Source organism: Zingiber officinale, chromosome 9B (genome assembly GCF_018446385.1).
Source record: "Zingiber officinale cultivar Zhangliang chromosome 9B, Zo_v1.1, whole genome shotgun sequence".
Classification (NCBI taxonomy): Eukaryota; Viridiplantae; Streptophyta; class Magnoliopsida; order Zingiberales; family Zingiberaceae; genus Zingiber; species Zingiber officinale.
Window position 1 is genome coordinate 88163905 of NC_056003.1, and position 62694 is coordinate 88226598.

The 62694-nt window shown below is 39.0% G+C and overlaps 5 protein-coding genes and 2 long non-coding RNA genes across 10 annotated transcripts; 4 read left to right on the forward strand and 3 right to left on the reverse strand.

Annotated features, from left to right (window-relative positions):
* Nucleotides 1-3254: 3254 nt before the first annotated feature.
* On the forward strand, nt 3255-6093 carry LOC122022270 (zinc finger BED domain-containing protein RICESLEEPER 2-like). The gene is made up of 3 exons (XM_042580226.1): nt 3255-5283; nt 5357-5405; nt 5815-6093. The coding sequence occupies exons 1-2, from the start codon at nt 3652-3654 to the stop codon at nt 5402-5404; spliced, it is 1680 nt and encodes a 559-aa protein (XP_042436160.1). The 5' UTR covers nt 3255-3651; the 3' UTR covers nt 5405; nt 5815-6093.
* Nucleotides 6094-12770: 6677 nt separating this feature from the next.
* Nucleotides 12771-13516, forward strand: LOC122022570. Its single transcript, XR_006123020.1, has 3 exons — nt 12771-13051; nt 13140-13220; nt 13477-13516. It is a non-coding gene; the product is annotated as an uncharacterized LOC122022570 (long non-coding RNA).
* Nucleotides 13517-20476: 6960 nt separating this feature from the next.
* LOC122022763 lies at nt 20477-21028 on the forward strand. The gene is made up of 3 exons (XR_006123081.1): nt 20477-20563; nt 20652-20732; nt 20989-21028. It is a non-coding gene; the product is annotated as an uncharacterized LOC122022763 (long non-coding RNA).
* Nucleotides 21029-25036: 4008 nt separating this feature from the next.
* On the forward strand, nt 25037-28859 carry LOC122022514 (3-dehydroquinate synthase homolog). 3 transcript variants are annotated; one of them, XM_042580534.1, is made up of 10 exons: nt 25037-25176; nt 25321-25509; nt 25693-25859; nt 26048-26146; nt 26283-26351; nt 27568-27708; nt 27825-27914; nt 28145-28315; nt 28490-28565; nt 28647-28859. In XM_042580534.1, the coding sequence occupies exons 1-10, from the start codon at nt 25104-25106 to the stop codon at nt 28763-28765; spliced, it is 1194 nt and encodes a 397-aa protein (XP_042436468.1). In that variant the 5' UTR covers nt 25037-25103; the 3' UTR covers nt 28766-28859. The 3 variants fall into 3 exon arrangements, with proteins under 3 accessions (XP_042436468.1, XP_042436469.1, XP_042436470.1); XM_042580535.1 differs by having other exon boundaries at nt 25054-25227; XM_042580536.1 differs by having other exon boundaries at nt 25054-25169.
* A 103-nt stretch (nt 28860-28962) lies between these two features.
* Nucleotides 28963-32009, reverse strand: LOC122022515 (NAP1-related protein 2-like). Of its 2 annotated transcripts, XM_042580537.1 has the most exons (10): nt 31767-32002; nt 31352-31474; nt 31207-31257; nt 30940-31011; nt 30747-30857; nt 30587-30648; nt 29882-29942; nt 29701-29757; nt 29530-29574; nt 28963-29253 (listed from the first exon to the last, which is right to left on the reverse strand). In XM_042580537.1, exons 1-10 carry the CDS (start codon nt 31881-31883, stop codon nt 29188-29190), a joined length of 765 nt encoding a protein of 254 aa, XP_042436471.1. In that variant the 5' UTR covers nt 31884-32002; the 3' UTR covers nt 28963-29187. The 2 variants fall into 2 exon arrangements, 1 of the variants encoding a protein (XP_042436471.1); XR_006122994.1 differs by lacking the exon at nt 28963-29253 and having other exon boundaries at nt 29882-30648; nt 31767-32009.
* Nucleotides 32010-32406: 397 nt separating this feature from the next.
* Nucleotides 32407-36072, reverse strand: LOC122022513 (probable methyltransferase PMT2). Its single transcript, XM_042580533.1, has 7 exons — nt 35936-36072; nt 34643-35317; nt 34308-34518; nt 33870-34161; nt 33286-33675; nt 32999-33076; nt 32407-32872 (listed from the first exon to the last, which is right to left on the reverse strand). The coding sequence occupies exons 2-7, from the start codon at nt 35279-35281 to the stop codon at nt 32641-32643; spliced, it is 1842 nt and encodes a 613-aa protein (XP_042436467.1). The 5' UTR covers nt 35282-35317; nt 35936-36072; the 3' UTR covers nt 32407-32640.
* A 367-nt stretch (nt 36073-36439) lies between these two features.
* On the reverse strand, nt 36440-37105 carry LOC122023127 (protein DMP8-like). The gene has a single exon (XM_042581216.1). It carries the CDS (start codon nt 37103-37105, stop codon nt 36479-36481), a length of 627 nt encoding a protein of 208 aa, XP_042437150.1. The 3' UTR covers nt 36440-36478.
* Between the last annotated feature and the right edge of the window lie 25589 nt (nt 37106-62694).

The window sequence follows — 62694 nt, forward strand, 5'->3', positions numbered from 1 at the left end:
GATTAACCCAAAGCTAAGTTTGAATCTAACATGGGTTCAATAACCTTTTTCAAAACCTAATTAAATTAAAACTTAATTAAATATCAAACCTAATTAATTAAATATCAAACCTAATTAAATAAATATCAAACCTAATTAAATTTCAAATCTAATTAAATTTGAAAACAAATTAAATTCAAAATTAATCAAACTTAATTATCAAACATAATCATATTCAAACCTAATTAATTATTAAAATTATTAAAAAAATTGTTTTTTTTTTAAAAAAAATATTTTAAAACTTAATTAACTTTTTAAAAAATTATTTTAAAACTTAATTAAAAACTTTTTAAAAAATTATTTTAAAACTTAATTAAAAACTATTTTAAAACTTAATTTAAAACTTTTTAAAAATTATTTAAAAACTTAATTACCTTTTTAAAAAATTATTTTAAAACTTAATTAAAAACTTTTTTAAAAAATATTTTAAAACTTAATTAAAAAAATTTTAAAAATTATTTTAAAACTTAATTTAAAACTTTTTAAAAATTATTTTAAAACCTAATTTAAAACTTTTGAATTAATTAAAAACTTTTTAAAATTATTTTAAAATTTTTTAAAATTATTTTAATACTTAATTAAAAACTTTTTAAAAATTATTTTTTTAAAACTTAATTAAAAACTTTTTAAAAATTATTTTAAAACTTAATTTAAAACTTTTTAAAAATTATTTTAAAACTTAATTAAAAATTTTTTAAAATTATTTTAAAACTTAATTAAAAACTTTTTAAAAAAAATTAAAAAATTATTTTAAAACTTAATTAATTTTTTTAAAAAAATTATTATTATTTTTTAAAAATATTATTTAAAAATTATTTCTAAAAACTTATTTAAAAAAAACTTTAAAAAAATGTTTTCAAACCATAAACTTATTTTAAAACTATTAAACTTAATTTAAAAAATAACTTTAAAACTTTATTTTTAAACCTTAAACTTAATTTTAAAACTTAATTAAAAACCTTTTTAAACTTAATTAAAAACCTTTTAAACTTAATTATTTTAAATCTTCATTAAGAACGTTTTCAACTTGATTAAAATTCATTTAATTAAAGGTATTAGTTCAAAAATTTAAACCCTGATTAAAGCGTTTAACCGGTCAAACGATTAAATTAATCGTGTTGGTTAGTCCTAGGAAAACGAACCGGTTCCTCTGTACAAAATTTTTTGTACAAGTGTCGAACCTTTCCTTAAATAACCTATTGTGTTCTTTAGAAGTTAAATTAGGAATCGCAGACGGAACTTAACATCATTGATTTCAAATTTAACTTATCTGTTCTTAATGGTTTAGATTTGAATCGCAAGCGGAACTTAACACTATTGATTCAAATCTACCTAAGTTATTAATTCCATAAATATTAATTTCCAAAATTGGCTTCCAGGACTGCATGGCGAGGCACATGACCTTCTTGGATATGGGAGCAACCACCACCGCCTAGGCAAAGCCTTTTAAGGAAAGCTAATATTTATTTCCTTAAATAACTCTAGGTTAACCAAAAAGAACAATCGAATCACAAATTCGAAAAACAAAACAAAAAGAAACACATCTTCGAAACAAATCCGAAAATCTAGAATCTAATGCCTCTTGTGTTTGGAATAGGGGTGCAAACGAGTCAAGCCACTCGTGAGCTGCTCGTGAGCCGCTCGGTCAAAGCTCAGCTCGAGCTTGATTTTGACTGAGCTCGAGCCGAGCTCGAGCTGGCTCGTTTAATATTCGAGCCGAGCTCGAGCTCCTCTAATACTGACTCGATGGCTCGTCAAGCTTTTTCGAGCCCAACTATATATGTATAATATATTTTTATCTATTCATGTGAATATTGATAAATTTAGGTCATTAAGTAATTAATGATAAGTATTAGGGTAAAGATGTAATTTTTGAGAGTTTATTTTTAAAATAAAAATACCTTTCTAAATCTAAGTTAAAGTAGTCAACCAACTCAACCCTAATCTCATCCTCTCACCCTTCGCCGCCCTCACTTTTCGTCGCCGCCCTCACCTTTCGTCGCCGCCAACCCTTGCCCTCCATCGGCGCCGCCTACTCAACCGTTGCTGTCTCTCCTACTTAGCATCACCCTCAGTCGGGATCAGCCCTCACCCCCTTCCCCTTCGCCCTCAGCCCTCACCCCCTTCCTTATCTCCCTCAATCGTCAGACGTTGCTCTCAACCCTCACCCTCTTCCTTATCGTCCTCAATCATCACACGTTGCCCTCAACACTTACCCCCTTCCCTGTCACCCTCAACTTGATTATAGGAACATCAGTTTGGTTCTGTGGTGGAAGGTTGGTTTTCTACATAACATTATAAGCTAGGCTTTGAAGAAATCCTTAAGAGGAGCTGCTGGAATTGGGTTTACACTACGGTAAAAGCTGACAAGGTAAATTGTAAATGTGGTTATTTGTATCTTTTAAATGCTTTTTTAGAGAGGTTTCTTCTATACTATGGTTTTTTCTATTAGCTGAGTGGAGAAATAATCTTTTGAAGTTTTCTGGACTTTGGAAATTAATATGGTGATCCTTTTGTATATTGTTGGTTCTGTATTTTTTTCCCCCAAGTCAATGGAATCATTCCTAGAGCAGTAAATGCCTTAAAACCCTTGATTTGCAAGTTAATCATGTTATGTGTATTTGGGGCTAACTTCTTCAGTGCTTTAGGTGTCCCTCCTATTGGATTTTAGTGGGCGATAAGATTATATTTTCTTGCACAATCCGTGTATGCACTTCTGTTGTCTTAATTTATATGGTAATATTTTATGGTGTGATTTCTCCACTTTAAATTGGAAATTTCTCTGAACTAATCATAGCAATAACCATATCTGATCTTCATTTCTATTCATATTCTATGTAGCCTTTTATAGTATAACACTATAACCTCAGTCAAAAGTTAGTCATATTTTTAATGCTTTTGCAATTCTGTTTTTATTAGTCTATTTAATATGAATGACCTATAAATTATGTGTGCTTGCAATATATGGAAGTGGTAATGAATTGATTTGTTGTGGTTTGTTTCCTTCATTTTTAAGGGGATTTCAAAGATTTGACCTTGGAAGTTTGGAGCTTGTTTTTTTTCTCGCTAGTACTTACATGGAGTTCTTTTGATTCCTACAAACTAAAGATTTGAATGTTGCTTTATAGACAATATTTTCTCTTTTTATTATTGTTTGAGCATTTTATAATTTATTTGATAATTATTTATCTCTGGATCGGTTATGTCTGAGAAGAGTCATCTGTTCCACTTACCGTAAATAGTGCCATAGCTGAAAGTAATGAAGTTAATCTTGAGACCAACAAGGAAATTATCACAGCTAGTCAAAAAACACAAGAAAATGCTAAAGAAAAAGAGGAAGAGGGGTTCAAAACAAATAAAAGGAAAAAAATTTCAGAAGTGTGGAATGATTTTGACACAATTGATGGATCAAAGAAAGCCAAATGTAAACATTGTCAATCCCTTTTTACATTGGGTAAATCAGGGCCCACATCAAGTCTTTTGAGGCATAGATTACATTGTGTGAAGAGAAAAATTTATTTGCGAGAAGCTGAACAACAAACAAAGTTGAATTTTTTGCCCACTGATTCAGCTTCACCATCCATTCTTACTTTGCATTCTGGAAAATTTGACATGGAACAAATGAGGGAGGCAGCTGCTCATTGGATTATGATGCATGAACATCCATTCACCATTCTTGATGAAGAGGGGTTCAATTTAATGATGAGGCGTGGAATGCCTGAATGGCAAAAAATTAGTAGGACGACATGTAGAGCAGATTGTATGAAAATTTATGAGATTGAGAAAAAGAGGTTGAAGAAAAGTCTTGAATGCATTGATAAAATAAGTTTGACAACAGATTGTTGGAAGTCAAAGACTCAAAAAATTGAATACATGGTTGTCACTGGGCATTGGATTGATTCTTGTTGGAATTTGCAAAAGAGAGTTTTAAGTTTCATTAACATTCCACCACCAAGGGGAGGTCTTCAAATTTCTGATGCCATTTTTAAGTGCATGAAAGAGTGGGGCATTGAAAACAAGGTTTTCACTATTACTGTTGATAATGCTTCAAGTAATGATTTGGCCATTCGATACATGAAAGATACCATTCAAAGATCTAGAACATTGGCATGTGAAGGAAATTTATTTCATATTCGTTGTTGTGCACATATCTTGAACTTGTGCGTTCAAGATGGGTTGAGGGAGATTGAAGATATTATTAGTAATATAAGGGAAAGTGTAGAATATGTAAATCGTTCAGAGGCAAGACGTATGCAATTTACAGAGTGTGTGCAACAATTGCAGTTGAAGGATAAAAGATTGATTCGTGATTGCAAAACTAGGTGGAACTCAACTTTTGAAATGTTAAGTTGTGCACTCAAGTTCAAAGAAGTTTTTCAAATGTTCAAAGAACGTGATCACTTTTATGGTTGCTGCCCTCAAGAAGAAGAATGGAATAAAGCTCAAAAGATTTGCTCACTGTTGGAGGCTTTTTGGACAGCCACACACATTATTTCAGGTAGTGAGTATCCTACTTCAAATTTATTTCTTCAGGAAGTTCAAAAAATAAAGTCATCATTGGATACTTATGCACAACATGAAGATTTGTTTCTTAAGCAACTGGCTAGTAAAATGAAAGAAAAATTTGACAAGTATTGGGGTGATTGTAATCTATTGATGGCTATAGCTGCTGTGTTAGATCCAACCAAAAAAATGCTTGCTGTTGAGTTTTGCTTCCCTAAGCTTTATTCTGAAATAGATGCCTCTAAGCATATCTCAAAAGTTAAGGAGATAATTAATTCTCTTTATGAAAAGTATGTTGCTGAAGAAACTAATAAAGGAGCGCCTCATCCATCTGAGTCTGAGAGTTTTGGTTCTTCAAGTGTTAAAAGAAATCAACAAAGTTCTGTGTATAGTTGGGATGATTTTGATGACTATTGTGCAAAAGTTGAAACTTCGGAGACTAAGAGATCTGAATTGGTAGATTATCTTGAAAAGGGTCGTCTTAAGAAGAATGAGATTCCTAAAATATTTTCGTGTTTAGAATGGTGGAAGATGAATAGAATGCAATATCCAATATTGTCAAAGATGGCAGCTGATATTTTAGCTATCCCAGTGAGTTCAGTGGCTTCAGAAGCAACATTTAGTGCAGGGACGAGAGTTATTGATTCTTATCGTTCATCACTATCTCCGGACACAGTGCAAGCTCTTCTATGTGGGGGTGATTGGCTTCGAAAGATACATGGACTGAAAAAAAAGACTAAAGTAAGTTAAATTTCATTATTAGTTTTCTAAGTTACAAACTAATCATCTAATTATTTGAATTTTTCTTTTTCAGAAAGAGAAAACTTACCAGGAAATTTTTCTTCCAGTATCTACCTCTTAAAGTAAGTTAAATTTTAGTTTTTTGTTTAACATGTGTTTTTGGTTTGATTATTATGGTATTATAGTTGAGCTTAATATCAATCCATATTATAGCCTCTCGGTACATAAGAAGAATTCATTCTTCTAACCAAATGATTGGCCTTTTCTATAATAGATAACTACAAAACTGCAAAAGCTAAGCACATCACTTTGATATAGATAGTGTTAAACAATTGTTCCCAGTTTAATAGTACTTCCCTACATGAAATTGTTTCACAAAGAATAAAAGAGCTTTATCACTAACATACATGATCTTTCAACAGAACAAGTCATTGTCATCCAATCCATGTAATGAAGACGAAGGTATTATAGTTGATTATTATGGTTTGAATGCAGTGCAGGTGATATAACTGAGAATTTGATTGAATGCAGTGCAGGTGATATAACTGAGAATTTGAGATGAAGGAAGATATTGAACGTGGCAAAAATTTGATATTTTGAGCAGCTAATCAATTTGGATTTTGGAATATCATCTATGTTGGTCATTATGTTTTGATGTTCAGTAATTTGACTTTTTATTGGAGAAACAGATAATTATATTTTGATCAATTTTATGGATGAAGATGATACTGAACATTGTAGAAAATTGATATTTTGAGCAGGTTTAGATTTTGGAATATCATGCTTTTGGGTTTAGTGTAAAACTGTAAACTATATCGGGTCATTTTTTGATGTTCAGTAATTTGACTCTTTTATTGGAGAAATAGATAATTGTATTTTGATCAATTTTGTGGATGAAGATGAATATGTTGTAGAAATTTAATATTTTGAGCAGGTTTGGATTTTGGAATATTATGTTTTTGAATTTGGTGTAAATTATGTTGGGATGAAGTTTGAGAATAATTATGTTTTGATGTTCAGTAATTTAACTTTTTTATTAGAAAGATAGATAATTGTATTTGATCAGCTTTATGGGTGAATTCGATGAAGTTATTAAAATTGCAGTAAAATAAGCTCAAGTTATGATTGGCTTGAGCTCGAGCTCGAAAGCTTGCTTTTAATTCGAGCTTTTCGAGTCGAGCTCGAGCCTTGGATTAAATGATCGAGTCGAGTTCGAGCTCAAATTTATAAGCTCAATCGAGCTCGAGCTCGAGCCGAGCTAGCATAAAATGAGTCGAGCCGAGCTCGAGCCAAGGCTGGCTCGAGCTCGGCTCGACTCGTTTACAGCCCTAGTTTGGAATTCATACAAAAGAAATACAACTAGTATGATGCGGAAATTAATTACTAATTATACCTTCCTTTGTAAAATTTAATGACTTCTTGATCTTCTACTGTATTCCTCTTCTAGCCTCGGACGTTGTGTGGGCAACGATCTTCCGAGATGAGAACCACCAAGCACCTTCTTCTTCCTTCTAGGTTTTGGCCACCACAATTCTCCAAGAGAAGTAGAGGTCCGGCCACCACCACCAAGCTCCAAGGGATGCATGAAACAAAATCTTATTTCTCTCATTCTTCTCCTAGTTAGAACCGGCCACCATCAAGAGCTCCAAGAGGGGTTGCCGCCGGCCACAAGAAGAAGAGAAGAGGGAGAAGCTAGGGTCGGCCACCAAAGAGGAAAAGAGAGGAAGAATAGAATAGAGTTGTTAGCCATTAAGGCACCTTTACCTCTTCTTTTATAATCCTTGGTCTTAGCAAATAAGGAAATTTTAAATAAAAACTTCCTTAATTTCTTTGCCATGAAAAAGAAAAATTATTTTAATTAAAAACAATTTTCTTCTCTTAATAATAATGGTCGGCCACCACAAGCTATAAACAAGGAGAGTTTTAATTAATTAAAACTTCCTAATTTGTCTCCAGAAATTTATAAAAATTTCTCCAATAATTTTAATCCCTTCATGGTTAGTAAAAAGAAAATTTTATAAATTAAAATCTTTCTTTTAAACATGTGGATAATTTCCAAAAAGGAAAGTTATCTCTAAAAATTAAAATCTCTTTTCAATCTACAAATAAGAAAAGATATCAAATCTTTTCTTAATCTTTTGTAGAAACTAATAAAAGAGAATATTTAATTTTTAAACTCTCTTTTAAAACATGAACATGGTTAAAAAAGGAAAGTTTTCTCAAAATTAAAATCTCCTTTCAATCTACAAATAAGGAAAGATTTCAAATCTTTTCTTAATCTTTTGTAGAAAGCTATAAAATGAAATATTTAAATTTTAAACTCTCTTTTAAAACCATGATATCCACATAAGAAATAATTTTAATAAAAATTCCTTTTAATTTTCTAGTGGCCGACCACCTAAGCTTGGGACCCAAGCTTTGGTCGGCCACCAACTTGGCTCAACCTTTGGGTCTTGGCCGGCCCTAGCTTGGGTTCCAAGCTAGCTTGGTCGGCCACCAAAAGTGGGTAAGTAGGTGGGTATATGGTGGGTATAAATCTCTATATACAAGAGGCTACGATAGGGACCGAGAGGAGGAATTGGTTTTGGTCTCCCGATGAAATTAAGCTTCCCGTGTTCACCCCGAACACACAACTTAACTTCATCAATAATAATTCATACCACTAAAGAATTATTATTGAACTACCGCACCAATCCCAAATTATATTTTTGGGCTCCTTCTTATTATGAGTGTGTTAGTCTCCCTGTGTTTAAGATGTCGAATGTTCACTAATTAAGTGAGTTACTGACAACTCATTTAATTAATATCTTAGTCCAAGAGTAGTACCACTCAACCTTATCGTCATGTCGGACTAAGTCCACTTGCAGGATTTAACATGACAATCTTTATGAGCTCCTCTTGGGGACATTATCAACCTAAATTACTAGGACACAGTTCCCTTCTATAATCAACAAGTCACACTATAAGTAACATCATTTCCCAACTTATCGGGCTTATTGATTTATCGAACTAAATCTCACCCATTGATAAATTAAAGAAATGAATATCAAATATATGTGCTTGTTATTATATTAGGATTAAGAGCACACACTTCCATAATAACTGAGGTCTTTGTTCCTTTATAAAGTCAGTATAAAAGGAAACGACCTCTAATGATCCTACTCAATATACTTTAAGTGTACTAGTGTAATTATATAGTTAAGATAAACTAATACCTAATTACACTACGACCTTCTAATGGTTTGTTCCTTTCCATCTTGGTCGTGAGCTACTGTTTATAATTTATAAGGTGCTGATAACATTATCCTCTATGTGTGACACCACACACCATGTTATCTATAATATAAATTAATTGAACAACTACATTTATCATAAATGTAGACATTTGACCAATGTGATTCTTTTTTCTAGATAAATGTTTATACCAAAAGCTAGGCTTTTAGTATACACTCTAACAAATCGGTCGACCGATAAATGTTTTGGTCGACCGAACAATTTATGATCTGTCTACTTCTCTGTGATGGAAATCGAAAAGTCATTGATCTTTACTTTATCGGTCAATCGATATGGGTTTTCGATCGACCGAACATCTACCACGTTGCGCGAGATACCTTCGAATTTATTGGATTGATTGACCGATCCGCTTATCGGTCGACCGATAAAGCTCTATAAAACACCCACAGAACCTCGAGTTCTTCTTCAAACATCTCTTCCTATTCTTCACATCTCCGGGAATCTGTCGAAATTCTGCGTTCACAAACCATGCCTCGGTATGATTTAAGGTTTAGTCTTTTCTTATCGCAAATTTACTTATTGTTTTCTCTTTTCTTTTAGTGAAAAATTGCGTAAACTTGCCCAAAAGGAGGCTAGTTCCTCCAATCCCAGCTAGGACCCTAGGTTCTCCACAGAAGACTTACATCAATCTTTTTCAAACAAGACCTTTTTAGTTGTGGGTACTAGATGTCTTGATCTACCATTTTATCAAACCTATTGTCCTGAAATTGTCGACATTATTCAACATTACTCATTGGTCAGTCTGGTTCTTTGTAGATATGCTTATAATCCCACACTCTGCACTGAATTTTACCATAATTTATGTGAGATTGATACGTATCATTTTAAGACTAGAGTTACATCAAGAGATATGTTATTTGATTTTGATGTGTTCTCTCACTTCCTCCGCATGCGTCGATCACATACTCGGATCTTTCCTTATCCATCATACCCTAAAGTCTTGCCCGAGCCATTTTCTCATCTCACTCTCGATCTTATGTATGCTGATTTCTTCCAAGGTCGTCGACCAAGGAAGATGTCATCCGTCCCACTAAGCTCAAACGACAATGCACTATACAAAATGGTTGTCTCATGCATACATCCTTTGTCATCCAGAGACCAGGCAATTCTACGTCCTGTTCACCTTTTTCTGATGTATGTCCTTAAGCATAAATTGGATATAGATCTTGCTTATTGGGTTTTTAAATCCATAATCTACTACTCTGGCTATAGTACCTCATTTAAGGTACACATGGTTCATTGTTATATTCTTACTGCTTTTATAGCCTCCTTAGGTGTAGGAGTTGGGCGTGGTGAGTTGATTGAGTTGTCTGATTTTGATCTCATAGGTATTCGACAAATGTCTTTGGCTGGGATTAAGGCTAGTTCTCAGGGTCTGGTTTACAAGCGTACTCATCTGTACTATGTTCCACCTGTCGAGGAAGCGGTTGATGCTGAGGACATCCCCATTGCTGTAGAGGAACCCTATATACCATCGTTAGCTATTGAGTACTCTCAGACTCCAGTCTTTGATGCTGCTCAGGCGACTTCATCTACAACCCCTCCTCCTCACTTTAGTGATCCATTCAGTCAGCTCCGAGACGATATTTTTGGTCGTTTCGACTCTCTTCAGACGATGTTTCAGGATCAACTGACAGATTTTCGTCAGGATATTACTCGACGTGTAGAGACGTTGGAGGCACAGCAGACTAGGATGTTTAGCTATTTTCGTTCTTCCCATGATCCTCCACCTCCTGACATCTGACTCTTTATATGTCTTTCTGGACTAGTGTGACTGATCAAACTTTTGTATTTGAACCTTGTCCTAAAATTTGTAGTTCTGATTACTTATTTTTGCATACTTGTTGGATGTGTTTAATAGAATAGGTTTTATTTTGAAAATTATTAATTAGTTTATTTTTCAAAATTATTTTTGTAAAAATCCTCTTTCAAAATTTTTGTTTACAAAATTCTTTCAAAATATTTTATTTTCTAGAGTAGCCTAGGTCTTACCGTAGATTTGCATGTTCCTATAGTTTTAGAAGCCAGCATCTCACAAGAATAGTAGGATCCCTTGTTTGATAACTTAGAATGGGTGAGATGCTTAGGACCTTGCCCAAGATTTCAGATGCTTATGTCAGTGCATCGCTATAAATCTGGGCTTTAAACAACATACATGAATCAATTTGAGTTAACTAGCTAGTAAAAACCTAGTTAGTACTAAATACTCAAGTTGACCAACCTAAGTCAATAGCTACTATCTTGTGATAGTTAGCCTTAAACAAAAGTTGGACATTTCATCATAAGGACATCTTTTCCTTAGTTTACCTAACCATGCTTGGACTTTTAGGATAAATATCAATTTTAGGGGGAGCTATTTTTAAAAAAAAATTGTTTCATCTTTCTTGGATTCTTTTTGAAATTTTTTCTTTTTCTTTCAAAAATGTTCAAAATTATTTAGACTTTTAAATTAGTTTTGAAAATTTGTTTTAAAATTTTCCTTTATAAAAATTCAAAAGGGCTTTTAAAACAATTCTTTCAAAATATAATTTTTTTTAAAATTCTTTTCATATAGTTTAAGTGTTCAAAATTAATTTTACACTTAGCAAACTTGTTAAAACTTTTAAAGTGTTAAAATGTTTAAAGAGTTATAGAAATGTTCAAAATTTTTGAAAATCCTAATTTGTATTTTTCAAATTATTTATTCTTTCCTATTTTTCAACTTTTAAAAATGATGTTTGAAATCTTTTTCTAATTCCTTTTATAAACATTTTACATTGAAAGTTGGTTTTAGAAATTTTAACTTAGTAAAATTATTTTACTTGTAAACCTTTACTCTCTTCAAAAGATTTTACTTAGGAATACTTTTCAAAATTTGGTTTCTTTAATATTATTTCTACCTTAGTAAAAATTTCTCTTTTTCAAAGTATTTGTTTAACTTAGGATAATTATTTTTTCAAAATTATTTTATATTTTTAACTTAGTAAAATTTTCAAAATTATTTTATATTATTTTTGAATATTAAAATTACCTTTTCATTTTCATGTATTTTTTGAGCACTTAGTTAAAGTTGTTATACATTTTTTGGTTTGTTGGTCTTCTTTTGTTTTTGATGTATGTAAAAGGGGAGAGATAATGAATTTAGGGGGAGTTGTCTAACTCAGCAGGAGAATTTAAAAATCAAATTGCTTGTTTATTTATTTGTTGCATATTTTTAACTTAACTTTGAACCTTGGTTGCCAAACATCAAAAAGGGGGAGATTGTTAGTGCAAGTTGCACCAGAATCAAACCTGAGTTTTGATGTTGTCAAAAGTTCAAGTTAAGTCTTATTATGATCTAACAAGTTGACTGAGTGTGCAGGATGTTTACTCAACCAGAAAAGTCCTAGTTGGAGGCTAGGTGGAGAAATCTTAGCAGATCGTGGAACCCAGGTGCAAGTCCAAGCAGGTCAAGGGGACCCGACGCTTGGCGGTGTGATCGAGAGATCTGGAGGACCGAAGATCAAAAGGAAAAGTCCCGGGGAGCCGATCAAGGCTGAGTGAAAAGTCCAAACTAGATCTGGAGGATCTAAGTTTGACAGGTAGGTTGAGGTAAACAACTGGAGGAGCGACAGTGAGGCCGGGTTCCCGAAGGGAACAACCTTAGGTCGCTGATCCAACTGAAGAAACCGGGAAAGTTTCAAAGTTGAGATCAAGACAGTTCTTGTAAAATACCGAAAATGGCGAATATTGATAAGAGAATTTTTCAAAATTTTTCGAAATTTTTCGGGAATTTTTCGGAGCTCGTATGGACGAGTTAACGGGGATATAAATGGGGCCCGGGAAAGCCTGTTTAGGCTACCCAATTTAAGTGAGGAAAAGTTGAAATTATTTATTTATTTCTTTTTCTTTTTCTTTCCCTGTTTTCACCGAAACCTCTCCCCCCCCGTGCGTGCCATTTCTCTTCTCCTCCGCCGAATTCACCCGTGCCCTAACCTCCTAGCGCCGGCGGTTATCTCTTCTCCTCCGATTGAACTCCGGCCAAGCTTCTTCTTCCCCTCTCTTCCGAGCTGTGCCGCCCGATTTTGTCTCTTCCTGTGCCGCAGACGTTTCTTCTCGCCGACACTTAAGCGCCGCCCTTTCCCCTTCTCGGATCTGTGCGCCGACGCCGCCCAGCCCCTGCAGCCAGGTGATCATCCCGCGGCTCCCTATGCCCTAGCACCGGCAGACGACCGCCGCCCTGCGCCGCTGCCAACTCTTGACCCGAGCAGTGCTATGAGCCGTGCCCTAGATCTGTCCTTGTGTACCACTGCCGACCGCCGGATCGGGCTGTTCCAGCCTCTCCACGCCGAGCCCTAGTTTCCCGGCGTCACTCCGATCGTCCTCTGCCCTAGCACTGGTCTGCCAGCCGTCCAGTGCCAGCCGCCAACTTGTTATCGACCTGAGTCTCTGGTATTAAGGTTTCCAGCAGCAGCTTCGTCGGGTTCTTGGTCATCGCAGGCGATTAGAGGAAGAGGTAAGGTGCTCAGGTTGTTCTGAGAATTTGGTTGTTGTTTGGATGTCGATTTCTTAAGCTTCATTTTGATCCAGACAGTGCATTGCAGGGCGTTTCTTGATTTCCAATAGCTACCTCTGTTCCGACAGCAAGTTGTCTTTGCTATGGATTTGTTGGGCTGTGGATTAAGGTAAGAAGTAGGGAAATTGATTCATGTTGTTGATGAATTAGGTATGTATTGAATTAGGGCTAAATCAAGTAAGATATTATGATTGGTTATTTTATTGCAAGCCCAAATTCGAATGAATTAATTAGAATTGATTGAGGAGTTAAATGATCCAATTAGGGTTTATAATTGGATTTGGATTTATGTTAGTTTCTCGAGGATTTGATTTAGCTAATTAATTGGTATTTAATTAGCTAAATCTGTATACTATGTACTACAGGACTGTGACGCGAGATGAGCAACTCGACGTTGGATTTGGATCGGATGAGACCCTTTCTATTGGAGGCGGGTACCTCTTGACTTATCTTTTATGATATTGTCATTGGATATGCATAGTATTTTATAACTACATGCAATGAACATGTTTGCCGTTGGTATGTCACTGTTTGATATCCTTAGCATGTTAGGTTTGTCACCTGCGATGTATCCGTGCTTATATCTCGTGATTTGTTGCCATGATTATCTTGTTACCATGAGTATCTTTGTTTCTAGAGTGACATACCATGCTTACTGAGATTAGGACTAGGATTTGGATTGTTGTTTCTGGCCTATATATCTAGATTATTTGATACTTAAGTTTTTGTGCCATATCAGATTTGTGTACCTCTATTTGTATATCATATATGATTCGGGTGTTTAGACCCTGATTCTTTGATCTGTGTATATTGTTGGTACATATGCTATGGAAGAGGGATATGATTTGGGTCTAGGTTGTTATACCTTAGAGGATTTGTATACCCTAGATCCGTGGATTTGGCTTACTGATACTGTGGTACCCATATTATGTATATATGGATTTTTCTATGCTGATCAGGATATTCCATACTTATTATGTTCAGGACATAGGTTTTTTTTTGATATTCTATCTGACCTGTGTACTCTAGATTTTTGGTATGTGACCATCACTTTTACAATACCCATTTTGTATATATGGATATGGTTATGTTGATCAGTTTTTACTATGCATAGTGACATGCATCATGATTGCATGCTGTGCAATTGTCGGCTCCACTATGGTTGAGCCCATCGCCAGTTACATGTACTGCACACACCCCCACTCATGGTTTAGTGGTATATCAGGCATGTGTTTGGCGGTTCTGCTGTTTGGCTCCGTTGGTCATATGACTCAGCGTGGTAGCCGGCAGTCAGTTCCGCTCTGTTTGGCTCCGCTGGCATTTAGTGTAGCAGCGTAGTAGCCGGCAGACGGTGGACTCTGTTTGGCTCCGTTGGTCAGGTGACGCAGCGTGGTAGCCGGCAGAGATTCCTCCCCGTCATCGTGTACCGGGAGATGAGAGCATTGAGCTCCCCCATTTATGATTTGGTGTAGGAGGATAGGTGTACTCCGACAGCATCCCGTCCACTCGGTCACTCATCAGGAGCAGTGACGGCAGAGTGCACGGTTGTCACAGCCCTACCCACTCGGTCTCACCATTGTGTGTGAGATGGTTGGCGTCAGGGGTGACCATGACATTTGCATCATACGCATTGCTGCATTTATTTGCTGCATTTGGTTGGATGCATATGTTTGACATGCATACAGGATTTATGACACTCTCGGTTTGACGACCCTTTTGTTCTGGATAGGAGTTCCTGGTGAGTACAACTTCCTCAGTTACCTTTCAGTTTTGCATTTGTCCTATATATGATTAGGAAGCTATATTCCATGTTTATTGCTGTTAGATATATCTTACTAGGCATGTCTATTGGTATTCGCTGAGTTGTTGAACTTACCCCCGTGGACTCTATATTTTTCAGGTACCAGGTTATTTATGGTGTAGCTTGGAGCATCCTGTCTGCTGGTCCCCACGTCACATCAGAGGACTTATCGGTTTCACGTATGTTTTGCTTGTTTTTATGTATCAGTTTGTTTAGCTCGATACTCTGGTTTTATTTTTGGAGAGTTGATGTTGTTATGTGGTGTTTTGTATTTGTTATTGGTTGTGTAAGCCTAGTCGGCTAGCAGTTTTGTGTTTTGGTTTTGGTACAGCCGAGTGGGCTGCTTTATTTTTTTACTGTGTGGTTGTGTCAGCCAAAGGCTGAATTTGATATTAACTGCGTGGTGTTTGTTTTCTTTTATTGTTATTATTCCAGCCGCATGTGGCTGAGGTATATAGTGCTTGTAGAAAAGTTTCAGATTGTCCGCCGTACAGGGGAGATGCTGCCGAAATTTTTTCGGACAGAGACCCCTCTGGGGCGTGACAATTTAGTGGTATCAGAGCAGGTATACGATACTTGCTATGTGTTTTGGATTTTCGAGATTTGTCTGATATCAATTTATTTGGTATCAGAGATCGACTTACGTGTCTTATTTTTCCGGTGTTTCGGATTTTGTGTTTTGGTCTTCTCGATGTGACTTTTCGGATTTTGGGACCTGGCAGCAGCAGGACATCTCCAAGCTATAGGAGGTATGTTGGTATACTGTTGTCCTACCTTTTTGTTAGTATATGCCATGTTCACTATTACAGTTTATGACCTGTATTAGCATTATTTATTGGTACCTGTCTAGTTGATATATCATATAATTTATGTGTTAGGTAAATCACTGATCATGGTAGACCGGAATAGAGATCAAGGATTACAGGTCTCTGCTGATTTTTCATATCACACCATTAGTAGTATTAGCTTCTATTACTACTAGTTGATTAGCATATTGAGGCACATACCAGCCTCTGCTAGTATTAGCTGGGTAGTAGATAGTATCTATATCTTCATGTTGATCTAGCCAGTAGTATATCATTTTATCTTAATTAATTACATCAGTAGATAACTGGTTTACTCTTGTTAGATGGGTCAGTGAAAGACTGACTTACGCTTGTCGACTTGGGTAGTCGTAGATTGATATACCTTAGTAGCTTATGGAGGATTAAGGTATTCTTGATTAGTTAATAGATGACCGATTTAGCTTTATTGGTCCGATCTGAATCTTTGGGTAGTTTGTGCTTAGTTTGGTATCTAAAGCACATTTGAGTACATGTTTTGTACTGATGTGGAAAAGACTGAGTTGATCGTATATCATTGTCGATTTTGGTCAGTCTATGGAGGATCGATGTATCATATTCTATGGATACTTTAATTTTAGACTGTATGTACCTAATTGGATAACTTAGAAGGTGGCATATGATTTGTGTGATAGATTGGATTAAATATGCTGATTATGCATATCTATGAAGTGTACATATGATTGTTATGAGTTGAAGGAGTTCTATGATGGATAATTCATTTGTGGATAGTGAGGGTATTTCCGTCTAGATATGGTTATTGTAGGTTTCTTGTGGATTATAGCTATTTAGTTAGCTGTACGTGTTTGATTGACATATTGGAGGTGTCTTATCGATTTAAATATGTGTCGTGGTATGTGCACATGGGTGTGAATGCCATGTTGGAAGTATCTTGTCGACTACATCGGTGTTGTGATATGTACATCTGTGTTTGGTGTGGTATCTGAGGTATCTTGTTGATTACTGGAAGTATATGTTGATTATATTCTTGGCATATGTGTATATTTGTCATGTGAGTGTTGTTTGAGGGTATTGTTAATTTTACCTATGATGATATATGCACACGAGTTCGGTATACATTGTTGGAGGTATCACGGTGATTTATACCTATGATGTGAGTATTTTTGGTGTGAACCAATTGGAGGATTATGTCGATCATACATATGTGGTGTGTGCATGTATGTCAGATGTATGGTTAGTAGCATCATGATGATTCTACCTATGTTAAATGTAGAATATTAAAGGTCTACATTATGATATTGGTTGTTTTACCCTGTCAACTAATTCTCCTATTAGTGGGTGACCGACTCACTAGGATGACGATAAAGTTGACTATGGATTTGATTTGCTTACTGGATGGTTATACCCTAGGCTACCCACATTGGTCTGTGGTAGAGAGATCTTGTGCAGTCTCTAGCCAGATAGTTAGGTGCTTTGGGCACTTATGTATTGTTTGTGGTAGAGCGTAGCTCCCACATGTTATGGATCGTTTGTGGTAGAGCGTAGCTCCCACATATTCTGGATTGTTTGTGGTGGAGCATTGCTCCTACATATTACGGATTGTTTGTAGCGGAGCATTGCTCCCATATTTATTGTGGATATATATTCTGGATTATTTGTGGTGGAGCGTTGCTCCTACATATGGAGGATTTCTTGTGGTAGAGCGTTGCTCCCACATGTATGATATTTTGTGTGATAGAGCATTGCTCTCACACTGGAGGTTCTATTCTTTGGTGATTATATATCGTTGGTGATTAGATCTATTTATTGTTGAGGATCTCATGGTTAGGAATGTCTGTGATACGGACATTTTGTGTCTTGGTTTTACCATTAGTGCTTGTGGTGCCCTAGATGTTATCATAGACTCGATGATATGGGTATTCCTAGGATGTTTAGATTGGTTTCCATTGTCTTTGTTGACGATGTGGTGATCTATTTCGGATCCGAGGTGAGTCACGTGCACCACCTTTGCATAGATCTAGAGATGATTCGACGAGAATATCTATATGTGATTATCAGTAGTGCTGATTTGGATTGTCTTATGTGATGATGTTTGGGACACACGATCACCAGTCGGAGTGTACCGTGGTTCCACAGGAGATAGAGGTTGTTACCGTTGGGAGCAGCCGAAATCAGTGCAGGAGATCCGCAGTCCTTGGGACTGGCAGGATATTACAAACCTTTCGTCGAGGGTTTCTTTCGCATAGTTATGCTACTTTCACGCGTGACCATGAAAGGCGTGAAGTTTACTTGGACTGAGGATTGCAAGACCAGCTTCTAAGAGCTGAAGCGGAGACCAGTGTCGGCTCCGATTTTGGTTTTAACTTTTGGAGAGGACGGATTAGTGCTTTATACCGACGCATCTCTACAGGGTTGAGCGCTGTTTTGATGCAGCACGGCAGGGTAGTCTCCTACTTCTCTGTAGTTGAGGGAGTATGAGGAGAACTACCCAGTACATGACTTGTGATTGAATGCCAGTATGTTTGACTTGAAGATTTGGCAGCATTATCGGTGCGGTGTTACAATTGAGATTCTCACTGACCATAAGAAATCTCAAATGTCTGTTCACTCAGCAGGAACTTAATCTCCGACAGAGGAGATGGATGAAGTTCCTGAAGGATTTTGGTTGTACCATTAGCTATCACCCGAGGAGAGCTGATGTTGTTGCCGATGCACTTAGCAGGAAGTCCAGAGGGACTTTAGCTTGCCACCGAATTGTGGTCACAGACTGGTTACCATGGTTGTTCAGTCGTCGATCAGGACGAGGATCCGAGAGCCCTAGGCTGTATTTGCAATTTATAGGCAGCCAGATAGCTTCCGGGCAACCAAAACCGAGTTCACACGAGACGAGGAGGGTATTATATACTACCGAGGCAGATTATGCGTACCTCAATCTTACCCGGTTTTGTCGGAGCTATTTCAGGAGGCTCATCGTTCTCGATTTGCGATCCATCTAGGCAAGACCCGCATGTATCGAGATTTGAGGTGTTCCTATTGGTGGGACAGTATGAAGACAGACATCGCGGATAATGTAGATAGATGTCTTGTCTGTCAACAGGTGAGGGCTGAGCACCAGATACCTGCCGGATTATTTTAGCGGATTTCTATTCCTGAGTGCAAATGGAAACATATTACCATGGACTGTGTGGTGAGTCTGCCTAGAACACGATGAGGTCATGACACGATTTGGGTAATCATTGATTGATTAACCCAACCTGCGCACTCGTTAGCGATCCGGAAGACTGATTTCCTGGATCGATTGGTAGAGTTCGTCTACAACAACGGTTTGCATTCGGTTATCCAAATGCCACCGTTGAAGCGTTGTAAGGTAGGCCTTGTCGGACACCCATCCTCTGGGATGAGGTTGGGGAGGCCCAGTTATTGAGACCTCATAGAGCTCAGCTTGAGACCAAGTTGGTCCGTACTATCAGACGGAGGATGTCAGAGGCGTAGGACTGCTAGAAGGGTTATGCAGACCTGAGTCGGAGACTCTTAGAGTTCTCTGCAGGCGACTATATTTTTCTGCGAGTCTCACCTACGGAAGGGGTGAAGGGATTGATCTCAGAAGTAAGCTAACTCCGTGATACATTGGACCTTTCCAGATCTCGGAAAGGATTGGAGCGGTAGCTTACCGGTTGGCACCACCACCGTCTCTGGCAGGAGTTCACGATGTATTCCACGTATCTATGTTGCGGAGATATGTGCCCGACCCGACGCAGGTGCTGGCTGATATTCCAGTTCCAGTTCAGCCTGATATTTCATATGAGGAGATTCCGGTACGGATTTTGGAGAGGAAAGAGCGTCAGTTGCGGAACAAGACTATCCGGCTGGTTAAGTCGGATGACAGTATCGTTTGGACGAGGAAGTTACTCAGGAGCTCGAGGATACGATCCGAGCTCGATATCCCCATCTTTTCACTTGAGGTATGTGAATTAGATTACCGTTCAGCATTCATACTTTCTATATATGTTGTTAGTACTTGCTGATGGTAGATAACGAAATTTGGGGACCAAATTTTTATTAGTGGGGGAGAATGTAAAATACCGAAAATGGCGAATATTGATAAGAGAATTTTTCGAAATTTTTCGGGAATTTTTCGGAGCTCGTATGGACGAGTTAACGGGGATATAAATGGGGTCCGGGAAAGCCTGTTTAGGCTACCCAATTTAAGTGAGGAAAAGTTGAAATTATTTATTTATTTCTTTTTCTTTCCCTGTTTTCACCGAAACCTCTCCCCCCCCGTGCGTGCCATTTCTCTTCTCCTCCGCCGAATTCACCCGTGCCCTAACCTCCTAGCGCCGGCGGTTATCTCTTCTCCTCCGATTGAACGCCGGCCAAGCTTCTTCTTCCCCTCTCTTCCGAGCTGTGCCGCCCGATTTTGTCTCTTCCTGTGCCGCAGACGTTTCTTCTCGCCGACACTTAAGCGCCGCCCTTTCCCCTTCTCGGATCTGTGCGCCGACGCCGCCCAGCCCCTGCAGCCAGGTGATCATCCCGCGGCTCCCTATGCCCTAGCACCGGCAGACGACCGCCGCCCTGCGCCGCTGCCAACTCTTGACCCGAGCAGTGCTATGAGCCGTGCCCTAGATCTGTCCTTGTGTACCACTGCCGACCGCCGGATCGGGCTGTTCCAGCCTCTCCACGCCGAGCCCTAGTTTCCCGGCGTCACTCCGATCGTCCTCTGCCCTAGCACTGGTCTGCTAGCCGTCCAGTGCTAGCCGCCAGCTTGTTATCGACCTGAGTCTCTGGTATTAAGGTTTCCAGCAGCAGCTTCGTCGGGTTCTTGGTCATCGCAGGCGATTAGAGGAAGAGGTAAGGTGCTCAGGTTGTTCTGAGAATTTGGTTGTTGTTTGGATGTCGATTTCTTAAGCTTCATTTTGATCCAGACAGTGCATTGCAGGGCGTTTCTTGATTTCCAATAGCTACCTCTGTTCCGACAGCAAGTTGTCTTTGCTATGGATTTGTTGGGCTGTGGATTAAGGTAAGAAGTAGGGAAATTGATTCATGTTGTTGATGAATTAGGTATGTATTGAATTAGGGCTAAATCAAGTAAGATATTATGATTGGTTATTTTATTGCAAGCCCTAATTCGAATGAATTAATTAGAATTGATTGAGGAGTTAAATGATCCAATTAGGGTTTATAATTGGATTTGGATTTATGTTAGTTTCTCGAGGATTTGATTTAGCTAATTAATTGGTATTTAATTAGCTAAATCTGTATACTATGTATTACAGGACTGTGACGCGAGATGAGCAACTCGACGTTGGATTTGGATTGGATACGACCCTTTCTATTGGAGGCGGGTACCTCTTGACTTATCTTTTATGATAATGTCTTTGGATATGCATAGTATTTTATAACTACATGCAATGAACATGTTTGCCGTTGGTATGTCACTGTTTGATATCCTTAGCATGTTAGGTTTGTCACCTGTGATGTATCCGTGCTTATATCTCGTGATTTATTGCCATGATTATCTTGTTACCATGAGTATCTTTGTTTCTAGAGTGACATACCATGCTTACTGAGGTTAGGACTAGGATTTGGATTGTTGTTTCTAGCCTATATATTTAGATTATTTGATACTTAGGTTTTTGTGCCATATCAGGTTTGTGTACCTCTATTTGTATATCATATATGATTCGGGTGTTTAGACCCTGATTCTTTGATCTGTGTATATTGTTGGTACATATGCTATGGAAGAGGGATATGATTTGGGTCTAGGTTGTTATACCTTAGAGGATTTGTATACCCTAGATCCGTGGATTTGGCTTACTGATACTGTGGTACCCATATTATGTATATATGGATTTTTCTATGCTGATCAGGATATTCCATACTTATTATGTTCAGGACATAGGTTTTTGATATTCTATCTGACCTGTGTACTTTAGATTTTGGTATGTGACCATCACTTTTACAGTACCCATTTTGTATATATGGATATGGTTATGTTGATCAGTTTTTGCTATGCATAGTGACATGCATCATGATTGCATGCTGTGCGATTGTCGGCTCCACTATGGTTGAGCCCATCGCCAGTTACATGTACTGCACACACCCCCACTCATGGTTTAGTGGTATATCAGGCAGGTGTGTGGCGGTTCTGCTGTTTGGCTCCGTTGGTCTGAGGACTCAGCGTGGTAGCCGACAGACAGTTCCTCCCCGGCATTTAGTGTAGCAGTAGTAGCCGTGACGGTGGACTCTGTTGGCTCCGTTGGTCGGTGACTCAGCGTGGTAGCGAGATGTCCTCCCGTCATCTTGTCGGAGATGAGAGCATTGAGCTCCCCATTTATGATTTGGGGTCACAGGACGGAGTACTCCGACAGGATCCCGTCCACTCGGTCACTCATCGGGAGTAGGGCAGAGTGTACAGTTGTCACAGCCCTACCCACTCGGCCTCACCATTTGTGTGTGAGATGATCGACCGGCGTCGGTGACCAGACGCATCATTAGCATCATATGCATTGATGCATTTATATTTTATGATTGTGTTTGTGTTTGCTGCATTTTGGTTGGATACATGCTTTTGACCTGCATACATGATTATTGACACTTTCGGTTTGACGACCTTTTGTCTGGATAGGAGTTCTGGTGAGTACAGCTTCCTCAGTTTTTGCATTTTTCCTATATATGATTAGGAAGTTGTATTCCATGTTTATTCTTGTTAGATATATCTTACTAGGCATGTCTATTGGTATTCACTGAGTTGTTGAACTCACCCCGTGGACTCTATATTTTTTGGTTATTTATGGTGTAGCTTGGAGCATCCTGTCTGCTGGTCCCCACGTCACATCAGAGGACTTATCGGTTTCACGTATGTTTTGCTTGTTTTTATGTATCAGTTTGTTTAGCTCGATACTCTGGTTTTATTTTTGGAGAGTTGATGTTGTTATGTGGTGTTTTGTATTTGTTATTGGTTGTGTAAGCCTAGCCGGCTAGCAGTTTTGTGTTTTGGTTTTGGTACAGCCGAGTGGGCTGCTTTATTTTTTTACTGCGTGGTTGTGTCAGCCAGAGGCTGAATTTGATATTAACTGCGTGGTGTTTGTTTTCTTTTATTGTTATTATTCCAGCCGCATGTGGCTGAGGTATATAGTGCTTGTAGAAAAGTTTCAGATTGTCCGCCGTACAGGGGAGATGCTGCCGAAATTTCTTCGGACAGAGACTCCTCTGGGGCGTGACAGTTCTACTGTCTTACATTTTATTCCTGCTTTATATTATTGCTATAACATCTGTTTTGCAGGAAAGTTTTTTCATAACACTGTGCTGCAGATTCGACTGCATCGGTCGACTGAACCAGTGGTTCGGTCGACCGAACAAAGCAAACTCAAAGTAGTAATTCAGTTCAGAACAGATCAGACCAGAGTCTAGTCAAAACATGATCGGTCGACCGAACAGTAAGATCGGTCGACTGGACCAGGGTGACTCAGCAAAAGACATATCATCAGCAGAGATCAACAGGAAAGGAAAAAAGGCTGATCGGTCGACCGAACCAGAGGACCGGTCGACCGATCTAATCAACATTAATGGGGCAATAAATAAAGATCTCGGCAGATTTCAGCGAACAAGGAAAAAGCTTGTTCGGTCGACCGAAAGGCATGATCGGTCGACCGAACCATTAAAGATCAGTTAATGCAGATTTCCGAGCCAACTTCAGACTCCGGCTAGAAAGGAAGGAGGGAGCGGGTTCGATCGACCGAACAGTGGGATCGGTCGACCGAACGCCCAAGGCCTATAAATTGAGGCTCGAAGTCAGAGGCTGGATAAAACTTTCTGATCAACTCTTGTGCTCTTCTACAAGCTGCTCACGCTACACGTCGTCATCAAGTTTGCAAGCGACTTCATCCAACAGTGTCGACCGAGCTACGATTTACTACTTCTATTGTCGGTATATATTTATTTTAGTATTGCACTTAATTTCTGTAAGATAGTAGGAGTGTTACTATCTTACATATTTGTACTTGTACGATTCACTTCTTTCCGAGGATTTCGGAAAGAATGATTATAGTGCTTTGTCCATCGGTGCGGTCAAGGACCGCGGGCCTTCGAGTAGGAGTCGAGCTAGGCTCCGAACGAAGTAAACACTTTTGTCTCTCTTTATTTTCCGCTGCTTAATTCTGACTTTAAAAGATAAAGAATAGTTTTAAAAAAAAACGCGATATTCATCCCCCCTCTATCGCACTACTCGATCTATCACATTCATGTTTAAAAAAATTATTGCTCTCGATATTTTAGGTTAAATTGAAGTTTAAGGATATGAATATAATCAGGATAACTAGTCGAACATATAGAATCTAGTTTCATATCACATCATTTTATCCATTAGTCAATTTTGGGCAAAATCGGCCAACAACCTCGGATTGACATAAAACTAGATCTTATGTGTTCAGCTAGTTCTTCTGATTATATCTATGTCCTCAAATATCAATTTGACTCAATATATTAAAAGCAATAATTTTTTAACACAAATATGTTTGAAAAAATTAATTTATGTTAAAAAAATCATTACTCTCAATATATTAGATCAAATTGATGTTTGAGGACATGAATATAATCAGGAGAACTAGCCGAACTCATAGGATTTAATTTCATGTCAATTCGAGTTTGTATGGTCCATTAGCTGAATTTTTTAAGTACGAATTAAAATTTTCAAATATTTTTATGTTCAAAAAATTATTGTTCTTAATATATTGAGTCAAATTGACATTTGAAGACATAAATATAATTAGGAGAGGTAGATGAATATATAAGAACTAGTTTCATGTCAATCTGAGGGGACGTTTGGTTTAGGGGAATAGGAGTGAGGTAGGGCTGCAAACGAATCGAGCCGGCTCGCGAGCTTTTCGAGCCGGCTCGAAAAATATTCGATTCGTATTCGAATTTATCGAATTCGAGCCGAACTCGAATATGTTCGAACTTTTTTTCGAGCCGAACTCGAGCCCAAATTATATTGTTCGAGCCGCTCGCGAGCCGCTCACAAGCCTTAATATTTATTAATACAAGTTAAATATATATTAAATAAATAAATTTCGAGTCTTTCGAACTTATTTTCGAGTAATAATTCGAATAGTTCGCGAACATGTTCGAATATTTCGAGCCGAACTCGAACCCGAACTCTAATTCGAACCGAACTCGAACCAAACATTTTAATTTTTTCGAGCTTCGAATCGAGCTCGAACTCGAATATACCTATTTCGAGCCGAATTCGAGCCTTAAATTTTTCAGCATATTCGGCTTGATTCGATTCGTTTATACCCCTAGCTCATCCCCATTCCCAAGCCAGCAAATAAATTGATTAATTGGGGTTGGAAGGTAGGGATAAAGCTCGGGATTTTAAGGCAGGACGGACATGGCGATTTCATCGTCGTCCTGCACGACCACGATCACCAAATTTTCGGCGTCGCCGCTGCCCCCCGTAAGAGGCATAGCCGCTGAGCCTCTCTCCCGAGATTGTCTCCCAGCGCTATGATTAAGAAAGATCACCTTTTGTTCTCCGAACTAAATTTACTTTCTGCTGTGTTTTCGTCTCGAGTTTCAACTGCTTAGGTTGGTTTTTCTTAATGCAGGCGGGTTTCCAGTCAGTACCTGCGTCGCGATGTCCCGATCTGCGGCTGCGGATAGGAATAAGGCGTCGAAGCTTGTTTGGATATGGACTGAGAGCAGGCATGTGATGACGGCTGCTGTTGAGAGAGGGTGGAATACCTTCATCTTTCGATTGGAACCACGATCCACCGAGCTTGCCAACGAGTGGTCATGTAATCCATTAAACGGCTATTCTCCCTTCTGTTAGGGTTTATCTCCAATTTGTAGCAGGGCATGGTTACTATAATTGACTGCTCTAGATGCGTCCTGTTTCTTTGATTTCAAATAGTTATGCAACCACATTTACTGAATGACTTTAGATTGAGTTCTTCTACCTTTCTTTAATCTTTGTGCAGCTATTGCCTTGATAACACCAATTTTTATTCATGGCAAAGATCTCCTTGATGAACAAAGCAGAAAGATTGCTTCTCTCTGTGAAGTTTCATCTCCACAAGAGTTGGAGGTCCTTCAGCCAAATACAGAGGCAGAGAATATTGTCATAACTTTCCAGAATGAATGGCAGGTGTCCAGCTCTCTCATCTTTAGAATTGATGTTGACTTATTTTTCAATCGAGTCTATAAAATGGAAAGGTATATGCATCATTTTCAGAATCTACATAACTGATTGTATATATGGATTCCATCAGGACATTTTTCTTCATCCCCATCTGTACATGCGTGATTTTTAATAAGTGTTATGTATTGGGAAAGGTTATACCTGCAGAGAACATTGTTGCAGCATTCCAAGGGTGTGATAAGACTGTTTTGGCAGTTTCAAGTACTTCCACTGAGGCACAAGTGTTTCTTGAGGTAATTTCACAATATAATATCCAAGAGCAAGTTTAGAAAAGAAAGTAAAACAGGAGGTCCTAAGTGTTGTTATTTATCTTTTTATTTGTCACTTTGGAGTTTGATGGTGAATTAAAAACATTTGATACCTAATTAGGTCTTGGAGCAAGGTCTTGATGGAGTTGTTCTGAAGGTTGAAGACATGAAAGAAGTCCTGAAACTAAAGGTACCTCATGGGATATACACTTTAGACTCATGCAGTCATGGGTGTCTATATATATATATATATTTCCAAGGAAAATTTCACCCTTACTCAAGTAAATGGATATCTGTAAGAGAAAACAAATGACAGAAAAGTAGATTAAGATGATATAGATGTGCTAAAAAAAATCAATAAATTTAATAACTAGAGAAGATGAATCAGTTGAAGGTCTACTTAAGACAAATAAATGTGATTTATTTGTTTATTTTTGAATATACATTATATAACCTTATTAGTACAAAAAATATGCAGCAGAAGGTGGGAATATTAGATGGATATAAGGAGTCGCTAGGAAAGATAAAATGAAAATATAACTTTTATGAGTAATTAGGTGTAACTTCAACAGATGATGATTGTTGAACTAAGTTGAGCTTCATAGATTGTTTGTTGTTATTGCTTTATTTGTAAAAGACTGGCATAGAATTTGTATGAAGCTACTTGATTGCTTTGCACAAGAGTAGACAGTCCTTATCTCATCCCACTGTCGAGTATGACATCTTTAATACACCTAGGTAACCAAAAATATTCATGCCTTTGCAAGAAACCAATAGTCTAAATACATTTATTGAATCACAATATGTAAAACAAATACCTTTTCTCTCCTACAATGCCTTGTGTAATTTTCTTATTTGTAAAAATAATCCAATGACTAATGCTAGCTTTTCTGTGTAGCTGTTTGTTTGTTTATTTATTTGTTTTTTATTTCCTTTTCATCAGTCATTTGCAGCCTTGCTGGTTCCTATGAGCATTATACAATAGAAAGAAAATATTAAAGTTAGTTTAGCCCTTTCATGTTTAACTCAATAAATTGTTTATGTTGGTCTGTCATTTATTGCTGAAGCAGGCATCTACTCCCTTTCTATTCTATCTAGCTCCATCACCTCGAGCTAAGATGTCTGCACTGCTCGTTGATAATTGATATATATATGTCTCGAAGGGACAACCTCTGATTAATTGAAAACTAATGGTCAAAGCAAATGGCACTTGGTTCGTCTATATTGCATACTTTCTTTAAAGATAATTTAGAAGAGAGATATACCACCTAAAATTTGTTATTACCTCTGCCACATAACTTTGTGTATACTGTTGCAGACCAAGCATATACTGACTGTATTTTAATTTCTCAAATAGCATTAACCTATATTCTATATTGACTACTCACTTAGATTAGTATCTCCAGGAGTATTTTGACCGAAGAAATGAAGTCAGAACTATGCTAGACTTGACTAAGGCTACAATAACTCGCATAGAAGTAGTTGGCATGGGTGATCGTGTTTGCGTGGACCTTTGCAGTCTCATGCAACCTGGTGAAGGCCTTCTGGTCCGTCTTTACTTTTTCTCTTCAGGAGTTTGTCTCCATGTGCCTCAAAACACCATTTTCTGGGTTTTTGAGATGCATCTAAAATTGTGGTTTAACTGATACGTCTCATTTTGCAGGTTGGATCCTTTGCCAGAGGACTATTTTTGGTTCACTCAGAGTGCCTCGAAACAAATTACATTGCTAGCAGACCTTTCCGAGTCAATGCTGTTAGTATCAAAATTTACAGGCTACTATTATCACAGTATATACTGCTACTAGAGCTTAATCTTTGTTCTTCTGAATTCTTCTTTTTGTGTCGGTATTTCCTTCTCTAATCCTGGACATGGAAGTAGCTCTCATAAAGTGATTGTTACAAGATCTTTTTAGTTTGTGGTCTGTCTACTGAAAATTTAATCTCTCTTCAGACAGAACACTCATTATTTTCCTTGATAAGCAGGGCCCAGTACATGCCTATGTCGCAATTCCAGGAGGAAGAACTTGCTATCTCTCCGAGTTGCAGGCAGGCAAAGAGGTTATTGTAGTCGACCGAAAAGGTCAGCAAAGGACGTTGATTGTGGGCCGCATCAAGATAGAGTCAAGGCCACTTATCCTGGTGGAGGCAAAACAGGTTTCTGGCTTAGCCTATCTTTTAGTTTAAGTTCACCATCGCTACTATCATGGTGTCTAAAAGATATCAAAACTAAGATCGACTATCAATCTTAATTGTGGCTGGCTAAAAGATATCTGAACAATCTTCTTTTTTACCTTATATTTTGCATGAAATATCTGAATTTGTTTGCAGGAGCACTCTGGAAGTGAGACTTACAGCATCTTCCTACAGAATGCAGAAACTGTCGGATTCGTCTGCCCTCTCCAAGGTTCTTCCATCAGATTTATTGTTCAGCAAATCTTCCCAGTTCTACTTCTTTTTCTCCATCGTTGGATTTCTTTGACTGCAGAAAACCGGAGCTCAATCCCGGTAACATCGCTAAAAGTCGGAGACGAGGTGGTGATTAGAGAGCAGGGCGGCGCTCGTCATACCGGAATAGAGATTCAAGAATTCATTCTTGAGAAATGAACTTTACAATTTTGGATTCATCATATATATATATAAAATGAAAGCTCTGTGTTTGAAAACTAAAAATCTTTCATTTCATTTTATTTTTTTTCAATTTCGAGGGAAAATATTATTGAGAAATTTGAGTTTTCATCATATAATGATACTGATGGAACCTGCGGCCAAAAAAGACAACACAGAAATAGGAGAAGAAGATATGATCCAGGGAAGAAATATTTGATGCCATAAACTTGCATTAAGATTAATAGCAGTAAACAAAATGCTCTACAAAGGAAGAAAGCAAACAGACCATGAACCTGCAGTTAGTTAATACTACTTCGAGGCCTGCAAAAAACAAACAAACAAAAAAAAAACGTTCTTGTTCATCCAGAGTTGATAATGCCATTCATGCAAAGTTGTTCTCAGAATGCTTTGGCGGCTATTTAGTTGTCGTCTCCTTCGCCGTCTTCATCTCCCGACTCATCTTCATCGTCGTGTTCGGTTCCTTTCTGCCAAATGAATCAATGGCAAGTTGGGGGTAAAGAAGCAGTATCTATTCTAAGATTAAGAGATGAAAATTTACATTCTAGTCTGTGCAAGGTATGTTCAAATGCATCACAGGTTCCATCTAAACCGTAACGATTAACTAAAATGCAGTGATAGCATATGAAAATTTAATGTAGACGGGCATAGTTAGACAATCATGGCGCCGTGACCAAATTCACGCAAGGTCTGATGAAGAATTAACATCAAACATGGCAATAGTTCATGGTTCACAGAAGTACCTGCTCATCTTCCTCCTCTCCATCAAAATCCTCCTCGTCGATCTCCTGAACAAGGCAAAAGGCCAAAAAACACGTTGACATTTTTACTATCGATATTAGATCACACAGTCACATTGTATACCGATAATTTATTAAAATGATGTGAAATAAAACAATTAGAAAACAACGCACATTGTTGAAGTACTTCAATGGATTCGGCCATAAATCTTCCTTTAACATCTCAGCCACCTGCGTGCAAATAGGTTATAATCAACGATCATTCCCGGAGTAAGAGGGAAGGTATGACCATTAACAAATAGCAGGGAGAATCAAAAATATACAAATACTCTTATTACAGCTTCAGAAAACTTACCTCATCTGAGAATCCTTCTGCAAGATTTTTCGGTTGAGTCTCATTGAACCAGGAAAAGAAACTGCAGCAGGAAATAAAAGACGATAGCAATCACAAGTGAAGAAAGCTTATAGAAATTACAAATCAAGCTAGAAATTGATAGGATCACAGAACAAGTGAACAATGACTAATCTCATATATCATATGTTTAAGTTACATAGTTCTGCAATTCTGCAAACCTGCCAAAAGGTGAAACAACCCCCCACGACTGCCCCACACCATTGGGAGGGAGTACACATCAGAAAACCGAAGCTAGCCATCACATGGGAGGGTAATTCCTCGGTCTTTGCCGGGATTCGACCCTTGCTCAATTTTGCAAACTTGTCATGTGATAACCAACTCGGCTATGCCTTAGGGCATGTTTAAGTTACATAGTGATCCTATAAGTAATTGCTAATTTGTCTAGACGTGCCATCATCTTTGTGACTTCAGAAGTTTCTATACAAGCTATGCACTTCTATACTTTCGTAATTCGCAATAGACAAAAGGCAAAGCAACAAAACAAAAAACCTGCCAACTACCATAGAATATTGGTTAATGCTTGCTAAAATTAGGACAACAGGACCAGTCACAAATTTGAATTCTAAATTATTTGGCTTATAATTGTCGCACATTGCTGTTTCAGAATGGTCTTTAATACAAGATAGGAAGACACAAATTACAAACCTTTCTTCGACTAAGGGTCTCTTACCCCCTTCCTTTTCATGAGAAACGCCGTTTGCAATATTCTGTAAACAAAATTGAAGGAAAAAAAAGAAGTAAGATGCAACAAGACACCTAATCGAATGAATGATGAAATAAAAAAATGAAACTATAAAATTCTTGCCATTCCCTCCTTCCACTTTATTGTAGTGCCATTTATGTTAGTTGTTCCCTCATCAAAGGAATATGTCTTTGTCAAACATGTATCTTCGAAGTAAGGGTTTGGAGAGAAATTCTACGCATACAGGAAAAACAAAATCAAAATGCTAAAGACTAACAAGTGCATCGATAACACATGAAGAAAATATAAAACTCACAAAGGTAATAGAGTAGCCAGACTTCACATCTTTAAAATCTTCCACATCTAAGGACACCAAGTACTTTAAGATCTGAAGAATGCTACATAACTCGTTAAGCATCATTAAGAAGGTTATAAACAATGAATGGCAACAGAAAACAAAAAATAGAAACAACATTGAGTGGATTGAATTCTGAACTTAATAAAGTGCACTTGAATTGCCAGCAAATCCAAAGTCGAGTTTGAATATGTTCATGAACAATAGCACTGAGTGTAAAGATCATACCTTTTGGTCTTCCTCAGTTACAAGATCAGAAATTACTGGATGGCTAAGAAACTGCATGTAAAGAACAATTTGACCAAATTAATCCAAAATTGGCTAAGGTTTGTTTTTTTTTTTTTAAAAAAAAGAAGAAAAGAACACAGCATACTGCAGTTAACCAAAAATCTGGAATAGATTGAATAATCTCATTTCTCCTTCTGTAGATTGGCCTGCGTATCTCGTTGTATTTTTGTTCGATCTCTAAAACTTTGTCGCTTGCTTCCTCATTAACCTATACAAGATAAAAACAATTAAACAAAAAGGTTTGACTCAGTAAGCGAACACTAAACAGAGAATAGTAAAGTTGCAAGAATAAGAGATCAAAAAAAAAAAAGTCGATATCTTCCGCCAAAGGATTAGGGCTACGTCGATCAACCACCAGCATTCCGAATATCTGCAGGGATCCTTATCGATACCTCAAAGTTAAGCACAAGAGCAATTTTATCAGCGCATTTACTCATACGCAATCGGGCAGGCACACAAAACACACCGAGTCAATTCCGACGGCATTAGAAATGGGATACCTTCTCGATCTCGTCTTGGATCTCCTGAAGCTTTTCAATGGAGAGCACAAGCTCGCCATCGATGTGATACGGGGCCTCCTCCTCCACCTTCGACCTCTTCCCCTTGTCCGCCACCATCTCCCCAGTCGCCGAACCTCTCGAGACCAAATACCCTAACAGTGCACCGAGTCGAGAGAGAGACAGAGAGAGAGAGGGGGGAGGAGGTTAGTAAACTACAAAGCGGATTACTCGGAAGCAGAAGAGATCCAGGACGCTATATTTCCACCTGGCGGAAGCAGAAGAGATCCAACACGACAGACAATGGAGGTAACTGTCACCGCGCGTGAAGATGAACGGTCATCACGGGTGTTGGATCACAGCCAGATCCGACCCATCATGAGCCTATTCGATCGGCCCACAGAATCCAACTCGATACCGCACCGTTTTTGGAAAATGTACTAGATTTTGATTTTTATCGAAGTATTTTCTCGCGTATCAATCGAGATTAGAGCTTTGCAATTTTTTTTATAAAATTAAATCAAAGTCTTCTAATCCTTTTAACTTATTTCTAGTCATTAGCAAGTGAATAATTAAAGATACAGATTAAAACCCCTCGAATCAAAATTTGGACCACTTCTCTTTAAAAAAAAAAAAACCCAAGTGGCTGAAAACATTAGAACCAACACATTCATCTCTGAGGGAAAAGAAAACATCAGTGTGATGAAAGAAAATCGATGAACAAGAAAAGCTAAAACCCCTAGGGAATCAAAAAGATTCTAGAGAAAAAAAAGAAGTTGGCTCTGGAAATTGAAATCCCAATTTCCTCATTCGAGAAGCTATTTCCTGCGCAAGGTCCTGTAATTACCAGTTCTCTATACATGTCTGTCTCATAAACTCATTCTTCTGTGTTGCCTTTGTTTCCTCCAACCCAATACTGCTTTACAGCAACCAAGATCTTCTCAGGAACGAAAGGACCATCTTCATGGTTGACCAGCTGAGTGCTCCATCTCATGCCACCGACCATCTTTTTCACCTTTATCAGGACGTCAACATGATCACGGAATATGACGGCACCTTCAGGCCTCAAGATTCTGTCCATCTCCAGAAGAATATCTTCCATTTTGCACCTGTTTGTAATGCCAAAAGAGGTGAGATGAAAATGAGCAAATAATGACATCAGTTCATTGATAATTCAAGTGCATGGTTTGCCCTTAGATATATGAACAGTGGATCAAAAGTATATATGAACTTACTTCTCATGGTATAAGCTGAAAACACCATTGGCATGGATAAGATCATATGTCCTTGGATAAGTCGAAAAAGCTTCACACCTGTACCAAGAAGGAAAAGGTAACTCATGGATTATCATCATCATCATCAAGCAGTTTTTGCCCCAATTATTTGTGATGCGCAATCATATATTACTATTGTAGCACGCTCATGTTAAATTAAGAATAGATCATATATTAATAGAGCAAGTTTATGTTCACATTAGTACAAAGAATAGATCATAATTAAATAGTGCTGAATATTTACATACCAGTCATGGTACATGCCAATTAAACCTCGCTCATAGATAACACCTAATGTCAATATATCCGCAATCGTGGGAACAACATTCATCACCCATAGCTTTGGAGAGTCTATTGAAGCTGCAAAGCTACCCAAACCTGCATTCATATCCATAACATTCCGATACCTTCCACTGTCAAGCAACTTGTTGATTTTCTTATAAGCATTAACATGCTTTTGCCACTTTCTGTTGTCTTCTTGATATGAATTGATTGAGAATCCAGCTAGAGAGCCAGAAGCTATTCTAGGTGGAATAGCAGTTAACCTTTCAGGAAAGGGCTTCAATTCCCCACCAGCAAACTCTTCAGAATCACTAACCTCAGGATAGGGGGTTATGCATGTTTCCATCATCTTGTACCTGAAATTATCACATGTGATAGACTTTAGGAATGATAAATAATTTACACGCAAATGTTAAGTTATATTATTCACTACTCAAAGTGCTTCAGACAACTGAAAACAAATCAGTTGCCAGAACAGCTGCAGTAAACAAGCATTGACAAAACAACATTTGTTGCAACTTGCACGGTTGATAAAAGGAATATAACTTACCAAACATCATCAGAGTTTGTTTTGCACATATTTGTTTGAATTTCAGGTTGCCTTCCAGGGCAGGATTCGGCATTTATTCTCTTCCTCCAAACAGCAAATTCAGCTCTCTCGGCGACCTTTTCCCAACAAAGAAGTTCAGCAGTGTCCTCAATCTTCCTTTGTTCCTCCTCAAGATCCTCTTTGGTCCGATCCCATGCTACATAGTTATTGTTCCAGTTAATTGGAGGCCCTGAAAGGACCCAATAACCACCAGGCCTGAGAACCCTATCCACTTCCATCATATAAAGTCCATCTGGGAAGAGAACACACACACACACACACAAGAAAAAAAAAGTGAATAATGGATGGTGGGAGAATCATTGGATGTGCCATGATTTACCATAAACAGACAGTGCATATAACATGTGAAAATGAAGAAATCATGTGATTGGCTCTCACCATTTGCACCCCATGGAATCAAACACCTTGAACAGTGAGCCATATCAAAGGCTCTTGATGGATATGGAAGCTTAATTGATCCCAGTACACCAATGACAGCAGGAACACCTCGTTCTAGGGCAAACTGTACCTGTGCCTCATGAGAGTCCCTTGGTGCAAATGACATGGCTAACACATTTCTTTTCAACAAATATGCACCCCAACTAGCAACCTACAAGTAAGCAATTTTACAGAATCAACTGGTGTTCAAAATATCTCAGGGTGCAAAAGTTTTACTTATTAAATTGAAATTGGACTAGTATTAATAGGCAATTTTAAAGCTAGGCAGTGCATACCCCACAACCAGTATCCAACGCAGTTCTAACAGTTCCATTATTAATTGGAATAACAGATGCAAGTTGATCGATATATGTATCTGCACCTTGAGGGAACTGTGTCCCTCCACCAGGAAACCTGAACACACTGCCCTCATACTGAACCCAGTTCTGAACAGCTTTCTCAACTGTCAAGCTCTTGTAAGGTACATTAGCAAAGGGAACATAGTCGCGACTCTTAGGCCATGGGAAAGGTGTCACATAACCCTTTGGTGCTGGAATAAGACAATATAGCTTATCCTCATCAGGCGGGCAATGCCTCTCTCGGTAGATCATGCTCTCTCTTGGAAAGGTCATCGCTCGCCTCTGATCCTGGCATGGTGTGTAATCAGTATAACTGTCATCACATGGCTCGAATGATTTAGCTTCATTATTGTCAAAATCAGTCAAGCTGCCTCCATGGTGAGTTTCAAAATTTAGATTGGCTGAGCTAGCGCACTTTGTCTGCTCAGTAATCTGTAGCGCGATACTGTCACCCTTCCCAAAACCGCTTCTCTGCCATGCACCCAAAACATAGAAAAAACAGCAGAGACCCACTATGAAAACAATGGACACTGAGCTCCTGGTCCTTCCATCACCTGAATTTGACCTTATGGCCATCGTGATGCCTCAAGGAATTGGTTACCTGCACAAGCACTGGCCCAAATTCCGCTTGGAAAATCAGCTTCGATTGGTTTTTATAAGCAAAACGAAACAAAAGGTCCAAACAGAAAAAGGTACATTAGTTCAAAGAAAATCAGACAAGAGTAAAAACATTTAAAAGGAAAATATCACTGCCGTGGATAAGCCAAATCTTCCAGTGAAACAGCACAAAGTTAACAAGATACTAATGGGGCATAAAATCTCTGGATTACCATAACTCGCAGCCAGTTCTTGGAGAGTTCTCTTCCGATATTTTCTAGACCACAAAACAGGCAAGTACTTTGTTGTTATTATCCTTTCTGGTTTCTAAGAGAACTAACAAATCATGCGATGGTGTGAATCACAAACATCAGCAAAACGAAAAAAAACAAAAGCCATCGTCTTCAACAAAATCCGAGAAAGGATAGTTCCATAACAAGCAAAACCTCTAGAAATCCGCATCGTTGGAGCAATCAAATCGCACTAAAACCATTCTCTCCCAAGAATCCCAGCTCTGAAAATCCAAGATACCAGAACGCCGCTAAATTCCATTTTTCTTCAACAAATCAACGACGCAAAACAAAAAGAAAAAAAAAAAAAACTCCGCAGCAAAAGAAAACACCGTCGACTCACGGGTTCAAGGCGAAGATTGGATCTGGGATCCCCAGAAGGACTCGCGATCGGAACGCCTCGCGCCTAACCCCCGATCCGATCGATCAAACAGAAATGTATCGGATCGAAGAGGAACAAGAATGCGATTGAAGCCTCGCTTTGGAGAAATGGAGAGGAAAATTTAAAGCCCTCCATCTCCTCAGCGATCGCTCTATGCGGTTGGCCCTCGCCGCGTCCTGGCACATATCGTTATCGGTAGACTCACTCGTCCCACGGGCGCCCGCATAGGAAGAAAGGGCGGGCGAACATCAAGCGTTCATTTAAACGATCGACCGCGAAGAACGAAACACGGACGGCTCGTCGTTGTTCGTAAATAAAACGAATTGCTGCTACATTTTCGAACTCCCAAATGAAATTTTTAAAAAAGAGAAGGACAAAAAGGTAAAAAATGCATCCAGAGTTAGTTGATCGAGAAGCCAAAAAAACAGGGGAAAGAAATAGAAGAAGAAGAAGCGGCGGAGCATTTATTTTGCTGTTCGGTAGGTGTTCGAGGAAATGCTTCAGTCAAGTGGTCATGCACCCGATGCCGTAGCGCGTGTTGGGGAAGACGAGGAAGAGGGTGCTGCAGACTACGCCGACCATCAACGGGAAGGTCTCCATGACCTCGTCCATCTCCTTAGCTTGCTGCGGGAGGAGGCAGTTGGTGACTCGGTGGTCCGACAGCGCGATGGACGCGAACACCATCACCGCCATCAGCGCGTGCACCAGGTCGACGAACCCCATCCGGTACCGTTCCTCCTTGGGCACCTCCACCCCGAGGCCGGACTTGAACACGGCGAGGCCGCGCGGCGTGACGAAGCCGTAGTAGACTTTCCCGTCGGGGCCGCGGAAGCTGTCGGTGAAGTGGAAGAAGAAGCATGAGAGCGCGCAGAGGCCGAGAAGGAGTTGGATCATGCGCGTGCTCACCAGGGAGCACGATCCGTCGCCGGAGGCCGAGGGGAGGAGGAGCTCGAAGGTGAGGAGGGTGCCGGTGGGGAGGAAATTGACCAGCATCGAGGTCTTGGAGAAGGTCTTCTGCATGCCCTTCGCCACCGCCCTCCTCTTCCTGCCGCTTTCGCCTCCGGCCTGCGGTGGCGACGAGGAGGAGCGAGGGGAACCGGGGTAGGAATAGGATTCCACGGTACTCTCCATGCTTTGCTTAATGGAGAATACTGGAAAACGTGGGGGTTTTATATATAATTTTGTGGTGATTCAAAATTTTAACCGTTCCCGCCGCCGTTTAAACGGGGCAAAATAAATTAATTCGAAAGCAAAATACGAATGTTATATAAAATAGGATTGATTATATATGAAATATTAATCTTTTGTTATTATTACCAGAGCCCTGGTATGCTGCGCGCCCCTTCTGTGCATCCGCTACACGACCATGGAGATAGTTGGCGTAGAGTTCAGATTTTTGTCCTAATATCTTTCTATTTTATTGTCCCACTAGTTAAACGGCAATTGAAAAAAATAAAATCTCTCTTTATTTTGGATGAAATTTTTAATTCTTTCTTCCTTTTCAGAACAACTTTGACATTCCGTCGGCTTTTCTCCCGGTTCGGATTTCTTCCTTCCATTGACTTCTCATCCCCTCCCATCTCCTCCCTTCGTCGACTCCAACAGCTCTTGCTTCGTCGACTCCAATTCCGTCGACTTTAGTTCCAAAATCTCAAAGGTGCCCTAAAAGGCTGATTTTTGATAGAATAAATTGGGTTGAGAAATATCAACACAAAACTTATGCATTCTATTCAAATTCTTAAGAAATTATAAACTAGATAGACAGAAAATTACGGAAGCGTACCAGAATCCATAGTATGCAGTCGATTTGGGTAAGATCTTCAATTTGCAGATCTTCCTTAGTATCCAGAGAGTTTTGTCGATGAGGAAACAAAACAAATGCGTAATCTGCAAACTGGGACCATAACCCTTATTTCTAGAAGCCTAAGTTGCTTATTTCTAATTTGGCCTCTCAACAAATTAGAAATTGCACATGGTATCCACATTAATTATTCATAACAATTAAACCCTTAAGTCATATTACTTAATCATAATTTGATCACATTAAATTATGACTTATTTAATTTGATGACATTAAACATTTATAATTACAATTATGATCCCAAAATTCTAACAATCTCCCACTGGACCATATGTGTAAACTTATAAATGTTAACCTTAATGAGCTCATAACTTTTGTCATCATAGCTGTAGGGTTTCCTTAACAATCTCGTCCATTAATTATATAGACATAGGATCAATGTAGTCTTCGTTGTATCTTTCACAACTAAACCATCAATGGTCACGTACATCAATATAATTAAATGACATAGATCAATTATGAATATGTGGCATGAAAATTACATGCAAGGTGATCTATTCATGTCAATTTTCAACTGGTCCTCCTTATAACCAAAGTGAGATCAAAACTTTAACTTAAGTTATATAAAGTGTAATGAAGTAAACATTGAACTTTATATCTGATCAGATAATCTCCAAATACATATGTTTCTTTAACATAATCAAACATATATAAAAAAACATATATATAGTACAAACTCCCACTAGATCTAGATTTCACCAAACTGAATAACACCCATATGAGTGATATGCTCATAGAAGACATTGGGTGGTAAACCCTTTGTAAAAGGATCTGCAATCATGGAGTTTGTGCCTATGTGTGCTATCGAAATCTGTCCACTTTGTACTCTTTCTTTCACAACAAGGAACTTGATATCGATGTGCTTCGATTTTGTCGAGCTCCTATTGTTATTAGAATACAATACAGCTGATCGATTGTCACAAAATAACTTCAGTGGTCTTTCAACCTTTCCCAAAATACGCAGCCCAGTGACAAAAATTTTCAGCCATATTCCATGATTAGATGCCTCAAAACATGCTATAAACTCTGCTGCCATGGTGGAAGAAGCTGTCAATGCCTGTTTAGCACTTCTCCAAGAGATAGCTCCGCCGGCCAACAGAAAAACATAACCTGAAGTGGATCTCATGCTATCTTGGCATCCCGCAAAATCAGAGTCAGAATATCCCATGATCTCAAGAGTATCTGACCTCTTATATGTGAGCATGTAATCACTAGTTCTCTTTAAATATCTCATTACCCTCTTTGCTGCTTTCCAATGATCCATTCCTGGGTTGCTTAAATATCTGCCCAACACTCCAACAATGTACGCAATATCCGGACGCGTACAAACTTGAGCATACATAAGACTTCCTACAGCCGAAGCATAGGGAATCTTTTGCATTTCTTGAGTCTCGAGGCTTCCTTTAGGGCATTGTTTAAGACTAAACTTGTCTCCTTTAGCGACTGGGGTATTACCTGGTTTGCAATCTTGCATGCCAAATCTTTTAAGCACCTTATCGATATAGTTCTTTTGCGATAATCCAAGAATACCTCGAGAACGATCTCGATATATTTGGATTCCTAATACAAAAGATGCGTTACCAAGATCTTTCATTTCAAAATATCTAGATAGAAATCTCTTGGTATCGTTCAACATACCTATATCGTTTGTGGCAAGCAAAATGTCATCAACATATAAAACCAGGAAGATATGCTTACTCCCACTGAACTTATGATACACACAATCATCTACCATATTTACCTCAAAACCAAATGAGATTATTATTTGATGAAATTTGTGGTACCATTGACGAGATGCTTGTTTTAACCCATAGATGGACTTCTTAAGTTTACAAACCATACTCTTTGGATCTCCTAATACAAAGTATTCTGGTTGCACCATATAGATTGTTTCCTCAATGTCTCCATTGAGAAAAGCTGTCTTGACATCCATCTGATGAAGTTCCATATCGAAGTATGCGACAAGTGCCATGATTGTCCTTAAAGAATCCTTCGTTGAAACTGGAGAAAAGGTCTCTTTAAAGTCAATCCCATATTTCTGAGTATAGCCTTTAGCTACAAGACGTGCTTTATATCTTTCCAAATTACCATTTGAATCCCGTTTGGTTTTAAAAATCCACTTACAACCAATGAGTTTCACACCTTCTGGTAATAGGACAAGTTCCCAAACATTATTATCTTGCATTGACTTATACTCTTCATTCATTGCCTCAATCCACTTTTGAGAATTTGAATCTTGCATGGCTTGACGAAAGTTGATTGGATCATCCTCCGCCATACCATCATTTTCCTCATGTTCTTGAAGTAGTACTATGTAATCATCCGAAATAGCACTCCTCCTTTCTCTAGTGGACCTTCGTAAAGGCACTTGTTCTACATGCACTGGTTCTTGAGGTTGTTGAGTTTGTTCTTCTGGGAGTTGATTAACAATGTCTTATTGTTCTGGTATTGCATTCTGATCACTGACAGGAATAAAATCCTGATCATTATTAGAAGCAATCATAGGAATATAAACCATTTCCTCTTGAAGAGTAGTGGGAATACATTCCTCCTCAAAAACAAGATCTGTTACTTTATTCTTCCCCCCAAACTCAATATCCTCAAAGAACGTTGCAGTTCCCGTCTCAAAGATGGTCTTTACTTTGGGATCATAAAACTTATAGCCCCGTGATCGCTCAGAATATCCAATAAAGTAGCTACTTACTGTTCTGGAGTCCAGTTTCTTTTCATGTGGCCTATATGGTCTAGCCTCAGCTGGACATCCCCAAATATGAAAATGTTTGAGACTTGGCTTTCGCCTTGTCCAAAGCTCAAAAGGTGTTTTAGTAGCTGCTTTAGTGGGTACTCGATTCAGAATGTAAGCTGCTGTCTTTAATGCTTCTCCCCAGAGTGACATTGGTAAGGTTGAATGACTAATCATACTCCTTACCATTTCCTTAAGAGTTCGATTACGTCGTTCAGCTACACCATTCATGCTTGGTGAGCCTGGCATGGTGTACTGTGGGACGATTCCACACTCCTCTAGGTATTGAGCAAAAGGTCCTGGACGTTGCTCACCTGAACCATCATATCTACCGTAGTATTCACCACCACGATCAGATCTGACTTTCTTAATTCTTTTGTTTAGTTGGTTCTCAACTTCAACCTTAAATGATTTGAAAACATCCAATGTTTGAGCCTTCTCATGAATAAGAAATAGGTATGCATATCGAGAATAATCATCAATAAATGATACAAAATATTGTTGACCATTCCAAGAAGGTGTTGGAAATGGTCCACAAACATCTGTATGTATCAATTCCAATACTTCTGTAGCTCTATATGCACCCTCTTTCTTTCTTTTGGTCTGTTTGCCCTTAATGCATTCAACACAAACATTTAGATCTGTAAAATCAATGGAGTTTAAAATTTCATCCGATACAAGTCGTTCAACTCTATTTCTAGAGATGTGTCCTAAACGTTTGTGCCATAAGGCACCTGAATTTTCATTATTAAATTTACGCTTAGTACCACGTGATTCCACATTCAGGGTTTCAATATAAGAAGCATTTATATCAATCATATATAGATTGTCATAAATTATAAGTGAACCGGTTCCAACAACAGTAGAATTAATAGATAAACTGAATTGACCATTTTCAAATGAACAACAGTAACCTAATTTGTCCAAATGAGAAACAGAAACTAAATTCCGTCTAAATGACAGTACAACAAAAGTATCTATTAAGTCTAAATAGTAACCAGTGCTTAACAACAATCTAAAATGCCCTATTGCTTCCACCTCAACCGACTTGCCATCACCCACATAAATGCATCTTTCAGCATCAGTTGGCTTTCGGTAGCTCAGGCAACCCTGCATTGAAACACTGATGTTAGTAGTAGCACCAGAGTCTAACCACCAAGTGTTTCTAGGTACTGAAGCTAAATTTACTTCTGAACAGACCAAAGTGAAAAATGTACCCTTTTTCGCACGCCATGCATGGTACTTAGGACATTCTTTCTTGACATGATCAGGCTTGTTACAGAAGAAACAACCTTTCTTGTCTGTATCTTGCTTTTGTTTCTTCACATAAGGACCTTTAGTAGCTTCATTCTTTCTTTTGTTGCCCTTATATTTAGGGGTGCTTGCCAAATAGGCACTTTCAGCCTTAATTTGCTTCAACCTATCTTCCTCTTGAACACAGTATGAAATGAGCTCATTAAGAGTCCATTTCTCCCTTTGACAGTTATAATTGATTTGAAACTGACTAAACTGGTTCGGAAGAGAAATAAGCACTAAATGCACAAGCATGTCATCCGACAATTCAAGATTAAGTGCCTTCAACTTCAATGCAAGGTGGGACATTTCCATGATATATTCCCGAATATTTCCCTTGCCTTTATACTTCATGGAAATCAAGCTCTTCAGAATTGTGCTTGTTTCCGCCTTATCGCTTTTGGCAAAGCGCTTTTCAATCTCATCGAGATATTCTTTAGCTTTGGTGACACTATTATACACCGCGCCCCTAAAAGCCTCAGGTATGCCACGCTTGATGATCATAAGACTCATGCAGTTAGAGCGATCCCACTTCTCATATTTGGCTCTCTGTTCAGAGGAACTAGTATCTGTAGGAGCAGTGGGTTGCTCTGTCCTAAGCGCAAGATCCAGATCCATGCAGCCAAGAACAATTAAAATGTTCTCCTTCCAATCCTTAAAATTTGTACCATTAAGGATCGACACTGAACTTAAATTAGCAGAAATAGTAGCAACATTTGCTGAAAAAGAACACAAGAATTATAACATAAATAACATGCTCATTTTGAATTAATTAAAAAAAAACAAATGGCAAATCCCATCTAAAGATACCTAGTGCAACAATAATATCAAGTCTTTGGACAGTAATATTATTTGCAAGTGGTACTCTTTCTGTAATAATCAAACACTAACAATAATGCATGACAAATAATAAACCTATCTTTGGATCGATTTATTATATGCATGAACCATAACAGATAAAATCTTATAATTGTTACGTGTTTATTATCACAAGTAAATGTATAATTTGTAAGTACAAATCTTCCTTTGAGCCGATTAATACTCACATAAATATACACATTTACACTTTATTTAATATCTCAATAATATTTTAATTAAAATTAAATTTAAATAATAGAGGTCACTTTGGCGATATATAATTTAAATTTAATTAAAATAAAAATAATAAATATTAACATAATCCAATTAAATTAACATTATAAAATAATGTACTGAATTTATTTTATCTAAATAATAAATTTAATGGATTATGTAAGGGAAATTTAGCAAATGCTTTCTAAACGTGGCCAATGCTTTAGAAACGTGGCCTTCATTCCACGTGCATGGCCTTCACGCTATGTACGTGGCGTTGTTTTTTTTTTTTTTTTTTTTTTTTAATCTGAAACCAACACCCACTGCGCCACTTTATAAAAATTAAAACCACGTTACTTTCATTCGACGCAACTGTCCATCGCTCCCAAAACCGACGCACGATTTCTAAAATCTCGATTCACTGCCGTCGCCGCCGTCCCTTCCGCCGAACCACCATCAAATGACAGCAGCCCATAAGAGAGCGATAACGACGGCATACCGGAGCAGCCGCCGACCCTTTCCTATATCGGAACGCCAATCATCTTTGTCGCTGCCGTCTGCTTGTGCAGAAACAACGAGAGGCAGCCAACTCGCTGTAGGAATTTTTTCGACCAGTTGCGACACAGTTCACAGTATTCGGCATGGGAGCAAGCGACATTGATAAAATAAAATCGTAACATAATATATCATGAACCAAAAACCGAGATTGCACAAGAATAAAATTTTATACCCAAAATAAAAATTTTCCTTAAGAATTTGGAATAGAAGGCTCTGATACCAATTGATAGAATAAATTGGGTTGAGAAATATCAACACAAAATTTATGCATTCTATTCAAATTCTTAAGAAATTATAAACTAGATAGACAGAAAATTACGGAAGCGTACCAGAATCCATAGTATGCAGTCGATTTGGGTAAGATCTTCAATTTGCAGATCTTCCTTAGTATCCAGAGAGTTTTGTCGATGAGGAAACAAAACAAAAGCGTCATCTACAAACTGGGACCATAACCTTTATTTATAGAAGCCTAAGTTGCTTATTTCTAATTTGACCCCTCAATAAATTAGAAATTGCACATGGTATCCACATTAATTATTCATAACAATTAAACCCTCAAGTCATATTACTTAATCATAATTTGATCACATTAAATTATGACTTATTTAATTTGATGACATTAAACATTTATAATTATAATTATGGTCCCAAAATTCTAACAATTTCATCCAACGACGATGCTCCACCAAAAGAAGACCTTTGCATTTATCTGATTGGTTATGACGATTGTTAGTTACAGCTTCGCCATCTCCGCCATCTCTGTCGTCGTGGTCCTCGGTTGTCATCACTTCAACTCCAAAATCTCGCAGAAGGTGGTCTAAATTTGGATTTCATCACTCCAGCTCCAATAGCGGTTCCGTCTATGAGGTCCACTATTGTCGCAGCTCCGTCACAACAACCAACAAGTATGGGATTGTTTTGGAGCAACCTTTTAGGACTTTTATTAATTGAATGGTTATGGTTATGTTCATTCTACATTTTTTTATCCTAATTGGTACTAGTTTAATTAAATTTTGTTGAATTTAAGTATTATTGTTCTTGCAAATGCACATATACATATGATATGATATCTCTTTGTCCAAATTGATACTATTTGAGTGAATTTAGGTATTTTATGCAAGTTGGGGCTGTTTTAAGTAAATTTTGTCAAATTTTTCAAAAACATGAGTAATTTTTCATTACTTATACAAATTGCTACTATCTAGCTTAGTTTTGTCAAATTTTACCTTTTTTTTGAGTATTAGGCTGCAATGACATCATCAAATAATAGCAACATCGATCATACTAAATTTGAAACTATATGATATAGGAACTACAACCTAAGAGCATTGGTATAAGTCTCTAGATCGACAAAGAATCCAAGAAGACTATTGATATGGTAATGAAGAGGGGTCACACAAAAGGAGCTAGTGTCAAAGAGGGAAAAGGCTTACTAACGTGAAGGTTAAGGTCAAAAATAGAGGAAGACCTTGGTCGGAAGATCGGACCAAATGATCGGGAGCCCCCAGTCGACTGGGCAAGGACGCCAAACGACCATCCTACGGTAGCGACTGTTGGGACACCTCGAAGCTAGGGAGGGGGTGAATAGCTCATCTCGCTCGCTTCGTAGATGTTGTTGCAACGGATAAACTCGAAGTGACAAACTCCCTAATGCTAATACTAGGTAGGATTTACTTGATATCCACCTCAAAAAAAAGGTGACTAATCTAAGGATCCATACAGAGCACTCTCTCTACTATCAAAAACACTCATTCTCAGAAATAATCCGAAGGTGGAGAAACCTCTTACAACTCACACAAGTAATACAACTCGAAACAAGAATTAAATACACAAATAAAAATAAAAAATCTTCTTGCTTGATCTCTTGTTGCTTATGAATGTCTCTTGTAGGCTTGGAAGTGTAGCAACACCTCAGCCCTAAGCTTCCAAGAATTGGCGGAGAAGATCGAGTGAAGAGTTGTTGCGTTTGAACCTTGCTGTCACCTTTATACTTCGCGATCTAGGGCAATCGATTGAGCTTACTCCCAATCAATTGCTACATAAGAACCAAGCAATCCCAACCGTCTAGAAGTCATAACCTGCGCAATGATCATCTCCTAATTGATCGGTTGATTGATTGGGTGCAGCTGGATCGATCAACTGATCGATCCAGCAACCTTTTGTACTTTCACAAAAGACCCCGGAATCGATTGACCAATCGATTCCAACTTTCCTCGCGTCATCGCAAGAAAGCCTACCCCAATCGATCAATAGATCGATTCGTATCGATCTGCTGATCGATTGGGGAGCACACCGTGCTCTTGTGTGAGTGGCCACCAATCGATCAACATCGATTGGCGTAGCCTCATTGCTCGTAACAACTCTCCCAATTGATTAACTGATTGATTGGATTCTGGTTCAGTTGATCGGTTGATTGATTTACCAACCCTAAGTTGACTAACTCAAGTCTAAGGTTCTAAATCCTAGGGGTGATCACGAATCGAGTTGGTTCAGTTATTGGGATAAAAAACTATCCGGCCCTATTAGATCAGATAATGCAAAATCGGGACCTACATCCGGCCCTATATCCGGCGGTTCTTATGTTTCAGATATCCGACGGGTTGTCAGTTATTTGGATATCCGACCCTATATCCAATGAAATATAAAATATAAATATAAATATAACAAAAAAAATAAAAAATTTTAAAATGATAATAGACATTACTCATTACACGTTATAGCAGCTAATCGGAAATAACTATTACAACGTGTAGTAGCTTATCGGCAGTAGTTACTACAACGTGTAACATCTTATCAACATTAGTTGCTACAAGTAGGGGTGATCGGATCGGGTTGGTTCGGTTATTGGGATAAAAAACTATCCAGCCTTACTAGATCAGATAATGCAATATTAGGACCCTACATCCGACCCTATATCCGGCGGATTATTTTTTTTCGGTTCGGTTCGGATCGGTATAAGCGGGTTGGTCGGTTTGACGGATTGACTGCTCACCCCTACTAAATCCTAATATTCAGTCAACCGTGACCTATTGAGATTCTCTCATGTCTAGCATCTAGTCAATCTTGACCTGCTGGTACTTCGTCACCAAGTATCTGGTCAATCCTTTGATCCACTTAGACTTTTCTCTCTGTGCCAAGTGTCCGGTCAACCTTAACCCACTTGGACTTACCATCTCGTGCTAAGGGTCTGGTCCTCCATGATCCACTTGAACTTCCATACACTAGGCGTCTGGTCAACCTTGACCCACTTGGATTTTCACACGCCTAGCTTCACTCACCAAGATTTCCTCACCGCCTAGCTTCACTCACTAGGACTTTCACCTGGTCTCACTCACCAGAATTTTCCATCTGTCTGACTTCACTCACTAGGACTTTTCAACTTTCTAGCTTCACTTACTAGGACTTTTCACCTTTTTTCACTTGCCAAGATTTTCCTCTACCTAGTTTTACTCATTAAGGCTTTCACTTGGCTTCACTCAGTAGAATTTTTCCCATTACCTAACTTCACTCACTAGGATTTTTCCACTACCTGACTTCACTCATTAGGATTTTCACACCAAGTGTCCGATCCACACTAACCCACTTGGATTTTTATATTTTATCAACTTTTCCGTTGGATTTGCCCTTGCCCAACCTCCAGTTAGGACTTTCCAGTCAAGTATTCAGTCAACCTTGACCTACTTGACTCTTCTTCACACAACCTTGATTAGAGAGGAATTACACCAATAATCTCCCCAAACGGACAATTGTACTTGTAATTTTCATATATTGTCAAACATCAAAACTCAAACATCAAGAGTCAAGCTTGAGCCAACTCAAGTTTAGTCAAACTGGTCAACCTTAACTTAAGAAAATTATACTAACAATCTTCCCTTTTTTGATATTTGACAATATGTTTAAGTTAGGCTAATCTCATAGCCTCAACTTCTTCTTCATGCCAAACCATTAATGAGGGTTTCCTTCATTCTCCCCCCTTAATATAAGGGTTTCACAATCCCCCCTATGAATATTGAGAGTTTTCTAATTTAAACCCTATATTCTCTCCCTTTGGCACACATCAAAAACGCTCCCCTGAATAGTTATCCACTTATTGTTTAAAACATCACAACGAAGGTTCCATACCCTTCATTGTGTCCAAATTCTCATTCTAGAGCATACACTCAACATAATGAAGATTTCCAATCTTCCTATTTCGTTGTAAAAAAAAAGTTAATTCATGTCTTTAAGGAGTAGCTCCTCCTCAAAACACGCTCCAAACTTCTGTCATTGCACCAACAATGACTTCAAATTTCTAAATCTTTAAGAAAACTAAAACTTGATGTTTTAAGGTTTAAAATTCAACTTTAAAATTAAACCTTATCCTAAAACTTCAACTTAGTCTTATTTAATCAGTCCTTTCTTATTTTCATCAAGAAAACTATCCTTAAATATTCATAAACGAGTTTTATAGGGTTAAGCATTGTTAACATAACTAAATGTGGCTTAAATGAATGAAATCAAACATTTACAACCAAAATCATATTTTCCAATCGATTGAGGTTGGGGCTCAATTGATCAAAGCTATTCAATCGATCAACTGATCAATTCTGCAAGCTTATGTTCATGGAAAACCCAGTTCAATTGATCTACTGATCTATTGAACTCCCTCAATCGATTGGCTGATCAATTGAGATTCTGTTTTTTCTGAAATAAGCTTTTGGCCAAATGTTAGAAATGCCTAAATAACTTTACGGTGTTCCAAAAATCATAAAATTTTACGTAGACATTATTTAAGTCATATATTATAAGAGAAAAATAGTTTTATATGAAAATACATTTTATTTTCAAATATTGACACAAAACTTGAAACCATTGAAAACTTTAATATTTTGTTCTAGTTTATGTCTAACTCTACAATGGTAATTCCTATCAAAAGATAGTTTTTCACCAAAGTTTTCCAAGATATTTTGAAATAATTTTCAAAATCAATTTTTAATCATGTTCTTTGGGCTAAATATACATGACTTGTATACTAGCTTTCCCAATGATTGAACAACACATAATCTATGTGTTTTGATGAAGTTAAAACTCAAACAGATGCACTAAATCAGCATCTTGAGTATGGTTTATCCTTTTAACATCTCACTTGTATCTAATGTGCACTAAAATACATACAAGTTAACTTATGATTTTTGTAAGATGTAGATATTGATTTTTCCTAATTTAAGAGTTCATGCATATCTATCTAGGTATTTTAAAAAATGATCATTCACCTAAGATGTCACTTATTGATTAATGTCATTGTCCTTAAATTCAAGGAATTTAAGACAATGCATGATGATTTATGACATACATCAAAATGAATAAGTTTCAAAAGAAAACATATTATAGCTACATGATGTATGTATGATATGACATGATTTTTTTTATTTTTTATAACAATTATGAGTGCAAAATATGATGTCATGACATATGATAAGCAAATAATCATGACAATTTAGCATAACGGAAAATACCTAGATTATTTATCTAAGTGTTTCTATCCTTAAACTATTTGTTAAGCAAAAAATAATCCTAGATTACCCTCGATTCCCAAGAAAATACCAAAGTCCCAACTTGACATTTTTTTTACTCTTCTTATTTGTGCCAATTTTAATTAAGTCTAATTTCTTAAATTTTGGCACATTTTACTCTTTCAAAGAGTAACCAATTAAACATTCTCATTTTCAAGGAGTACAACTACCTTAAAAATGTCCTCCAAGTGTCAACTTCTTCAAGGTTAGGTTAACTACCCTTCCAATTAGAGTTGCCACTCTTTAAACCCATTTAGGATGTAGAGAACACACTCTTAGGAACCCAAAATCTATTGGTGCTCCTTGGATGTGTTAGGTACTTACTAGAGATAACTTCCGTAGTTACCTTTCTAATGACCTTTTTAGGCTTCTTAGAAGCCTTGGTCACACTAGATTCCTTTAAGTCAACTCAAGGGATAACTTCTTTTGTGACATTCTTAGTTAATTGTTAGGCTTCTTAAAAGTCTTAGTCACATTGGTCCTTTTAAGGTTGCTTCTAGGGATAACTTCTCCTGTTACCTTAACTTGACCGTTTGACTTAGGGTTAGTTCCATAACTATATGAAACCCTATGGTATAAAGCCACATCCTTCTTGACTTTAGGTTTGTATCCCAAATCTCTATGGCCATTGGACGGTTCTTGTCTATCTATTCCTAAGTTTTGTCCATTTGACCCTTGGACACCATTTGTCATTTTCTTAAAGGTCATTTTTAATTTATCAAGTCTTGACTTCAAGACTTGATTTTTCTTTCATAAATCCTTAAATTTTGATTTTTTATTAAAACCTTGAGTTTTCTTTTTCTTAGGCATATATCTATTTTCTTTTGTTTTTTTACCTAAATTATTATCTACTTTCCTAATCTTAGGTGAGGTAATCTTGGCATGATATGCTACATATTTTTTTTTTAACCTTATCATGCTTTCTATTTTCATGATAAATAGCATTAAAGTGATATAAATTTGAGCTAGCATGCTTTATATCATTACTTAGAGGAATTGCATCAATAAATGATATCTTGGGTTTGCTCTTAAGAGCTCCCTCCTTGACTTGAGCTTCTTCCTTAACTCTTGACCGGAATCTTCCTCCTTGGTCATTGACTCCGGTAGTGCCCCTTTTGCTTGCACACGAAACACACAATGTGTTCATTGCCTTTCTGTACTAAGGCTTGTGTCTTCTTTGACTTCTCCTTTACCTTGATTGCTACTTGACCCTTTTTCTTGGTCAAATTAGGACACTTACTTTTATAGTGCCCACTTTTCCTACACTCAAAGCAAATGATGTGATCTTTATTTTTACAAATTGAAATAGTTATACCTTCTTTGCTTGTAGGGGTGACACTTTCTTCTCTATTTAATCTGGATGTAGAGGCTTTTTCTTAATTTGGCATTGATGATCTACACTCCCCCTCAATCCTTGAGGTGGATGTCTCTTCATCTTTATCCTTGGATGTTGAGCATCTGTCAACGTTTGAATCCTCATGCACATGAAACAAGGAGTACACTCCTTTGCCTTTGTCTTTGTACTCTCTAGAGGATCATACCTTCTTCACTTTCTTCTTCTTTGGATGTTGAGCATCTCTCAACTTCTGACTTCTCTTGCTCTTAATCAATAAGTCTCCCTTTTTGGATTCTTCTTGATTTGGTACAGTGGAGGGGACTTCATGAATCTTCACTAATTTGCTCCAAAGCTCCTTCACATCTTCATACTCTCTGATTTGAATCAAAATGTTGCTCGGCAATAGGTTGACCAACAATTTGGTCACTTTGTCATTAACCTCGCTGTTGATACAGTCTGACCTGGATGTTGTTTTGATGTTGACACTGATTTAAGTTTCAATCAGATATTGAATTAACTCAGACAAATCAGGGTTGACTTGGTTGACCTGATTAATCTGATTGGGAAAAGTCCGAGCAAGGAGCTTGGCACGGGAGAAGTCCTGGTGAGTGAAGCCAGGCAATTGGAGAAGTCCTGGTGAGTGAAGCCAGGCAATTGGAAAGTCCTGGTGAGTGAAGCCAGGCAATTGGAAAAGTCCTGGTGAGTGAAGCCAGGCAATTGGAAAAGTCCTGGTGAGTGAAGCCAGGCAATTGGAAAGTCCTGGTGAGTGAAGCCAGGCAAGGGAAAATCCAGATGGATCAAGGGTGATCGGACATCTGGTGTTGGGAAGTCCAAGTATGGAAACTTGGCATGTATAGTCGGAGAAGAGCTCGGTAGCTCGGTCTCTGGACTGTCAGGATTAAGGGTAGCAAGCTTGGAAGCTTGCCTCTTAAATCACAACCTTGGATCGGTCTGATGACCGATCCAGTGGCACAAGTGGCACGGGTGATCGGTCGGCAGACCGATCCAGGGACACTAAGTGTGCCCTGATCGGTCTACGGACCGATCAGTAAACACTCAGTAGCATACTGTGTTGTTACTGATCGGTCCGCCGACCGATCAGTGAGAACTCAGTAGCATACTGCGAATACTCAGTATGCTACTGTATCGATACTGACCGGTCTCGGGACCGGTCAGATTGATGCCTGATCGGTCCGGAGACCGATCAGGCTTGTGCGCGCGACATCTGATCGGTCTGAGGACCGATCAGGTTAGTTCCTGATCGGTCCGCAGACCGATCAGTAACGATCGAAAAAGAGATTTGAACGTATGGATCGGTCTGCAGACCGATCCATACTATAGTCTGTTTTGCATGCACTTTCTCTGATTCTTTCTGATTCAAAGTTGCTTTTGCCTAAATATTTCTAACCATCTGCTGCAAGATTTTGAGGTGCAGGTTACTGGTAATTTGCAATTGGTTGATTTCAAATTGAGCTTCATTAGTAGAGGATACCAGAGAGACTTTTGCTATGTTCCACTGTAAACCTGTTAAAGCAGCAAAGTCGTGGCTGCGATCTGGCGGTGATCTGGCATCGATCAGCTCAACTCATGGTGATTGGGTGGAGCTCAGAGACACCAGTGAAGACCAGAATTCCATTGGTGTGAGCTCAGATGATCAGATGAGAAAGAAGCGTGATTGGCGATGCTATGGCTGGATGCAGAGATTTGCTGCAGTTTGGCAGGGATCCGTTGCGGGCAAAAGGCAGAGATGGCAGAGACATAAAAGGCTGGTTGAAGAGAGGGTTAAGAAGAAGTTCTTGGGGAAGAAAAAAAAAAACACTCTCTGTCGATCAGTGCAAAAGCTTTGACGCTCGGGGCTGAGAAGCGGCTGTCTCGACTTGCTCTCTGTTTCACTGACCTTCGCGTGACTGTAAGCTTAATTTTCATTCTCCTAAGTCACCAAGCTCAGTAAGTCTTGTGCTATATTCTACATACCTGTTGAGATTTTGTTGAGAGGTCACTCCACCGAGAAGGAGAAAGTTCATAGCCGGGTGTTCACCGGGGTTGATCTACCGAAGACCGGACTCGTCCACCTTACGGACACGCCGAGGAGTAGGAGCCCTAATCTCCGAACCTCGTTACATCCTCGTGTTAAGGTTTGGTTTTCTTCTCTTTCGTTTCTTTGTATTTTCCGCTGCGACTAACCTAATTGTAGGAAGAAACGAGAGCGATTTGGGGCGGCTATTCACACCCCCCTCTCTAGCCGTACGAAAGATCCTAACAAGTGGTATCAGAGCTTGGAGCTCTTCATCCGGCTTAACAACCTAAGAGCAAAGAGATGGCCATGAGGGAAGGTTTTAGCACAAATCGACCACCTTACTTTGAAGGGGCAGATTTCCAGTACTGGAAGGGACGCATGGAGTATTACCTAAAGACGGACATTGCCATGTGGTTCTCAGTCAAGGAAGGCTACACACCACCAAGAGATGAGGAAGGTAAGGAGCTCGAATCGTCAAGGTGGTCTACCGAACAACTCCGCAAAGCACAAGCCGATGCCAAGGCCATGGTCACCTTGCAATGTGGAATCGCCAAGGACCAACTAGTCAAGGTAGGTCCTTTTACTAGTGCAAGAGATCTATGGAACAAGCTCATTGAGCTTCAAGAAGGGACTCGGGACTCTCGAATTGCCAAGAGAGACTTGTTCCTCAACCAACTCCAGAACCTCACCATGAAGGAAAATGAGAATGTAAGTGAACTTCATGGTAGGTTTAAAGAGATCATTAACGGTCTCCATTCCATAGATGAAAATGTAGAAAACCGCGATCTTGTAAGGTATGCACTTAAAGCTTTTCCTAGGAATGCCTTGTGGTCATCTATGGTAGATGCCTACAAGGTATCCAAGGATCTTTCAATTGTCAAGTTAGATGAATTTTTCTGTGAAATGGAATTACATGAACTTGCTAACAAAGGCCAAAAGGAGAAAGGTATTGCTCTTGTTGCAGGAGAAAGGAGCAAGGATGGGAGAAGAAAGAAGGAAAAGAAGAAAGAAAAGGAGATCTCCTCATCCACCTCTTCCTCCGAGTCCGATGACGAAGGCGAATCATCGTCATCAAGCGAAATGGCGAATTTCGTGAGGAGGATCATGAGAAGAAGCCGAAGATACAAAGGTAAACCTAATGATCCGAACATTGATAAATCTAACGTTACGTGCTATGAATGTAGTAAGAAAGGGCACTACCGAAGTGAGTGTCCTAAGCTCAAGAAGGAAGAACGAGCCAAGAAGAAGGAAGAACGAGCCAAGAAGAAAGAAGAAAGAAGCAAAAAGAAGAAGGCCCTTAAGGCCACTTGGGATGAGTCATCTTCAAGCTCATCCGAGGAAGAAGAGAAGAAGGAGAAGAGCACTCGCCATTTAGCACTCATGGCAAGGGAGGACTCCGGAAGCGATGGCAACTCAAGTGATGCTTCAAACGCGGCCTCATCATCCTCGGATGATGAAGAGGTAACCTCTTCTCATGTAGAAAAATGTTATAAGACTATTACTCATTTATCTACATTGCTTAAAAAGTCGAAAACAGAAAATAAATTGTTAAAAGAAGAAGTAGAAATGCTAAAGGCTCTTAGGGAAGATGAGGTTGATGACCTCCATCTAGAGCTTCTTGAAGATGAGAACAAGGCTTTGAAGAGTGAGGTTGAGAAGCTCAAGAAAATGCTTGAGAAATTCTCAACTAGCTCTAAGACATTAGACATGATCTTAAATGCCCAAAGGGCAGTCTACAACAAAGCCGGGATAGGTTATCAACCCAAAGAATCGAGTTTTATCTCATTAGTGTCTAGGACCCAATACCATAGATCAAATGATTCTAGGGTTCATGGAACTAGGAAGGGTATGACCAAAGCATGGGTTCCTAGGTCACTTCTTGTAGATGCATTAGGTCCCAAGATTTGGGTACCTAAAACATCTATCTTTCGTATCTTGTAGGCATTGATCGAGGGGGAGCACCTATCAACTTGGTTTGTTGATAGTGGATGCTCCAAGCACATGACCAGGGACAAATCTCTATTTGCTTCTCTTCAAAACAAAAGTAGAGGTAATGTGTCCTTTGGTAACAATGGTAGTCTTAAGGTAATAGGAGTTGGAGACATTCATATATCCGAATGTCTTCATATCAAGAATGTCCTTCTAGTCAAGGGAATGACTTTTAATCTCCTAAGTGTCAGTCAATTGTGTGATACGGGTTACACAATTGAATTTCATTCAAGTCAATGTTTGGTTAAAAACATTGACACACTTGACACAGTACTAGTAGGCACAAGGGTAGACAATATTTATCAAGTATCATTTAAAAGTGCTACTAATGCTTTGATTAAGTGTTTCATGTCAAAAGAAGAAGAGTCTTGGCTATGGCATAGAAGGTTGGCACATGTAAACATGAAGAACATCCGAAGCTAGCAAACAAAGGATTAGTGCGAGGCTTACCAAGCATCAAATATCAAAAGAACAAACTATGTGATGCATGTCAAAAGGGTAAGCAAACAAAAGCGGTTCATAAAGGTAAAAGCATTGTAAGTACTTCTACTCCGTTAGACTTATTGCACATGGACCTATTTGATTGCAGTAGTGTAATATCTTTGAATGGAAGTAGATATTGTCTTGTGATTATTGATGATTTCACTAGATATACTTGGACCTTCTTTTTGAAACATAAGGACCAAACCATAGATATTTTCATTTCTTTTTGTAGAAGAACGGAAAATGAAAAATCAACCACAATTAAAACCATCAGGAGTGATCATGGTGGTGAATTCCAAAACCATAGGTTTTTAGAGTTTTGTCAAGAGAAGGGTTATAGACATGAGTTCTCTACTCCGAGGACCCCACAGCAAAATGGGGTTGTGGAGAGAAAGAACCGAGTCCTACAGGAAGCTGCACGAAGCATGCTCAATGAGTACTCTTTGCCGAGCTACTTATGGGCCGAAGCTGTGAGTACAACTTGCTATGTGCAAAATCGAGTCCTAATACACAGATTCTTAGGAAAGACCCCTCATGAACTTTGGTTTGGGAAACCACCTACAATTAAACATCTTAGGGTGTTTGGTTGTAAGGTGTTTATCTTAAACACAAAGGATCATCTTGGGAAGTTCACGGCTAAGGCTGATGAAGGGATACTGGTCGGGTATTCACTCACCAGCAAAGCCTATCGAGTCTACAACAGTAGGACTAAATTGATTGAAGAGTCCTCTGATGTAGCTTTTGAAGAAATCCCTAATTTAAATGATCAATCAAGGGATGTAGAACAAATTCAATTCAAACTTAGAAGGCTAAGTTTGAATGACCAAAACATCGAAAGAGTCGAAATTGACTCTGATAATGATGAGCAAGGACAACAAAGAACTCAGGTGGATCCATTGCCTGATATTGAGTCCTTGTCTGTGCCAAGTGAGACCACTCATGAGGCACCATCAGCACCAAGGCAGTCTAGGTTAGACACTAGTCACCCCCAAGACCAGATTGTGGGAGACATCCATCAAGGGGTTAGGACTAGGTCATTCTTTAGAAATGAGTCCAATGAGGTCGCTTTGATCTCAGAAATTGAACCTAGATTAATTGATGAGGCATTGCATGATCCTGAGTGGATCATAGCTATGCAAGACGAATTAGGTCAATTTGAAAGGAGCCAAGTATGGGACTTGGTTCCCAGACCTAAGAAGACCACCATTATTGGAACCAAATGGGTCTTCAAGAACAAATTGAACCAAAAGGGAGATGTAGTTAGAAACAAGGCAAGACTTGTAGCCAAGGGCTATAGTCAAGTTGAAGGCCTTGATTATGATGAGACATATGCTCCAGTGGCCCGATTAGAGTCCATTCGCTTAATGCTAGCTTTTGCTGCACATAGAGGTTTCAAGCTCTATCAAATGGATGTAAAATCGGCCTTCTTAAATGGTCTCATTAAGGAAGAAGTTTATGTTGAACAACCACCGGGATTTGTGAATACCGAATCTCCAAATCACGTGTACAAGCTCAAGAAAGCACTTTATGGGCTTAAACAAGCACCACGAGCTTGGTACGAAAGGTTGTCAACATATCTACTAGAGAAGGGCTTTGTTAGAGGACAAATAGACCCAACACTATTTCTACGTAGAGATGGTGAAAATATTTTTGTAGCCCAAGTATATGTCGATGACATAATTTGTGGCTCAAACAACAAGGGCTATTTAAATGAGTTCATCACTCACATGGAGAGTGAGTTTGAGATGAGTCTAGTGGGAGAATTGACTTTCTTCCTTGGACTCGAAATCAAACAAACTAGAGATGGTATTTATGTCCATCAAGCAAAATACACTCAAGAGATGCTCAGAAAATTCAATATGAGTGACTCTAAGGAAGTGTCCACTCCAATGGCGACAAACACTCGCCTTGACAATGATGAGAGTGGAAAACTAGTTGATCTAACGCAATATAGAAGCATGATCGGTAGTCTTCTATATCTCACAGCCAGTAGACCCGATATACTTTTTGCTGTGGGCATGTGCGCTAGGTATCAAGTCTGTGCAAAGGAATCTCATTTAATTGCAGTTAAAAGAATTTTGAGATATCTTAAGGGCACAATAAGAGTAGGTCTATGGTACCCTCGTACAGAGTCTTTTGACTTGATAGGCTATACCGATTCCGATTATGCTGGGTGCAAATTGGATCGGAAAAGTACTAGTGGGGGTTGCCAATTTTTAGGTTCATCTTTAGTTAGTTGGTCAAGTCGGAAGCAACATTGTGTTGCTCTCTCCACGACCGAGGCTGAATACATTGCCATGGGAGAGAGTGTATCACAATTGTTGTGGATGATACACACCCTAGAGGATTATGGACTTTCTTATAAGGGTGTACAAGTGCTATGTGACAACATTAGCACGATCAACCTAACTAAAAATCCAGTCCATCATTCGAGGACTAAACACATTGAAGTGCGTCATCACTTCATAAGAGATCACGTAGCTAGGGGTGACATTGCACTCACATATGTTGAGTCAAAGTCAAACCTAGCTGATATTTTTACCAAACCCCTTCCGGAGAATGAATTTAGTCATTTAAGGAGGGAGTTGGGAATGTGTTTGGCTCCTTAGGTCATTAGAACTTTACCATGATCAATAAGGACTATTAAAATGACAAGAGTAATTGGGACAAAAATTTGGGCAACTTGGGAACATCTCACATACACTATAAGGTTTAACAAAATGTTTTTGTTTGCTAGAAATGGGGTGAGATGCTAGGATCAACCAAATTATTCAAAATGTATCATGCATCCCTTGAATAATTAGGTTGAAGAGACATTAATTGAGTTTGGGGAACACCATTACACAATTCATGTGTATTTGGTTCCTAGATCTTACTCATATATTCCAACCAAGGAATCTTGGTTGGACATTTGCCTAGAAATTCTCTAATCATGGTTGATGGTTGATGTGTTGATTGGTATTGTTGCTTGGTTCATGTCATGACCTTGATTGATAAAACGCTAGGTTATTAAAGGAAATAATAACAAATTGGATATATTTTGACAAACTTGAAACTAAACATAACAAGAATCAAGAATTTCAGCTTTCATGCCTTGATTGCAAATTAGGACAAGTTGTCTATTTTGACAAACTTGAAACTTGTCTGAAATCTCAGTGTTTGTAGTCGAATATGAAAGTCTCAAATTATAAACAAATTCACACCATAAGAGCCCATCGTTAGGACATAGTTATGATTGTAGATTCTCAGGGTTCTAGATATTGAGTTTGACAGTTTTACTGGAGAAACTTCTACGACCTATCAAACATATCTAAGGATTTCGGTTACTGAAATCACTGAAAATTTCAGTATCAGACACTGATCGGGCTACAGCCCGATCAGGAGAAGATGGATCGGTCGACAGACCGATCCAAAAACTTCCCAACCTTACTGTCTGTAATCTGATCGGTCCAGGGACCGATCAGGGTATGTTTGTGCGGCTCACTGATCGGTCCAGGGACCGATCAGGATAATCTGATACGCATAGGGTTCTTCTGATCGGTCCATAGACCGATCAGTGGTTCCATTGGTTAAGTCTGTAACTTGGGCTTACTGATCGATCTCTGATCGGTCTACGGACCGATCAGGTAGTTCCCTGATCGGTCCGAGGATCGATCAGCTTCGCACTCCCTGATCGGTCTACTGACCGATCAGGAGGTTCCCTGATCGGTCTGGTGACCGATCTGTGGGCTTCCGAAACCTTCTGATCGGACAACCGTCCGATCTTTTCTTCACTGTACACCCATCTTAACCCTTAAAACCCCCGATTCTTCTTTCCCTCATTCACACGAACCCTAGCCGACTCTTCCCACCAGTTCACTCCTTCTCTTCTCTTTGCACGCCGAAGCTCCAGCACTCGCCCTATACTAAGGTTCAAATGGCACCAAGGTAACTTCTTACCTTTCTAGAATTTGGCAGCATTATGTTTCTCACTGAATTTGTTGTTTTGTTGTCTCGGTTCTTAATTGTCGGTGGCTCCGGTGCTCCCCATTTCACCCCATTGTGTCCCCTTAGGAAGAAACCCACTGATGGTGAGGGAACCTCTAAGGAACCAACCAAGACATCCAAATCCAAAACTCCTGCTGCTTCTTCCCGACCCCAACCGGCTAGTTCCAGTAGATTCCCAAACCGCCGGACTGAGGAAGCTTTTCAACAAAGGACATTCAAATTACTCCCTTGTAGGTCCGTGGATAGAAAATTCATGGACGAATTTTGCCCACAAGTGTCCGAAATCTTAGCATACTACAAACTCGATACTCTAGTCTACTTGGAACGGGATATCAACTATGACTTGGTCTCTGAGTTCTATAATAACCTTCATGAGACTAATGATCAAGGTTTTAAAACAAGAGTTGCTAGGCGGACTCTTGATTTCAGTATCTCATCTTTCTTTGAGTATCTCGATTGTCGGAGGTGTTCCGGTGATGTCTTTTCGATATTTCCTGACTTACCAGAAGAGTTACCTCCACCGTTTGATATCTCATCTGACGAAATCTATGAGTACTTCTTCAGACAGCCTAGACTAGGGCTAGATGAGCTAGATGTTGACTTCCCTACTTTTGCAGCCTTGAGATTATCTCCTCAAGACTACATTCTTTTTAAAATTGTCACGAACTGCCTTCTACCTATCACATCTAAACCACTATCTGAGATCCGACCATATCATTGTCTTATGCTTTATGGTTTGCGTCGGCGTCTCGATTTTGATATCATGTCAAGCATCTACTCCTCGATCATATCATATTCTCAGCCTAGCGGCTTCACTATTTATATGCCTTATGGGCATATAATTATTGATTGGCTTGAGACCCTTCAGGTTGATGTCTCTAAGGGTAGAATAATCAAAATGATCAGGCAGGATTGCCGACTTGGGAAACGAGCATTTTCCAAGTCTGGAATCATAGGGCGAAATGGGGAGGTTCAGTGGAAGGATGGGAGAGCTTTAGGTGAGTTACCACGACAGGTTGCAGCTGCTCCTCCTGCTGACATTGGCGAGGCGGACCCTGATCTGCGCTGGCAGATCGCGGAGTTGGAGGACCGATTTGATCGCCACGAGGAGATGGTGGCTGCTGAGTTCGTTGGTCTACGTCTCCACATTGACCGACGCTTTGAGACCCTACAGAGACATCAGCTGGCTACTCATCAGGCGTTTATGGGATGGATGGCCAGCCACCCACCACCTCAGCCTTCTACAGACGATCCATCTTCAGGCAGCGGCGTGCCCCCTCAGGGATTCTCTTATCCTGTTGCTGATGACACTGCTCCTCATGATGAGGATGCGAGTTGATTTTGATTATGTGATTGATTGTTGATTGTGCTACTTTGTTCTAGATACGATGTTGATTGCCTGTCCTGGATGGTTGCTATTTTAGACATTATGTTTATTTTCATGCGTTTTGTACTCCTATGATATCTTTTTCATGCTATGTATATGACATTGCTTGAGTTCTATCATATCTTACTTCTTTTTGTGGATTATGATATGGGTTTAAGGGGGAGGTGTTTGTCAGTCCTCATATTTTTTTATATATATATACCTTTTCGGTGTTTGACAAAGGGGGAGAGAGTATTTGAAGTTTAGAGACGAATTGTAAACTCAATATGAAAAAGGGGGAGAAGATATTTGAGATATATCCGTCTTAGGGGGAGGTCCCGATTTCCCTAAAATTATGGATATGAAAGCATTTCTGATCTAAACTTAAATCGTGTTGTCAAACAACAAAAAGGGGGAGATTGTTGATACAGTCTGACCTGGATGTTGTTTTGATGTTGACACTGATTTAAGTTTCAATCAGATATTGAATTAACTCAGACAAATCAGGGTTGACTTGGTTGACCTGATTAATCTGATTGGGAAAAGTCCGAGCAAGGAGCTTGGCACGGGAGAAGTCCTGGTGAGTGAAGCCAGGCAATTGGAAAAGTCCTGGTGAGTGAAGCCAGGCAATTGGAAAGTCCTGGTGAGTGAAGCCAGGCAATTGGAAAAGTCCTGGTGAGTGAAGCCAGGCAATTGGAAAAGTCCTGGTGAGTGAAGCCAGGCAATTGGAAAGTCCTGGTGAGTGAAGCCAGGCAATTGGAAAGTCCTGGTGAGTGAAGCCAGGCAAGGGAAAATCCAGATGGATCAAGGGTGATCGGACATCTGGTATTGGGAAGTCCAAGTATGGAAACTTGGCATGTATAGTCGGAGAAGAGCTCGGTAGCTCGGTCTCTGGACTGTCAGGATTAAGGGTAGCAAGCTTGGAAGCTTGCCTCTTAAATCACAACCTTGGATCGGTCTGATGACCGATCCAGTGGCACAAGTGGCACGGGTGATCGGTCGGCAGACCGATCCAGTGACACTAAGTGTGCCCTGATCGGTCTACGGACCGATCAGTAAACACTCAGTAGCATACTGTGTTGTTACTGATCGGTCCGCCGACCGATCAGTGAGAACTCAGTAGCATACTGCGAATACTCAGTATGCTACTGTATCGATACTGACCGGTCTCGGGACCGGTCAGATTGATGCCTGATCGGTCCGGAGACCGATCAGGCTTGTGCGCGCGACATCTGATCGGTCTGAGGACCGATCAGGTTTCTGATCGGTCCGCAGACCGATCAGTAACGATCGAAAAAGAGATTTGAACGTATGGATCGGTCTGCCGACCGATCCATACTATAGTCTGTTTTGCATGCACTTTCTCTGATTCTTTCTGATTCAAAGTTGCTTTTGCCTAAATATTTCTAACCATCTGCTGCAAGATTTTGAGGTGCAGGTTACTGGTAATTTGCAATTGGTTGATTTCAAATTGAGCTTCATTAGTAGAGGATACCAGAGAGACTTTTGCTATGTTCCACTGTAAACCTGTTAAAGCAGCAAAGTCGTGGCTGCGATCTGGCGGTGATCTGGCATCGATCAGCTCAACTCATGGTGATTGGGTGGAGCTCAGAGACACCAGTGAAGACCAGAATTCCATTGGTGTGAGCTCAGATGATCAGATGAGAAAGAAGCGTGATTGGCGATGCTATGGCTGGATGCAGAGATTTGCTGCAGTTTGGCAGGGATCCGTTGCGGGCAAAAGGCAGAGATGGCAGAGACATAAAAGGCTGGTTGAAGAGAGGGTTAAGTAGAAGTTCTTGGGGAAGAAAAAAAAAAAAAACACTCTCTGTCGATCAGTGCAAAAGCTTTGACGCTCGGGGCTGAGAAGCGGCTGTCTCGACTTGCTCTCTGTTTCACTGACCTTCGCGTGACTGTAAGCTTAATTTTCATTCTCCTAAGTCACCAAGCTCAGTAAGTCTTGTGCTATATTCTACATACCTGTTGAGATTTTGTTGAGAGGTCACTCCACCGAGAAGGAGAAAGTTCATAGCCGGGTGTTCACCGGGGTTGATCTACCGAAGACCGGACTCGTCCACCTTACGGACACGCCGAGGAGTAGGAGCCCTAATCTCCGAACCTCGTTACATCCTCGTGTTAAGGTTTGGTTTTCTTCTCTTTCGTTTCTTTGTATTTTCCGCTGCGACTAACCTAATTGTAGGAAGAAACGAGAGCGATTTGGGGCGGCTATTCACACCCCCCTCTCTAGCCGTACGAAAGATCCTAACACTCGCTTCTTTGAATCTTCTCCTTGATTCATTCGCTCTTTTTGAGGATTTTGCCTTTTTCATCCTTTGGAGTATCAAATCCTTCCATTAGAGTAAACCGTTGCTCTATCTCCATCATTAAGAAGTTTTCGATCCTTGATTTCCAAATATCAAAGCATGTAGATACGAATGGCAGAGGTACTCTTGTATCATATCTG

What these genes read in the sequence shown, in the direction of transcription:
- LOC122022270 (XM_042580226.1), top strand. Translation starts at nt 3,652, where the DNA reads ATGGAACAAATGAGGGAGGCAGCTGCTCATTGGATTATGATGCATGAA. An exon ending in GACTGAAAAAAAAGACTAAA is followed by an intron (nt 5,284 to 5,356) that starts GTAAGTTAAATT and finishes TTTCTTTTTCAG; the next exon opens with AAAGAGAAAACTTACCAGGA.
- LOC122022514 (XM_042580534.1), top strand. Translation starts at nt 25,104, where the DNA reads ATGGCGATTTCATCGTCGTCCTGCACGACCACGATCACCAAATTTTCG. An exon ending in AACCTGGTGAAGGCCTTCTG is followed by an intron (nt 27,709 to 27,824) that starts GTCCGTCTTTAC and finishes CTCATTTTGCAG; the next exon opens with GTTGGATCCTTTGCCAGAGG. An exon ending in TCCTGGTGGAGGCAAAACAG is followed by an intron (nt 28,316 to 28,489) that starts GTTTCTGGCTTA and finishes ATTTGTTTGCAG; the next exon opens with GAGCACTCTGGAAGTGAGAC.
- LOC122022515 (XM_042580537.1), bottom strand. Translation starts at nt 31,883, where the DNA reads ATGGTGGCGGACAAGGGGAAGAGGTCGAAGGTGGAGGAGGAGGCCCCG. An exon ending in TAAAGTGGAAGGAGGGAATG is followed by an intron (nt 30,649 to 30,746) that starts GCAAGAATTTTA and finishes TTTTGTTTACAG; the next exon opens with AATATTGCAAACGGCGTTTC. An exon ending in CATTGAAGTACTTCAACAAT is followed by an intron (nt 29,575 to 29,700) that starts GTGCGTTGTTTT and finishes TGCCTTGTTCAG; the next exon opens with GAGATCGACGAGGAGGATTT.
- LOC122022513 (XM_042580533.1), bottom strand. Translation starts at nt 35,281, where the DNA reads ATGGCCATAAGGTCAAATTCAGGTGATGGAAGGACCAGGAGCTCAGTG. An exon ending in ACAAACTCTGATGATGTTTG is followed by an intron (nt 33,676 to 33,869) that starts GTAAGTTATATT and finishes TGATAATTTCAG; the next exon opens with GTACAAGATGATGGAAACAT. An exon ending in TTCAGCTTATACCATGAGAA is followed by an intron (nt 32,873 to 32,998) that starts GTAAGTTCATAT and finishes CATTACAAACAG; the next exon opens with GTGCAAAATGGAAGATATTC.
- LOC122023127 (XM_042581216.1), bottom strand. Translation starts at nt 37,105, where the DNA reads ATGGAGAGTACCGTGGAATCCTATTCCTACCCCGGTTCCCCTCGCTCC.